The 71,861-nt window shown below is 59.0% G+C and overlaps 1 long non-coding RNA gene across 1 annotated transcript; it reads right to left on the bottom strand.

Annotated features, from left to right (window-relative positions):
- Nucleotides 1-21,143: 21,143 nt before the first annotated feature.
- LOC139825793 (uncharacterized) lies at nt 21,144-56,957 on the bottom strand. Its single transcript, XR_011735992.1, has 3 exons — nt 56,908-56,957; nt 56,038-56,097; nt 21,144-21,490 (listed from the first exon to the last, which is right to left on the bottom strand). It is a non-coding gene; the product is annotated as an uncharacterized lncRNA (long non-coding RNA).
- Between the last annotated feature and the right edge of the window lie 14,904 nt (nt 56,958-71,861).

The raw sequence follows: 71,861 nt of genomic DNA, 5'->3' as shown, positions 1-71,861 counted from the left end.
TGCACCCCTAAATCCTGCAACCCCAAATCCTGGCCCCCAAACCCGGCACCCCAAACTCCTGCACCCAAAGATCCTACTGCCCTAAACCCTGAACCCCCAAATCCTGCACCCCTGGAACCTGCAACCCCAGGCTCTGTAGCCACAAATCAGGCCCCGCAAAATCCTGCTCCCCTGGCCTTGCACCCCCAAATCCTGCACCACCTAATCCTGCAACCCCCTAACACAAACACCTAACCCCTTCTCCTCAGGGCCCATTGTGACACCCTGGGGATCCCCCTTGTCCCCAGGGCCCATTGTGACACCATGGGGACTCCCTTTTGTCCCCAGGGCCCATTGTGGCACCATGGGGACCCCCTTTGTCCCCAGGGCCAATTGTGACATCCCAGGACCCCCCTTTATCCCCAGGGCCCATTGTGACAGGGTGGAGATCCCCCTTGTCCCCAGGCCTGTTGTGATGTCCCAGGACCCCCCATTGTCCCCAGGGCCCTTTGTGACACCTTGGGGACCCCCCTTGTCACTGGGGACCCATTGTGACACCATGGGGACCACCCGTTGTCCTAAGGGCCCATTGTGACATCCTGGGGACCCCCTTGTCCCCAGGGCCCATTGTGACATCCTGGGGACCCCCTTGTCCCCAGGACCCATTGTGACATCTTGGGGACCCCCCCTTGTCCCCAGGGCCCATAGTGAAGTCCCAGGACCCCCTTTGTCCCCAGGGCCCATTGTGACATCCTGGGGACCCCCCTTGTCACTGGGGACCCATTGTAACACTATGGGGACCCCCCCTTTTCCCCAGAGCCCATTGTGACATCCTGGGGACCCCCTTTTTCCCCAGGACCCATTGTGGCACCATTGGGACCCCCTTTGACACTGGGGCCCATTGTGACGTCCTGGGGACCCCCTTTGTCCCCAGGGCCCATTGTGACGTCCCCGGATCCCCCATTGTCCCCAGAGCCCATTGTGACATCCTGGGGACCCCCATTGTCCACAGGGCCCATTGTGACATTCAGGGGACAGCCTTTGTCCCTAGGGCCCATTGTGACACCGTTGGGACCCCCGTTGTCCCCAGGGGGCCCATTGTGACATCCCAGGACCCTGCATTGTCCCCAGGGCCCATTGTGACATACTGGGGACTCCCCTTTGTCCCCAGACCCATTGTGACACCGTGGGGACCCCCTTTGTCCCCAGGGCCCATTGTGGCATCTAAGGACCCCCCAATTGTGCCCAGGGTTCATTGTAACATATCAGGACGCCCCATTGTCCCCAGGGCCCATTGTGACGTCCCAGGACCCCCTTTGTCCCCAGGGCCCATTGTGTCATCCTGGGGACCTCCTTTGTCCCCAGAGCCCATTGTGACATCCTGGGGAACCCTTTGTCCCCAGGGTCCATTGTGAAATCCTGGGGACCCTTCTTTGTCCCCACGGCCCACTGTGAGATCCTGGGGACCCCCTTGTCCCCAGGGCCCATTTTGAAACCGTGGGTATCCCCCTAGTCCCCAGGGCCCACTGTGACATCCTGAGGACTCCCTTTGTCCCCAGGGCCCATTGTGACAACCTGGGGACCCCCTTTGTCCCCAGGACCCATTGTGACATCCCAGGACCCCCTTTGTCCCCAGCCCCATTGTGACATCCAAGGGACCCCCCTTTGTCCCTAGGGCCCATTGTGACATTCCAGGACCCCCCATTGTCCCCAGAGCCCATTGTAACATCCAGGGCACCATCCTTGATCTGCAGGGCCCATTGTGACGTCCCAGGACCCCCCTTTGTCCCCAGGGCCCATTGTGACATCCTCGGGACGCCCCTGGTCCCCAGAGCCCGTTGTGACATCCTGGGGAGCCCCCTCTGTCCCCTGGGCCCATTGTGACACCGTGGGGACCCCATTTGTCCCCAGGGCCCATTGTGAGATTTAGGGACCTCCCAGTTGTCCCCAGGGCCCATTGTGACGTCCCAGGACCCCCTGTCATCCCCAGGGCCCATTGTGACATCATGGGGACCCCCTTGTCCCCAGTGCCTATTGTAAAATCCTGGGCACCCCCTTTGTCCCCAGGGGCCATTGTGACGTCCCAGGATCCTCCTTTTTCCCCAGGGCCCATTGTGACATTCAGGGAACATTGTTTTGTCCCCAGGGCACATTGCGACATCTCAGGACCCCCCAATTGTCCCCAGGGCCCATTGTGGCATCCTGGGTACCCCTTTTATCCCCGGGGCCCATTGTGACATCCTGGGGACTCCCCTTGTCACTGGTGACCCATTGTGACACCATGGGGACCACCCCTTTCTCCCCAGTGCCCATTGTGACATCCTGGGGACCCCTTTGTCCCCAGAGCCCATTGTGACATCCTGGTGAGCCCCCTTTGTCCCCAGGGCCCATTGTGACATCCCAGGACCCCCCTTTGTCACCAGGGCCCATTGTGACGTCCCAGGACCCCTCTTTGTCCCCAGGGCCCATTGTGACATCCCCGGACCCCCCATTGTCCCCAGAGCCCATTGTGACATTCAGGGGACAGCCTTTTTCCCAAGGGCCCATTGTGACACCATGGGGACCTGCCCTTGTCCTCAGGGCCCATTGTGACATCCTGGGGACCCTCTTGTCACCAGGACCCATAGTTGCACCCTGGGGACCCCCTCTTTATTCCCAGTGCCCATTGTGACATCCCAGGACCCCCCTATGTCCCCAGGGCCCATTGTGACACCATGGGGACACCCCTTTGACTCCAGGGCCCATTGTCACATCCCAGGACCCCCCAATTGTCCCCAGGGCCCATTGTGACATCCTGGGGACCCCCCCTTGTCCCCAGGGCCCATTGTGAAGTCCCAGGACCCCCTTTGTCCCCAGGGCCCATTGTGACATCCTGGGGACCCCCCTTGTCACTGGGGACTCATTGTATACACCATGGGGACCCCCATTGTCCCCAGGGCCCATTGTGACATCCTGGGGACCCCCCTTGTCACTGGTGAACCATTGTGACACCATGGGGACCCCCGTTTGTCCCCAGGGCTCATTGTGACATCCCAGGACCCCCCATTGTCCCAAGGACCCATTGTGACATCTCAGGACCCCACTTGTCACTGGGGACCCATTGTGACACCATAGGGACCCCCGTTTGTCCCCAGGGCTCATTGTGACATCCCAGGACCTCCCATTGTCCCCAGGGCCCATTGTGACACCATGGGGACCGCCTTGTCCCTCTGGCCCGTTGTGGCACCGTGGGGACCTCCTTTGTCCCCAGGGCCCGTTGTGACACCATGGGGACCCCCCTTGTCTCCAGGGCCCACCGTGGCACCGTGGGGACCACCCTTGTCACTGGGACCCATTGTAACACTATGGGGATCCCCCCTTGTCCCCAGAGCCCATTGTGACATCCTGGGGACCCCCTTGTTCCCCAGGGCCCACTGTGATGTCCCAGGACCCCCCCTTGTCCCCAGAGCCCATTGTGACATCCTGGGGACGCCCTTTTTCCCCAGGACCCATTGTGGCACCATTGGGACCCCCTTTGTCACTGGTGCCCATTGTGACATCCCAGGACCTCACTTTGTCCCCAGGGCCCATTGTGACTTCCGGGGGACCCCCTTTGTCACCAGGGCCCATTGTGACGTCCCCGGACCCCCCATTGTCCCCAGACCCATTGTGACATCCTGGGAACCCCCTTTGTACCCAGGGCCCATTGTGACATCTCAGGACCCCCCAATTGTTTCCAGGGCTTATTGTGACATCCTGGGGACCCCCCTTTGTCCCTAGGGCCCATTGTGACATTCAGGGGACCCCTCTTTGTCCCCAGGGCCTATTGTGACATCCTGGGGACCCCCCTTTGTCCCCAAGGCCCATTGTGATAGGGTGGGGAACCCCTTTGTCTCCAGGGCCCATTGTGCCATCCTGGGGACCCCACTTTGTTCCCAGGACCCATTGTGATGTCCACAATGACCCCGTTGTCCCAAGGGGTCATTGTGACATCCTGGGGACCTCCTTTGTCCCCAGGGCCCATTGTGACGTCCCAGGACCCTCCATTTTTCCAAGAGCCCATTGTGACATTCTGGCGACCCCGCTTTTTCCTCAGGGCCCATTGTGGCACCATGGGGAGCCCCTCTGTCTCCAGGGCCCATTGTGACATTTAGGGGACTCCTCTTTGTCCCCAGGGCCCATTGTGACATCCCAGGATCCCCCAATTGTCCCCAGGGCCCATTGTGACATCCTCGGGACCCCCCTTTGTCCCCAGGGCCCACTGTGACACCGTGGGTACCCTGCTTGTCCCCAGGGCTCATTGTGGCATCCTGGGGACCCCCCGTTGTCCCAGGTCCCATTGTGACATCCCAGGACCCCCCTTTGTTCCCAGGGCCCATTGTGACTTCCTGGGGACCCCCTTTGTCCCCAGGGCCCATTTTGGCACCATAGGGACGCCCTTTGTCACTGGGGCCCATTGTGACATCTCAGGACACCCCTTGTCTCCAGGGCCCATTGTGATATTCAGGGAACTGCTATTTGTCCCTAGGGTCCATTGTGACATCCCAGGACACCCCCTTGTCCCCAGGGCCCTTTGTGACATTCAGGGGACCCCTCTTTGTCCCCAGGGCCCGTTGTTGCATCCTGGGGTCCCCTCTTGTCCCCAGGGCCCATTTTGACATTCAGGAGAGCCCTCTTTGTCCCCAGGGCCTGTTGTGACATCCTGGGGACCCCCTTTGTCACTGGGGCCCATTGTTACATCCCAGGACCCCCCTTTGTCTGCAGGTCCCATTGTGACATTCAGGGGACCCCACTTTGTCCCCAGGGCCCACTGTGACGTCCTAGGACCTCCCTTTGTCCCCAGGGCCCATTGTGACACCGTGGGGACCCCCTGTTTTCCCCAGGGCCCATTGTGACATCCGGTGGACCCCCTTGTCCCCAGGGCCCATCGTGGAACCGTGGGGACCCTCCTTGTCACTAGGGCCCATTGTGACACCATGGGGACCACCCCTTTCTCCCCAGTGCCCATTGTGACATCCTGGGGACCCCACTTGTCCCCAGAGCCCATTATCACATCCTTGGGACCCCTGTGTCCCCAGGGCCCATTGTGACGTCCCAGGACCCCCCATTGTCCCCAGGGTGCATTGTGACACCGTGGGGACCCCCTCTGTCCCCAGAGCCCATTGTGACATCCTGGGGAGCCCCCTTTGTCCCCAGGGCCCATTGTGACATTTCTGGACCCCCCACTGTCTCCAGGGCCCATTGTGAACATCCTGGGGACCCCTCTTTGTCCCCAGGGCCCATTGTGACATCCTGGGCTGCCCCGTATGTCACCAGGGCCCATTCTGACACTGTGTGGACCCCCTGTTGTCCTCAGGGCCCATTGTGACATCCCAGGACCCCCAATTGTCCCCAGGGCCCATTGTGACACCATGGGGAACCCTCTTGTCACTGGGGACGCATTGTGACACAATGGGGACCTCACCTTTGTCTCAAGTGCCCACTGTGACATCCTGGGGACCCCCTTTATCCCCAGGACCCATTGTGACATCCCAGGGCCCCACTTTGTCCCCAGGGCCCATTGTTACAGGGTGGGACCCCCCTTGTCCCCAGGGCCCATTGTGACATCCTGGTGACTCCCTTTGTCCCCAGGGCCCATTGTGGCACCATGGGGACCCTCTTTGTCACTGGGGCCCATTGTGACATCCCAGGACCCCACTTTGCCTTAGAAGGTCACTAATCGGACTACTGGTACATCCTGACTCTGCTTTCTCAATAAACATTGAAGAACACCTGGGGTTTGTTTGCTCCAAGGGAAAACTTCCCTGCCACGGTTCCTGGTTCCCGGTCCTGTTTCCCGGTCCGGTTTGGCTTCGCTATCAGAACAGCTGCTGCCTCCACAGCCGCGCTCAAAGTCCCCGTTGTGACACCGGGATGGCGGGAGAAGGGGGGTGGCGGGGGCGGCAGCGGCGGCGATTGGGGGGGGGCAGTCGGGGCTGGGCGGACAAGCGGCGGCTGCTGCGGCTCCTCAGGCAGCGACAGCAGCAGCGATCGGGGGGACGTGGGGGGCGGACAAGCGGCGGCTGCTGCGGCTCCTCAGGCAGCGACAGCAGCAGCGATCGGGGGGACGTGGGGGGGCGGACAAGCGGCGGCTGCTGCGGCTCCTCAGGCAGCGACAGCAGCAGCGATCGGGGGGACGTGGGGGGCGGACAAGCGGCGGCTGCTGCGGCTCCTCAGGCAGCGACAGCAGCAGCGATCGGGGGGACGTGGGGGGCGGACAAGCGGCGGCTGCTGCGGCTCCTCAGGCAGCGACAGCAGCAGCGATCGGGGGGACGTGGGGGGCGGACAAGCGGCGGCTCCTCCGGCCGCGGCCAGGACGTGGCTTCGCCGGCACCGGGGCCCGAGACCGCGCGCTGTGGGGCTGCGGGGCGGCTGTGGGGCCGGGGGGCTCCGGGGATCCCGCAGCGGCCGCTGTGGGGCGGGATGGGGCGGCTGTGGAATTACCTGTGGGGCACTCATGGGGCTGCTGTAGGGGTCTTAAGAGGCATGTCTGGAGCACTTACGGGGCGACTATGGGGCAGGTGCTGGGCTGCTACAGCGGGACCTGTGGGGCACCCAGGTATGTGCACCCAGCACCGCGTGCACGCACACGCAGCTACACACTGATGTGTAAGCAAACACGTGGCCACACACACGCACACTTCCACAAGCGTGCCCAGTCCCATCTATTGACAGAATGACGTACGTGAAATGTACTGACATGCTTGAGGGTAAACACGTGCGTGGATGTTTGGCACACTGCACACACGCACACGTCTGAACGATGATGCTCCAGCTTTAGCATAAATGGAGCTGACATCAAGGCACTCACATGTGGACAGACCAACGTTTATAGGCACTAAGGCTTTCGCGCACAGGTTCGTCCAAGAACAGGCACATACCTGCAGGCACCTCCGAATGTGTGTTCTGTGCATTCTCTTAAGGGACGCTAGATGGCAGCAAAGACCATGAAATTATTAACCTCAGTCTAACCCTAGGTTTATGACATTTTTTCTTACTATAGATGCGTTTGGTGCTAAAAATTCCCCCAAATTGTAATGAATATGCGATAATTGTGTGAATACAAGCATCGCAAGAGCATCCAGTTTTTGGAGCACTTATGGAACATGATAAAGCCAGGCAGAGCCTGACAAAGCGCGACAGAGCCCAACAGGGCTTGACAGAGCCTGATAGAACTCAACAGGGGCCGACAAATCCCGACAGCGCCTGACAGCGAACAGTGGAGTCTGGCAGGGCCTGACAGAGGCTGTCACAGCACGACAGAGCCAGAGGAGCCTGACAGAGCCCAGCAAACCCGACAGGAATAGACAAGGCCTGGGTGCACAGACCTGGGTGCGTGTGGAAAGGTTTCTGCCTGTTTTCCAGTGAGGAATGGTGTGTGTGCACGTGGACAAACAGAAGGCGAAGCAACTCGGTTCCAACACTGAAGAAGGCTGTACAGTCACGTAGACACGGGGGCTGCTCCGCTCCTGCTCTCTTGCTCTCTTGCAGGACACAGAGGCCTCAGAGCCCTGTTCAGTTCAGTTCAGTTCCATACGATGTTCACTGACTGCAAGAAAATCCCTCAAATCCCCCACAATGTGGGGCTCAAAAGGGAGTCCCCCTGAAAAGAGGGGGTCACAGTCCAAAAATGCCTGAAAATTCCTGGGGGAGGATAAAACTTATTAAACCCTGTAAATATGAGCGTGAGAATTTCAAACAGAGAGAAGTCTGTCGTTTGTATTTATATATTGCAGAATGGTATTCATGTAGATATAAAATGATTTTAAAATAAAACCCCTTTTCTACTCTGTTATATAAAGGATTTTAGAATGTAAAAAATTTCTGTTGATGGTTTTAAGAATACAAACATCTTATCTATTTGTAGATTAAAAAGTGAAGGACTTGAAAAAGAAAAAAATATCTAGATAGGAACTTAAAATAGAAAAAAGTGTGAGTAGGCAGAGCTCTGTATAATTACTACGTGTTACATAGTCTAAATAGGTAATAAATATCATCTATATATATCCACTCACACCCGTATACATACCTCTAATTTATTAATAAATGTAAATCGATATCCCAGTCTAAATATATATAATTGTAAATATGTCAAAATCTGTAAATTTGAAAAGATACCTGAGTGTTAAAATGGAAGTTTAAATGTATTTAAGTGTAAATAGACACTGGATCAGAGCGCAGCGCGGGGCAAACGGGGACGGGTGATGATAGGCGGAGAGAATGGAAATTGACGTGCTTAGCTGGCCAATCAGATTGCGGAGAGGGAAGAGAAGGGGCGGGCCGCGGGGGAAGGGTTGTCTCGAGGGCTTCCCAATGCGCATGCGCAGAAATGGGCGCTGCGAGGTGCACGGGGCGCTCTCGGCGGCCACGTGCGCGCACCGTTGGAGCCCGGAGCGGACTCGCTGCGCCGCTGTTTCTGCGAGGCCCCGGGGAGTGCCCGGCCCGGCCCCGCCCGGCCCGCTCCGCTCCGTCTCAGAGCCGCCTGGAGAGCCGGGTCGGGCAGCCCCTTCTCGGCTCCACCTCTTCCCGAGCTAAGCCACGCCCCCTTGGGGCCGTGCCATGTTGACCGCACCCTCTCCCTACCCCAAGAGGCTCCTCCCATGGGGGCGTGCCCCAGAGAATGCCCACCCCCAGACCACCTCCCATGGGGCGTGACACAGAGGCTCCGCCCCCCCGAGGGGCTGCCCGTGGGCGTGCCCTCTCAGTACCCGCCCCTCGGCACTGACCCCACCCCATGTAGGCGGGGCCACACCCAGCTGCCCCCTCCCATCTGTGACCCATAACCAACCCCATGGCAGCCCTATGGCTGCCCCACAGGTCCCGCTGTAGCAGCCCAGCACCTGCCCCATAGTCGCCCCATAAGTGCTCCAGACATGCCTCTTAAGACCCCTACAGCAGCCCCATGAGTGCCCCACAGGTAATTCCACAACCGCCCCATCCCACCCCACAGCGGCCGCTGCGGGACCCCCGGAGCCCCCCGGCCCCACACCCGCCCCGCAGCCCCACAGCGCGCGGTCTCGGGCCCCGGTGCCGGCGAAGCCACGTCCTGGCCGCGGCCGGAGGAGCCGCCGCTTGTCCGCCCCCCACGTCCCCGCGATCGCTGCTGCTGTCGCTGCCTGAGGGGCCGCAGCAGCCGCCGCTTGTCCGCCCCCCCACGTCCCCCCGATCGCTGCTGCTGTCGCTGCCTGAGGGGCCGCAGCAGCCGCCGCTTGTCCGCCCCCCACGTCCCCCCGATCGCTGCTGCTGTCGCTGCCTGAGGAGCCGCAGCAGCCGCCGCTTGTCCGCCCCCCACGTCCCCCCGATCGCTGCTGCTGTCGCTGCCTGAGGAGCCGCAGCAGCCGCCGCTTGTCCGCCCAGCCCCGACTGCCCCCCCCCAATCGCCGCCGCTGCCGCCCCCGCCACCCCCCTTCTCCCGCCATCCCGGTGTCACAACGGGGACTTTGAGCGCGGCTGTGGAGGCAGCAGCTGTTCTGATAGCGAAGCCAAACCGGACCGGGAAACAGGACCGGGAACCAGGAACCGTGGCAGGGAAGTTTTCCCTTGGAGCAAACAAACCCCAGGTGTTCTTCAATGTTTATTGAGAAAGCAGAGTCAGGATGTACCAGTAGTCCGATCAGTGACCTTCTAAGACAAAGTGGGGTCCTGGGATGTCACAATGGGCCCCAGTGACAAAGAGGGTCCCCATGGTGCCACAATGGGCCCTGGGGACAAAGGGAGTCACCAGGATGTCACAATGGGCCCTGGGGACAAGGGGGGTCCCACCCTGTAACAATGGGCCCTGGGGACAATTGGGGGTCCTGGGATGTCACAATGGGCCCTGGGGACAAATGGGGTCCTGGGACGTCACAATGGGTCCTGAGGACAACAGGGGGTCCCCACGGTGTCAAAATGGGCCCTGGTGACATACGGGGCAGCCCAGGATGTCACAATGGGCCCTGGGGACAAAGAGGGGTCCCCAGGATTTTCACAATGGGCCCTGGAGACAGTGGGGGGTCCAGAAATGTCACAATGGGCCCTGGGGACAAAGGGGGCTCCCCAGGATGTCACAATGGGCTCTGGGGACACAGGGGGTCCCCACGGTGTCACAATGCACCCTGGGGACAATGGGGGGTCCTGGGACGTCACAATGGGCCCTGGGGACAAAGGGGGTCCCCCGGAAGTCACAATGGGCCCTGGGGACAAAGTGAGGTCCTGGGAAGTCACAATGGGCCCCAGTGACAAAGGGGGTCCCAACGGTGCCACAATGGGTCCTGGGGAAAAAGGGCGTCCCCAGGATGTCACAATGGGCTCTGGGGACAAGGGGGGGTCCTGGGACATCACAGTGGGCCCTGGGGAACAAGGGGGTCCCCAGGATGTCACAATGGGCTCTGGGGACAAGGGGGGATCCCCATAGTGTTACAATGGGTCCCAGTGACAAGGGTGGTCCCCACGGTGCCACGGTGGGCCCTGGGGACAAGGGGGGTCCCCAGGATGTCACAATGGGCCTTGGGTACAAAGTGGGGTCCTGGGATGTCACATTGGACCACAGTGACAAAAGGGGTCCCCATGGTGTCACAATGGGCCCTGGGGACAAAGGAGGTCCCCACGGTGCCACAACGGGCCAGAGGGACAAGGCGGTCCCCATGATGTCCCAATGGGCACTGGGGACAATGGGAGGTCCTGGGATGTCACAATGAGCCCTGGGGACAAACGGGGGTCCCTATGGTGTCACAATGGGTCCCCAGTGACAAGTGGGGTCCTGAGATGTCACAATGGGTCCTTGGGACAATGGGGGGTCCTGGGATGTCACAATGAGCCCTGGGGACAAACGGGGGTCCCCATGGTGTCACAATGGGTCACCAGTGACAAGGGGGGGTCCCCAGGATGTCACAATGGGCCCTGGGGACAATGGGGGTCCCCATGGTGTATACAATGGGTCCCCAGTGACAAGGGGGGTCCCCAGGATGTCACAATGGGCCCTGGGGACAAAGGGGGTCCTGGGACTTCACAATGGGCCCTGCGGACAAGGGCGTGTCCCCAGGATGTCACAATGGGCCCTGGGGACAATTGGGAGGTCCTGGGATGTGACAATGGGCCCTGGAGTCAAAGGGGTGTCCCCATGGTGTCACAATGGGCCCTGGGGACATAGGGGGGTCCTGGGATGTCACAATAAGCACTGGGAATAAAGAGGGGGTCCCCAGGGTGCAACTATGGGCCCTGGGGACAAGAGGGTCCCCAGGATGTCACAATGGGCCCTGGGGACAAGGGCGGGTCCCCATGGTGTCACAATGGGTCCGCAGTGACGAGCAGGGTCCCCATGGTGTCACAATTGGCCCTGGGGACAACGGGGGTCCCGATGGTGTCACAATGGGCCCTTGGGAAAAAGGCTGTCCCCTGAATGTCAGAATGGGCCCTGGGGACAATGGGGGTCCCAAGGATGTCACAATGGGCTCTGGGGACAATGGGGGGTCCGGGGATGTCACAATGGGCCCTGGGGACAAAGAGGGGTCCTGGGACGTCACAATGGGCCCTGGTGACAAAGGGGGGTCCTGGGATGTCACAATGGGCCCTGGGGACAAAGGGGGCTCACCAGGATGTCACAATGGGCTCTGGGGAGAAAGGGGTGGTCCCCATGGTGTCACAATGGGTCCCCAGTGACAAGGGGAGTCCCCAGGATGTCACAATGGGCCCCGGGGATAAAAGGGGTACCCAGGATGCCACAATGGGCCCTGGGGACAACTGGGCGGTCCCCAGGATGTCACAATGGGCCCTGGAAACAATTGGGGTGTCCTGAGATGTCACAATGGGCCCTGGGGACAAAGGGGGGTCCTGGGACGTCACAATGGGCCCTGGGGACAAAGGAGGTCCCCAGGATTTCACAATGGGCCATGGGGACAAGGGGGGTCCTGGAATGTCACAATGGGCCCTGGGGACAAAGGGGGTCCCCAGGATTTCACAATAGGCACTGGGGACAAGGGGGTCCCCAGGATGTCACAATGGGCCCTGGGGATGACGGGGGGTCCTGGGACGTCACAATGGGCCCTGGGGACAATGGGGGGTCTTGGGATGTCACAATGAGCCCTGGGCACAACTGGGAGGTCCCTAAATGTCACAATGGGCCCTGGGGACAAAGGGGGTCCCCACGGTGTCACAATGGGCCCAGGGGACAGAGGGGAGTCCCCAGGATGTCACAACGGGCTCTGGGGACCAGGGGCGTCCCGAGGATGTCACAATGGGCCCTGGGGACAAAGTGGGGTCCTGGGAGGTCACAATGTGCCCTGGGCACAAAGGGGGTTTCCAGGATGTCACAATGGGCTCTGGGGACAACAGGGGTCCCGACGGTGTCACAATGGGCCCTTGGGACAAAGGCTGTCCCCTGAATGTCACAATGGGCCCTGGGGACAATGGGGGTCCCCAGGATGTCACAATGGGCCTTCAGTATAAAGTGGGGTCCTGGGATGTCACAATGGGCCCTGGGGACAAAGGGGGGTCCTGGGACGTCACAATGGGCCCTGCGGATCAAGGATGGTGCCCTGGATATCACAATGGACTCTGGGGACAATGGGGGGTCCTGGAATGTCACAATGGTCCCTAGGGACAAAGGGGGGTCCCTTGGATGTCACAATGGGGCTGGGGACAAAGGGGGTCCTGGGATGTCACAATGGGCCCTGGGGACAAACGGGGTCCCCAGGTTGTCACAATGGGCCCTGGGGACAAAGGGGGTCCCCACGGTGTCACAATGGGCCCTGGGGACAAGGGGGTCCTCAGGATGTCACATTGGGCCGTGGGGACAAAGAGGGGTCCCCAGGATTTCACAATGGACCCTGGGGACAAAGGGGGGTCCTGGGATGTCACAATGGGCCCTGGGGACAAAGGGTTCCCCAGGATGACACAATGGGCTCTGGGGACAAAGGAGGTCCCCAGGATGACACAATGGGCCCTGGGGATGACGGGGGGTCCTGGGACGTCACAATGGGCCCTGGGGACAATGGGACGTCCTGATATGTTACAATGAACCCTGGGCACAATTGGGGGGTCCTTAGATACCACAATGGGCCCTGTGGACAAAGGGGGTCCCCACGGTGTCACAATGGGCTCTGGGGACAAAGGGGAGTCCCCAGTATGTCACAATGGGCCCTGGAGACAATGGGGGGTCCTGGGATGTCACAATGGGCCCTGGGGACAACGGGGGTCCCGACGGTGTCACAATGGGCCCTAGGGACAAAGGCTGTCCCCTGAATGTCACAATGGGCCCTGTGGACAATGGGGGTCCCCAGGATGTCACAATGGGCTCTGGGGACAATGGGGGATCCGGGGACGTCACAATGGGCCCTGGGGACAAAGGGGGTCCCAATGGTGCCACAATGGGTCCTGGGGAAAAAGGGGGTCCCCAGGATGTCACAATGGGCTCTGGGGACAAGGGGGGGTCCCCAGGATGTCACAATGGGCTCTGGGGACAAGGGGGGGTCCCCATAGTGTTACAATGGGTCCCCAGTGACAAGGGTGGTCCCCAGGATGTCACAATGGGCCCTGGGGACAAAGGGGGTCCTGGGACTTCACTATGGGCCCTGGGGACAAGGGGGTCCCCAGGATGTCACAATGGGCCCTTAGGACAAGGGGGGTCCCCAAGGTGTCACAATGGGCCCTGGGGACAATGGGGAGTCCTGGGACATCACAACAGGCCTGGGGACAAGGGGGATCTCCACCCTGTCACAATGGGCCCTGGGGACAAAGGGGGGTCCTGGGATGTCACAATTGGCCCTGGGGACAAAGGGGGTCCCCATGGTGCCACAATGGGCCCTGGGGACAAAGGGGAGTCCCCAGGATGTCACAATGGGCCCTGAGGACAAGGGGAGGTCCCCATGGTGTCACAATGGGTCCTCAGTGAGAAGGGGGTCCCCCATGGTGTCACAATGGGCCCTGGGGACAAGGGGGATCCCCAGGGTGTCACAATGGACCCTGGGGAGAAGGGGTTAGGGGGTTGTGTTAGGGGGTTGGAGGATTAGGTGGTGCAGGATTTGGGGGTGCAAGGATTTTGCGGGGCCTGATTTGTGGCTGCAGAGTCTGGGGTTGCAGGTTCCAGGGGTGCAGGATTTGGGGGTTCAGGGTTTAGGGCAGTAGGATATTTGGGTGCAGGAGTTTGGGGTGCCGGGTTTGGGGGCCAGGATTTGGGGTTGCAGGATTTAGGGGTGCAGTGGTTTGGAGTGCAGTGTTTTGGGGTGCAGGGTTTGGGGAAGGAGGATATGGGGGTGCAGGGTATAGGAGAGCAGGATCTTGGGGTGCAGGAGTTTGGGGTGGGGGGCTTGGTAGGGCAGGATTTGGGGGTGGAAAGTTTATTGGGTAGGGCTGGGGGTGCAGGATTTGGGGGTGAAGGGGTTGTGGGGTGCAGGTTTGTGGGGTTCAGGGTTTGGGAGATCGGTACGTGGGGCTGGAGGATTTGGGGGTGCAGGGTTTGGAGCAGCAGAATCTGGGGGTGCAGAGTTGGGGGGTGCAAGATTGGGGGTAGCAGGGTTTTGGGGAGCAGGGTTTAGGGGTCAGGCTTTACGGGGACAGGGTTTGGGGGGCAGGGTTGGGAGGGATGATTTTGGGGTGCAGGGTTTAGGGCAGCAGGATCTTGGGGTGAAGGGGTTTGGTGTGAAGGGTTGGGTAGGACAGGATTTGGGGTGCAGGTTTGTAGGGTGCAACTTGTGGGGGTCAGGATTTGGGGTACAGGGTTTGGGGGTGCAGGGTTTAGTGGTGCAGGGTTTGGGGGTGCAGGTCTTGGGGAGGCAGAATTAGGGTGCAAGACTTGAGGGTGCAGGGTTTGGGGGTTTGGGACATGGGGCTGGAGGATTTGGGGGTACGGCAGGATTTGGGGTGCAGTGTGTGGGGGTGTGTCCTGGTTTTGTTAAAAACAAGTTTCTCTTTTAGTGAATTTTGCCTGTCAGCCAAAGCCTTCATGTCAGCTGCATTTTCCTGGAGAACCAGACACATGTTTTGGTTAAACCCAGCAATGGAATGGAAACTTATTGATAAGCACGGATGGACATCTCGCGATGGGGGCAATGAGAAAACTGATGTCCGAGAGACTGACCAACGGTGAATAACATTCCGTTCACGTGAATACTTCATATAAAAGTGGGAGATCACGAGGACCTCGTCCCCTTTGCCTTTTCCCTTTTTTTCCTCATGGCCGACATCAGGAGAGGACCTTGCTGGTCGTCCCTGCGAACTGAGGCCAGTGAGAGACTGAATCCAGCTCCGGTTGGCTGCAGAGTCCAGTCCAGGACTTTGGGTGCTGGCTCCGCAGTTGCTCAGACTTACAAGATTGGTTTTGTATATTTGTATTATTTTCTCTGTTCTTATCAGTAGCATCAGTAAAACATCTTGAACTTTTCCAGCTCTCTCCCCTCTGTGCTTCTTCCCCTCCCGATCGCCTGTCCTGAGTGGGAAGGGGGAGAGGGAGGGGCAAAAGGGGGAAGTGGGGGGGAAGAGGAGGTTGACAACACATCTGCCAGGGTTTGATTGTCACCCCGCAATCCCAACCCTCGACAGATAATTGGCGCCCAACGTGGGGCCAGAGAACGGGGTAAATTTGGAGATTTTTGGCTTTTCTACTGCTCTGACGTACCTTCCAATTTTCTTGGCACGGTGCCAACTCATAGAGTTGTGATACTCGCGCGTCTGTTTGATTCGGATATTATTTAGTCGTGATGATGATCCTGTGTGGTTTGGCACTGGTTTATTTCATTATACTGCAGCCGCTAATGTATTTTTACTCGTTTTTGCTTTACCTTGAAAAACCTCCAGGAGAGATTAAAGAGCAGAATGGCTCTATATTTGCTAATTGGTCAAGCGAATCTTTAGAAAGGCTGACTAACAATACTTTTGTGATTTCGCTGGGACAGTTTGCAAATGTTTTAGAGAACTTTGAATATCCTTGGAGCTTTGATAGAACTGTGATGGTGTTATCTGGTTTGCTGAATGTGTGTCAGTTTGTGTTACTGCTAAGAGAAATGAGGTTCAATAGGAGGTTTGCGTCTCTTCTTAGTCCTGAGATTTGCGGTGCGTCTTCAGAAGCTTTAGCAAAAAGCACTCCTGGCCGCTCGAGAAAAGGCAAAACAGCCAAAGCTGCTGCTGCAGCCACTGCCCCCCCAACCGCGGCTTCGCAGGCTGAAGCTCCAGCTCCTCCGCATTGCTCCTCTGCCAAGGGCGCTGCAGATAACGTTACTTCTCCAGCCTCAAAGGCTGACAAGGCAGCCCCCCCGCCTTCACACACTGGGCACTGTTGCTGCTGTAACCACAGCAATCACTGTGACAGTCATTCAGACTCTGAAAATGAATCAAATGATGGTGAACCCATATCAGCATCAGTTGCTGGTCGTAAGAAAGTCACTAGAAAGACCACCCGTGCAGCAGGTGATGGCACAGGGCCAACATCAACCCAAGAGGCATCATCATCAGGGCAGGGAGGAGATGAAGTGACCACCACTCGGTCCTTTTCTCCAGGTGAGCTGAGAGACCTGCGAAAAGACTTCAGTCGTCGTGAAGGCGAGAATATTTTAACCTGGCTGCTGCGATGCTGGGACAATGGGGCAGAAACAATTGAATTGGAAGGTGGTGAAGCCAGGCAGCTGGGATCTCTGTCAAAAGATTCCACCATTGATAGGGCAATTTCAAGAGAGTCTAATGCCGCTACTCTCTGGACCCGACTCCTGGTAGCTATGAAAGTCAGATTTCCCTACAAGGAAGATTGTATATCCACGTTAGGGAAATGGAATACAATGGAGAGAGGTATCCAGTTCCTGAGAGAATGAGCTGTGCGAGAGATCATCTATCTAGGACCAAACAGCCAAGAGGGGACAGACCCAGACAGAATCAATTGTACAAAATCTATGTGGCGCAGATTTGTACAAAGTGCACCACCTGCATATGCTAAGTCATTGGCAGGAATGGTCTGGTCAGCTAGAGGTGCACAAGAAATTAATGAAGTGATTGAGCAGCTCCGGTACTTTGAGGACAGCCTTGCTGGTTCTCTACGGGCTTGTGTCTCCGCTGTGGAGAAACTGTGTGAAAAATCTGATGACCGGTTTGAAAAGCTGTTGCAAGAAATCCAAGAGCTCAGAGCAGACTCGTACCGTTCACGACCTGCACAAACCTATGTTTCAGCTGTTAGGAGAAGGCGTTTCCAATCTCGAGAGAGGGCAGAGGCAGCCCACAAAAAGAGGTTCACTGTGGTTCTTCCTACATGAGCAGGGAGAAAACATGAACAAGTGGCATGGAAGGCCGACCTCAGAACTTCAGGAACGAGTACGTGAGATAAAAGGAAAAACTCCTAGGAAGGTGGCTGCTCCAGTTTACAAAAGGAGCAGAAGAGATTCTGATCTGATGCTCTTGAAGGAACCTCTAATTCACACCCGGAGACTGTGCAAAACAGGAATTAGAGGTGCCCTGCCTCCAACCAGGTGGAGGAAAGGGATAACAGAGTTTATTGGACTGTACAAATACAATGGCCTGGTACAACACAACCCCAGGAGTACAAAGCTTTAGTGGACACTGGTGCTCAGTGCACAATAATTCCTTCTGATTATAAAGGAACACAATCCATCAATATTGTTGGAGTGACTGGGGGATCCCAGGAACTGACTGTTGTAGAGACTGAAATGAGCCTAACTGGAAAGAACTGGCAAAAGCATCCCATTGTGACTGGTCCAGATGCTCCGTGCATCCTTGGCATAGACCACCTCAGGAGAGGGTATTTTAAGGACCCAAAAGGGTATAGGTGGGCATTTGGTATAGCAGCTGTGGACACTGAGAAAATTGAACAACTGTCTCATTTGCCGGGTCTTTCAGATGACCCCTCTGTTGTAGGACTGCTGAGGGTTGACGATCAGCAGGTGCCAATTGCTACCACGAGGGTGCATCGCCGGCAATATCGCACCAATCGAGACTCTGTGATTCCTATCCAGAAGCCGATCCGTCAATTGGAAAGCCAGGGTGTGATCAGTAAGACCCGCTCACCTTTTAACAGCCCAGTCTGGCCAGTGCGTTAGTCTGGTGATGAGTGGAGACCAACTGTAGACTATCGTGGCCTGAATGAAGTTACAGCACACTGAATGCTGCTGTGCCTGACATGCTAGAACTGCAATTTGAACTGGAGTCAAAGGCAGTGAAGTGCGATGCTACAATTGACATTGCTCATGCATTTTTCTCTATTCCTGTAGCAGCAGAGTGCAGGCCGCAGTTTGCTTTCACCTGGAGGGGCATCCAGTACACATGGAATCGCTTGCCCCAGGGGTGGAAACACAGTCCTACCATCTGCCATGGGCTGATCCAGACCACGCTGGAGCAAGGTGAAGCTCCAGAACACTTGCAATATATTGATGACATCATCGTATGGGGCGACACAGCGAAAGAAGTCTTCAAAAAAGGTGAGAGAATAATTCCTATTCTTTTGGATGCTGGTTTTGCCATAAAACCAAGCAAGGTCAAGGGACCTGCACGAGAGATCCAGTTTTTAGGAATAAAATGGCAAGATGTCCGTTGTCAGATCCCAATGGAGGTGATCAACAAAATTGCAGCAATGTCTCCACCTACTAATAAAAAGGAGACACAGACTTTCTTGGGCGTTGTAGGTTTTTGGAGAATGCACATTCCTGACTACAGCCACGTTGTGAGCCTCTCTATCGAGTGACTCGTAAAAGGAACCAATTTGAGTGGGGCCCTGAACAACGCCAAGCCTTTGAACAAATGAAGCGTGAGATAACTCATGCGGTGGCCCTTGGACCAGTCCGAACTGGACTAGATGTTAAAAATGTGCTCTACACCGCAGCCGGAGATAATGGACTTACCTGGAGCCTCTGGCAGAAAGCACCAGGAGAAACCCGAGGTCGACCCTTAGGTTTTTGGAGTCGAGGATACAAAGGATCTGAGGCCAACTGTACTGCAACTGAAAAGGAGATACTGGCAGCATATGAAGGAGTTCGAGCTGCTTCAGAAGTGATGGGCACTGAAGCACAGCTCCTCCTGGTACCTTGACTGCCGGTGCTGAGCTGGGTGTTCAAAGGGACGGTTCCCTCTCCACATCATGGCACCGAAGTTACATGGAGTAAATGGATTGCACTGATCACGCAATGAGCTCGGATTGGAAGTCCCAACCGTCCAGGGATATTAGAAGTGATTACAGACTGGCCAGAAAGCAAAGACTTTGGGATGTCTCCAGATGAGGAGGAAGTAAAACGTGCTGAAGAAGCACCACCATATAATCCGCTTTCAGAGACTGATAAGCAGTGTGCACTGTTCACAGGTGGATCCTGTCGTCTGTAGGAAAACATCGACGGTGAAAGCTGCTGTGTGGAGTCCCACACGACAAGTTACAGAAGCCACTGAAGGACAAGGTGAATCCAGTCAGTTTGCAGCAGTGAAAGCCATCCAGCTGGCTTTGGACATTGCTGAACGAGAGAAGTGGCCAATGCTTTGTCTCTATACTGACTCATGGATGGGAGCAAATGCCTTGTGGGGGTGGCTACAGCAATGGAAGAAAAGTAACTGGCAGCGCAGAGGTGAAACCATTGGGAACCACGCTGTGGCAAGACATTGCTGCTCGGCTGGAGAGCCTGCCTGGGGAAGTTGGTCATGTAGATGCTCATGTGCCTAAAAGTCAAGCCACCGAGGAACATCGAAACAACCAACAAGCGGATCAAGCTGCTAAGATTAAAGTAGCTGAGGTGGACTTGGGCTGGCAACATAAAGGTGAACTTTTCCTAGCTCGGTGGGCCCATGGTGCTTCAGGGCATCAAGGTAGAGATGCAACATGAAAATGGGCTCGTGATCGAGGGGTGGATTTAACTATGGACACTGTTTCACAGGTTATTCATGAATGTGAAACTTGCGCCGAAATCAAACAAGCAAAACGGTTAAAGCCTGTATGGTATGGGGGGCGATGGTTAAAGTGTAAGTATGGAGAAGCTTGGCAGATTGATTATATTACACTTCCACAAACACGTCAAGGTAAGCGTTATGTACTTACAATGGTGGAAGCAACCACTGGATGGTTGGAAACATCTGCCGTACCTCCTGCTACAGCCCGAAATACCATCTTGGGCCTTGAGAAGCAAGTCCTTTGGAGGCACGGTACACCAGAAAAATTGAATCAGACTATGGTACTCATTTCAAAAACAGTATTATAGACAATTGGGCCAAAGAACATGGTATTGAGTGGGTGTATCATATTCCATATCATGCACCAGCCTCTGGGAAAATTGAAAGGTGCAATGGTTTGTTAAAAACTACACTAAAGGCACTTGGTGGTGGAGCCTTTAAAAACTGGGATTCACATTTAGCAAAAGCCACTTGGTTGGTCAACACCAGGGGATCAACCAATCGAGCCGGGCCTGCCCAATCAGAAATTCTATGGACTGTGGAAGGAGATAAAGTCCCTGTAGTACACATGGAAAATATGTTAGGAAAGGCAGTCTGGGTTCCTCCTGCCTCAGGCACAGGCAAACCTATTCGTGGGATTGTTTTTGCCCAGGGACCTGGCAGCACCTGGTGGGTGATGCTTAAGGATGGAGAAGTTCGGTGTGCACCTCAAGGGGATTGGATTTTAGGTGAAAATGTGCAATGCTGAACTGTACGATGTGAATTGCCGCACTAACAATGTTTAATAAGTGTCTTTCAGATCAAGACAATGGTGATGAAACCAGCGCTGGCTTCTTCGAGTGGCGCCCGACACCTTCTTGGAAGTTGGTGTCCTTAACCCACCAACAGGGGTCATGAGATGCACTTGGACCATTTTCCCTGCCCTGGGAGACTGTGGTGACAAAATGAACTTAATGAACTTTTCAAAGGATGGTCCACTGATTAATTACTCCTGTGTATATATGTACATATGTATATATATATAGTAGTAGTGATTAATTAGATTGTATTGATAGATTGTATTGATAAGGTTTAAGTATTCAGTGAATGTCATATGATAAGGGGTGGAATGTCCTGGTTTTGTTAAAAACAAGTTTCTCTTTTAGTGAATTTGCCTGTCAGCCAAAGCCTTCATGTCAGCTGCATTTTCCTGGAGAACCCGACACATGTTTTGGTTAAACCCAGCAAGGGAATGCAAACTTATTGACAAGCACAGATGGACATCTCGCGAGAGGGGCAACGAGAAACTGGTGATCGAGAGACTGACCAACAGTGAATAACATTCTGTTCACGTGAATACTTCATATAAAAGTGGGAGATCACGAGGATCTCGCCCCTTTTCCCTTTCTCCCTTTTTTCCTCATGGCCGACATTAGGAGAGGACCTTGCTGGTCGTCCCTGCGAACGGAGGCCAGTGAGAGACTGAATCCAGCTCCGGTTGGCTGCAGAGTCTGATCCAGGACTTTGGGTGCTGGCTCTGCAGTTGCTCAGACTTACAAGATGGGTTTTGTATATTTGTATTATTTTCTCTGTTCTTATCAGTAGCATCAGTAAAACATCTTGAACTTTTCCAGCTCTCTCCCCTCTGTGCTTCTTCCCCTCCCGATCGCCTGTGCTGAGTGGGAAGGGGGGAGAGGGAGGGGCAAAAGGGGGAATTGGGGGGGGGAGAGGAGGTTGACAACACATCTGCCAGGGTTTGATTGTCACCCCGCAATCTTAACCCTCGACAGGGACAAAGGGGGTCCTGGGATGTCACAATGGGCCCTGGGGACAAAGGGCGGTCGCCAGGATATCACAATGGGCTCTGGTGACAATGGGGTCCCCAGGATGTCACAATGGGCCCTGGGGACAAGTTGGGGTCCCCTGAATTTCACAATGGGCCCTGGGGACAAAGAGGGCTCCCCAGCATATCACAATGGGCCCTGGGGACAATGGGGGGTCCTGGGACGTCACAATAGGCCCTGGGGACAAGGGGGGGTCCCCAGGATGTCACAATGGGCCCTGGGGACAAAGAGCGTCCCCAGCATGTCACAATGGGCCCTGGGGACAAAGGGGGTCCCCACGGTATCAGAATGGGCCCTGGGGACAAAGGGGGGTCCCCTGAATGTCACAATGGGCCCTGGGGACAAAGGGGGTCCCCACGGTATCAGAATGGGCCCTGGGGACAAAGGGGGGTCCCCTGAATGTCACAATGGGCCCTGGGGACAAAGGGGGGTCCTGGGATGTCACAATGAGCCCTGCGGACAAGGGCAGTACCCACGGTGTCACAATGGGCCCTGGGCACAACGGGGGGTCCCCATAGTGTCACAATGGGTCCTGGGGACAATGGGGGGTCCTGGGACGTCACAATGGGCCCTGGGGACAAGGGGGGGTCCCCAGGATGTCACAATGGGCCCTGGGGAAAAAGAGGGGTCCCCTGAATGTCACAATGGGCCCTGGGGACAAGGGGGTGCAGAGGATGTCACAATGGGCCCTGGGGACAATGGGGGGTCCTGGGATGTCACAATGGGCCCTGGGGACAATGGGAGTCCCCAGGGTGTCACAATGGGCCTTGGGAACAAGGGGGTCCCCCAGATATCACAATGGGCCCTGGGGACAATGTAAGGTCCTGGGCTGTCACAATGGACCCTGAGGACAAGGGGGGTCCCCAGGATGTCACAATGAAGTCTTGGGACAAAGGGGGTCCCCAGGATGTCACAATGGGCCCTGGGGACAAAGCGGGGGTCCTGGAATCTCACAATGGGCCCCAGTGACAAAGGGGGTCCCTATGGTGCCACAATGGGCCCTGGGGACAAAGGGGGTCCCCTGGATGTCACAATGGGCTCTGGGGACAAGGAGGGTCCCCAGGATGTCACAATGGGCCCTGGGGACAAAGGGGGTCCCCACGGTATCAGAATGGCCTCTGGGGACAAGGGGGTCCCCTGAATGTCACAATGGGCCCTGTGGACAATGGGGAGTCCTGGGATGTCACAATGAGCCCTGCAGACAAGGATGGTACCCACAGTGTCACAATGGGCCCTGGGCACAAGGGGGGGTCCCCATAGTGTCACAATGGGCCCTGGGGACAAGGGCGTGCCGAGGATGTCACAATGGGCCCTGGGGACAATGGGGGGTCCTGGGATGTCACAATGGGCCCTGGAGACAAGGTGGGGTCCCCAGGATGTCACAATGGGCCTTGGGAACAAGGGGGTCCCCCAGATATCACAATGGGCCCTGGGGACAATGTAAGGTCCTGGGCTGTCACAATGGACCCTGAGGACAAGGGGGGTCCCTAGGATGTCACAATGAAGTCTTGGGACAAAGGGGGTCCCCAGGATGTCACAATGGGCCCTGGGGACAAAGGGGGTCCCCACGGTGTCAGAATGGGCCCTGGGGACAAGGGGGGTCCCCTGAATGTCACAATGGGCCCTGGGGACAATGGGGGTCCTGGGATGTCACAATGAGCCCTGGGGACAAGGGTGGTACCCACGGTGTCACAATGGGCCCTGGGCACAAGGGGGGGTCCCCATAGTGTCACAATGGACCCTGGGGACAAGGGGGTGCCGAGGATGTCACAATGGGCCCTGGGGACAATGGGGGGTCCTGGGACCTCACAATGGGCCCTGGGGACAAAGGGGGTCCCCTGAATGTCAAAATGGGCCCTGGGGACAAAGGGGGGTCCGCAGGATGTCACAATGGGCACTGGGGATAAAGGGGGAGTCCCCATGGTGTCACAATGGGCCCAAGTGACAAGGAGGGTCCCCACGGTGCCACGATGGGTCCTGGGGACAAGGGCGTCCTCCAGATGTCACAATGTGCCCTGGGGACAATGGGAGGCCCCAAGGTGTTCAGAACGAGCCCTGGGGACAAAGTGGAATCCTGGAATGTCACAATGGCCCCCAGTGACAAAGGGGTTCCCCATGGTGCCACAATGGGCCCTGGGGACAAAAGGGTTCCCCAGGATTTCACAATAGCACTGGGGACAAAGGGGGGTCGTGGGATGTCACAATGGGCCCTGGGGACAAGGGAGATCCCCATGGTGTCACAATAAGCCCTGGGGACAAAGGGTGGTCCTGGGACATTTCAATGGGCCCTGGGGACAAAGGGGGGACCCCAGGATGTCACAATGGGCCCTGGGGACAAAGGGGGGTCCCCATGGTGTCACAATGGGCCCTGGGGACAAGGGGGTCCCCCAGATATCGCAATGGGCCCTGGGGACAAAGTAAGGTCCTGGGCTGTCACAATGGACCCTGAGGACAAGGGGGGTCCCCCAGATGTCACAATGGGCCCTGGGGACCAGGGGGGGTCCTGGGATGTCACAATGGGCCCCAGTGACAAAGAGGGTACTCATGGTGCCACAATGGGCCCCAGTGACAAAGGGGGTCCCCTGGATGTCAAAATGGGCTCTGGGGACAATGGGGGGTCCTGGGACGTCACAATGGGCCCTGGGGACAAGGAGGGCACCCCAGGATGTCACACAGGGCCCTGGGGACAATGGCGGGTCCTGGGACGTCACAGTGGGCCCTGGGAACAAGGGGGGGTCCCCAGGATGTCACAATGGGCCCTGAGGACAAAGAGGGGTCCCCTGAATGTCACAATGGGCCCTGGGGACAAGGGGGTGCCGAGGATGTCACAATGGGCCCTGGGGAAAATGGGGGTCCTGGCACGTCACGATGGGCCCTGGGGACAAGGGGGGATTCCCAGGATGTCACAATGGGCCCTGGGGACAAGGGGGTGTCCCCAGGATGTCACAATGGGCCCTGCGGACAAGGGTGGTACCCACGGTGTCACAATGGTCACTGGGACAAGGGGGGGTCCCTATAGTGTCACAATGGGTCCTGGGGACAAGTGGGGTCCCCTGAAAGTCACAATGGGCCCTGGGGACAATGTGGGGTCCTGGGATGTCACAATGGGCCCCAGTGACAAACGGGGGCCCCTGAATGTCACAATGGGCCCTGGGGACAATGGGGGGTCCTGGGACGTCACAATGGGCCCTGGGGACAAGGAGGGATCCCCAGGATGTCACAATGGGCCCTGGGGACAATGGCGGGTCCTGGGACGTCACAATGGGCCCTGGGGACAAGGGGGGGTCCCCAGGACGTCACAATGGGCCCTGGGGACAAAGAGGGGTCCCCTGAATGTCACAATGGGCCCTGGGCACAAGGGGGTGCCGAGGATGTCACAATGGGCCCTGGGGACAATGGGGGGTCCTGGGACCGCACAATGGGCCCTGAGGACAATGGTGGGTCCCCTGAATGTCACAATGGGCCCTGGGGACAAAGGGGGGTCCGCAGGATGTCACAATGGGCACTGGGGACAAAGGGGGGTGTCCCCATGGTGTCACAATGGGCCCAAGTGACAAGGAGGGTCCCCACGGTGCCACGATGGGTCCTGGGGACAAGGGCATCCCCCAGATGTCACAATGGGCCCTGGGGACAATGGGGTTGCCCAGGATGTCACAATGGGCCCTGGGGACAATGGGAGTCCCCAAGGTGTCAGAACGAGCCCTGGGGACAAAGTGGAATCCTGGAATGTCACAATGGCCCCCAGTGACAAAGGGGTTCCCCATGGTGCCACAATGGGCCCTGGGGACAAAAGGGGTCCCCAGGATTTCACAATAGCACTGGGGACAAAGGGGGGTCATGGGATGTCACAATGGGCTCCAGTGACAAAGAGGGTCCTCATGGTGCCACAATGGGCCCTGGGGACAAAGGGGGTCCCCTGGATGTCACAATGGGCCCTGGGGACAAGGAGGGTCCCCAGCATGTCACAATGGGCCCTGGGGACAAACGGGGGTCCTGGGACGTCACAATGGGCCCTGGGGACAAGGGGGGGTCCTGGGACGTCACAATGGGCCCTGGGGACAAGGGGGTGCAGAGGATGTCACAATGGGCCCTGGGGACAATGTCGGGTCCTGGGACGTCACAATGGGCCCTGGGGACAAGGGGGGGTCCCCAGGATGTCACAATGGGCCCTGGGGACAAAGAGGGGTCCCCTGAATGTCACAATGGGCCCTGGGGACAAGGTAGTGCAGTGGATGTCACAATGGGCCCTTGGGACAATGGGGGGTGTCCAGGATGTGAGAATGAGTCCTGAGGACAAGGGGGGGTCCCCATGGTGTCACAATGGGTCCCCAGTGACAAGGAGGGGTCCCCATGGTGTCACAATAGGCCCTGGGGACAAAGTGGGGTCCAAGAATGTCACAATGGGCCCTGGGGACAAAAGGGGTTGCCATAGTACCACAATGGGCCCTGGGGTCAAAGGGGGTCCCCATGGTGCTACAATGGCCCTGGGGACAAAGGGGGGTCCTGGGATGTCACAATGGGCCCTGGGGACAAAGGGGGTGTCCCCATGGTGCCACAACGGGCCCTGGAAGCAAGGGGGTGGCCAGGATGTCACAATGGGTCCTAGGGAAAATGGGGGGTGCCCAGGATGTCACAATGGAGCCTGAGGACAAGCGGGGGTCTCCATGGTGTCACAATGGGCCCCAGTGACAAAGGGGGTCCCCTGAATGTGACAATAGGTCCTGGGGACAATGGGGGGTCCTGGGATGTCACAATGGGCCCTGGGGACAAGGAGGGATCCCCAGGATGTCACAATGGGCCCTGGGGACAATGGGGGGACCTGGGACGTCACAATGGGCCCTGGGGACAAGGGGGGGTCCCCAGGATGTCACAATGGGCCCTGGGGACAAGGGGGGGTCCCCAGGATGTCACAATGGGCCCTGGGGACAAAGAGGGGTCCCCTGAATGTCACAATGGGCCCTGGGGACAAGGGTGTGCAGAGGATGTCACAATGGGCCCTGGGGACAATGGGGGGTCCTGGGACGTCACAATGGGCCCTGGGGACAAGGGGGGGTCCCCAGGATGTCACAATGGGCCCTGGGGACAAGGGCGTGCCGAGGATGTCACAATGGGCCCTGGGGACAATGGGGGGTCCTGGGATGTCACAATGGGCCCTGGGGACAAGGGGGGGTCCCCAGGATGTCACAATGGGCCTTGGGAACAAGGGGGTCCCCAAGATATCACAATGGGCCCTGGGGACAATGTAAGGTCCTGGGCTGTCACAATGGACCCTGAGGACAAGGGGGGACCCCAGGATGTCACAATGAAGTCTTGGGAGAAAGGGGGTCCCCACGATGTCACAATGGGCCCTGGGGACAAAGGGGGTCCCCTGAATGTCAAAATGGGCCCTGGGGACAAAGGGGGGTCCGCAGGATGTCACAATGGGCACTGGGGATAAAGGGGGGGTCCCCATGGTGTCACAATGGGCCTAAGTGACAAGGAGGCTCCCCACGGTGCCACAATGGGTCCTGGGGACAAGGGCGTCCCCCAGATGTCACAATGGGCCCTGGGGACAATGGGAGGCCCCAAGGTGTTCAGAACGAGCCCTGGGGACAAAGTGGAATCCTGGAATGTCACAATGGCCCCCAGTGACAAAGGGGTTCCCCATGGTGCCACAATGGGCCGTGGGGACAAAAGGGGTCCCAAGGATTTCACAATAGCACTGGGGACAAAGGGGGGTCATGGGATGTCACAATGGGCTCCAGTGACAAAGAGGGTCCTCATGGTGCCACAATGGGCCCTGGCGACAAAGGGGGTCCCCAGGATGTCACAATGGGCCCTGGGGACAAAGTGGGGTCCCCTGAATGTCACAATGGGCCGTGGGGACAATGGGGGGTCCTGGGACGTCACAATGTGCCCTGGGGACAAGGGGGTGCACAGGATGTCACAATGGGCCCTGGGGACAATGGGGGGTCCTGGGACCTCACAATGGGCCCTGAGGACAAGGGGGTGCCGAGGATGTCACAATGGGCCCTGGGGACAATGGGGGGTCCTGGGACCTCACAATGGGCCCTGAGGACAATGGTGGATCCCCTGAATGTCAAAATGGGCCCTGGGGACAAAGGGGGGTCCCCTGAATGTCACAATGGGCCCTGGGGACAATGGGGGGTCCTGGGATGTCACAATGAGCCCTGCAGACAAGGGTGGTACCCACGGTTTTACAATGGGCCCTGGGCATAAGGGGGGGTCCCCATAGTGTCACAATGGGTCCTGGGGACAAGGAGGGATCCCCAGGATGTCACAATGGGCCCTGGGGACAATGGGGGGTCCTGGGATGTCACAATGGGCCCTGGGGACAAGGGGGTGCCGAGGATGTCACAATGGGCCCTGGGGACAATGGGGGGTCCTGGGACCTCACAATGGGCCCTGAGGACAATGGTGGGTCCCCTGAATGTCAAAATGGGCCCTGGGGACAAAGGGGGGTCCGCAGGATGTCACAATGGGCACTGGGGACAAAGGGGGGGTCCCCAGGATGTCACAATGGGCCCTGGGGACAATGTGGGGTCCTGGGATTTCACAATGGGCCCCAGTGACAAAGGGGGTCCCCAGGATGTCACAATGGGCCCTGGCGACAAGGGAGTGTCCCCAGGATGTCACAATGGGCCCTGCGGACAAGGGTGGTACCCACGGTGTCACAATGGGCACTGGGCACAAGGGGGGGTCCCTATAGTGTCACAATGGGTCCTGGGGACAAGTGGGGTCCCCTGAAAGTCACAATGGGCCCTGGGGATAATGTGGGGTCCTGGGATGTCACAATGGGCCCCAGTGACAAACGGGGGCCCCTGAATGTCACAATGGGCCCTGGGGACAAGGGAGATTCCCATGGTGTCACAATAAGCCCTGGAGACAAAGTGGGGTCCTGGGATGTCACAATGGGCCCTGGGGACAATGGCGGGTCCTGGGACGTCACAATGGGCCCTGGGGACAATGGGGGTCCCCACGGTGCCACGATGGGTCCTGGGGACAAGGGCGTCCCCCTAGATGTCACAATGGGCCCTGGGGACAATGGGGTTGCCCAGGATGTCACAATGGACCCTGGGGACAAAGGGGGGTGCGCAGGATGTCACAATGGGCACTGGGGATAAAGGGGCGGTCCCCATGGTGTCACAATGGGTTCCCAGTGACAAGGAGGGTTCCCCATGGTGTCACAATAGGCCCTGGGGACAAAGTGGGGTCCTAGAATGTCACAATGAGCCCTGGGGACAAAGGGGGGTCCTGGGATGTCACAATGAGCCCTGCGGACAAGGGTGGTACCCACAGTGTCACAATGGGCTCTGGGCACAAAGGGGGGTTCCCATAGTGTCACAATGGGTCCTGGGGACAAGTGGGGTCCCCAGGATGTCACAATGGGCCCTGGGGACAATGTGGGGTCCTGGGATGTCACAATGGGCCCAGTGACAAAGGGGGTCCCCTGAATGTCACAATGGGTCCTGGGGACAATGGGGGGTACTGGGACGTCACAATGGGCCCTGGGGACAAGGAGGGATCCCAGGATGTCACAATGGGTACTGGAGACAAAGGGGGGGTCCCCATGGTGTCACAATGGGCCCAAGTGACAAGGAGGGTCCCCACAGTGCCACGATGGCTCCTGGGGACAAGGGCGTTCCCCAGATGTCACAATGGGCCCTGGGGACAATGGGGTTGCCCAGGATGTCACAATGGGCCCTGGGGACAATGGGAGTCCCCAAGGTGTCAGAACGAGCCCTGGGGACAAAGTGGAATCCTGGGATGTCACAATGGCCCCCAGTGACAAAGGGGTTCCCCATGGTGCCACAATGGGCCCTGGGGACAAAAGGGGTCCCCAGGATTTCACAATAGCACTGGGGATAAAGGGGGGTCATGGGATGTCACAATGGGCCCTGGGGACAAGGGAGATCCCCATGGTGTCACAATAAGCCCTGGGGACAAAGTGGGGTCCTGGGATGTCACAATGGGCCCCAGTGACAAAGGGGTTCCCCATGGTGCCACAATGGGACGTGGGGACAAATGGGGTTCCCAGGATGTCACAATGAACCCTGGGGACAAACGGTGATCCTGGGACATTTCAATGGGCCCTGGGGACAAAGGGGGGACCCCAGGATGTCACAATGGGCCCTGGGGACAAAGGGGGTCTCCAGGAACTCACAATGGGCTCTGGGGACAATGGAGGTTCCCCAGGATGTTCACAATAGGCCCTGAGGACAAGGGGTGGTCCCCATGCTGTCACAATGGGTCTCCAGTGACAAGGGGGTCCCCAAGGTGTCACAATGGGCCCTGGGGACAAAGGGGGTCCGCACGGTGTTACAATGGTCCCGGGGGACAGGGGGGATGCCCAGGATGTCACAATGGGCCCTGAGGACAAGGGGGGGTCCCCATGGTGTCACAATGTGTCCCCAGTGACAAGTAGGGTCCCCATGGTGTCATGATGGGTCCCAGTGACAAGGGGGTCTCCAGGATGTCACAATGGGCTCTGGGGACAATGCGGGGTCCTGGGACGTCACAATGGCCCCAGTGACATGGGGATCCCCAGGATGTCACAATGGGCCCTGGGGACAAAGGGGGGTCCTGGGATGTCACAATGGGCCCCAGTGACAAAGGGGGTCCCCTGAATGTCACAATGGGCCCTGGGGACAATGGGGGGTCCTGGGACGTCACAATGGGCCCTGGGGACAAGGAGGGATCCCCAGGATATCACAATGGGCCCCGGGGACAAAGGGGGGACCCCAGGATGTCACTATGGGCCCTGGGGACAAAGGGGGTCCCCTGGATGTCACAATGGCCTCTGGGGACAAGGAGGGTCCCCAGGATGTCACAATGGGCCCTGGAGACAAAGGGGGGTGTCGACGGTGTCAAAATGGGCCCTGGGGACAAAGGGCGTCCCCAGGATGTCACAATGGGCCCTGGGGACAATGGGGGGTCCTGGGACGTCACAATGGGCCCTGGGGACAAGAGGGGATCCCTAGGATGTCACAATGGGCCCTGGGGACTAATGTGGTCCCCACGGTGTCACAATATGTCCTGGAGACAAAGGGGGGTCCCCAGGATGTCACAATGGGCCCTTGGGACAATGGGGTTCCTGGGATGCCACAATGGGTCTCCAGTGACAAAGGGGGTCCCCAGGATGTCTCAATGGGCCCTGAGGACAATGGGAGGTCCCCATGGTGTCACAATGGGTCCCCAGTGACAAGGGAGGTCTCCACGGTGCCAGGATGGGTCCTGGGGACAAGGAGGTCCCCAGGATGTCACAATGGGCCCTGGGGACAAAGAGGCTCCCCAGGATGTCACAATGGGACCTGGGGACAAGGGGGTCTCCAGGAACTCACAGTGGGCTCTGGGGACAATGGAGGTTCCCCAGGATGTTCACAATAGGCCCTGAGGACAAGGGGTGGTCCCCATGCTGTCACAATGGGTCTCCAGTGACAAGGGGGTCCCCAAGGTGTCACAATGGGCCCTGGGGACAAAGGGGGTCCGCACGGTGTTACAATGGTCCCGGGGGACAGGGGGGATGCCCAGGATGTCACAATGGGCCCTGAGGACAAGGGGGGGTCCCCATGGTGTCACAATGGGTCCCCAGTGACAAGGAGGGTCCCCATGGTGTCATGATGGGTCCCAGTGACAAGGGGGTCCCCAGGATGTAACAATGGACCCTGGGGACACTGGGGGGTCCTGGGACGTCACAATGGGCCCTGGAGACAAAGGGGGTCTCCAGGATGTCACAATGGGCTCTGGGGACAATGCGGGGTCCTGGGACGTCACAATGGGCCCCAGTGACATGGGGATCCCCAGGATGTCACAATGGGCCCTGGGGACAAAGGGGGGTCCTGGGATGTCACAATGGGCCCCAGTGACAAAGGGGGTCCCCTGAATGTCACAATGGGCCCTTGGGACAATGGGGGGTCCTGGGACGTCACAATGGGCCCTGGGGACAAGGAGGGATCCCCAGGATGTCACAATGGGCCCTGGGGACAAGAGGGGGTCCCCAGGATGTCACAATGGGCCCTGGGGACAAAGAGGGGTCCCCTGAATGTCACAATGGGCCCTGGGGACAAGGGGGTGCCGAGGATGTCACAATGGGCCCTGGGGACAATGGGGGTCCTGGGACGTCACAATGGGCCCTGGGGACACAGAGGGGCCCTAGGACGTCACAATCAGTCCTGGGGACAAGGTGGGGTCCCCTGAGAGTCACAATGAGCCCTGGGAAGAGAGGGGGCTCCCAAGGACATCACAATGGGCCCTGGGAACAATGGGGGGTCCTGGGACGTCACAATTGGCCCTGGAGACAAGGGGGGGTACCCATAGTGTCACAATGGGTCCTGGGGAAAATGGGGTCCCCAGGATGTCACAATGGGCCCTGGGGACAATGTAGGGTCCTGGGATGTCACAATGGGCCCCAGTGACAAAGGGGGTCCCCTGAATGTTACAATAGGTCCTGAGGACAGTGGGGAGTCCTGGGACGTCACAATGGGCCCTGGGGACAAGGAGGGATCCCCAGGACGTCACAATGGGCCCTGGGGACAACGGGGGGTCCTAAGACGTCACAATGGGCCCTGGGGACAAGGTGGGGTCCCCATAGTGTCACAATGGGTCCTGGGGACAAGTGGGGTCCCCAGGATGTCACAATGGGTCCTGGGGACAATGTGGGGTCCTGGGATGTCACAATGGGCCCCAGTGACAAAGGGGTTCCCCATGGTGCCACAATGGGCCGTGGGGACCAGGGGGGGTACTGCAATGTCACAATGGGCCCCGTTGACAAGGGGGCATCCCCAGGATGTCAAAATGCGCCCTGGGGCCCAGGGGGGTCCTGCGATGTCACAATGGGCCCTGGGGACAAAGGGAGTCCCCTGGATGTCACAATGGACTCTGGGGACAAAGGGGATCCCCACGGTATCAGAATGGGCCCTGGGGACAAAGGGGGGTCCTGGGATGTCACAATGAGCCCTGCGGACAAGGGTGGTACCCACGGTGTCACAATGGGCCCTGGGCACAAGTGGGGGACCCCATAGTGTCACAATGGGTCCTGGGGACAAGTGGGGTCCCCAGGATGTGACAATGTGTCCTGGGGACAATGTGGGGTCCTGGGATGTCACAATGGGCCCCAGTGACAAAGGGGCCCCCTGAATGTCACAATGGGTCCTAGGGACAATGGGGGGTCCTGGGACGTCACAACGGGCCCTGGGGACAAGGAGGGATCCCCAGGATGTCACAATGGGCCCTGGGGACAATGGGGGGTCCTGGGACGTCACAATGGGCCCCAGTGACAAGGGGGGGTCCCCTGAATGTCACAATGGGCCCTGGGGACAAAGAGGGGTCCCCTGAATGTCACAATGGGCCCTGGGGACAAGGGGGTGCAGTGGATGTCACAATGGGCCCTGGGGACAATGGGGGGTCCTGGAATGTCACAATGGGCCCTGGGGACAATGGGGGTCCCCAGGATGTCACAATGGGCCCTGGGGACAATGGGGTTGCCCAGGATGTCACAATGGGCCCTGGGGACAATGGGAGTCCCCAAGGTGTCAGAACGAGCCCTGGGGACAAAGTGGAATCCTGGAATGTCACAATGGCCCCCAGTGACAAAGGGGTTCCCCATGGTGCCACAATGGGCCCTGGGGACAAAAGGGGTCCCCAGGATTTCACAATAGCACTGGGGATAAAGGGGGGTCATGGGATGTCACAATGGGCCCTGGGGACAAGGGAGATCCCCATGGTGTCACAATAAGCCCTGGGGACAAAGTGTGGTCCTGGGATGTCAAAATGGGCTCTGGGGACAAGGAGGATCCCCAGGATGTCACAATGGCCCCCAGTGACAAAGAGGGTCCTCATGGTGCCACAATGGGCCCTGGGGACAAAGGGCGTCCCCAGGATGTCACAATGGGCTCTGGGGACAAGGAGGGTCCCCAGGATGTCACAATGGGCCCTGGGGACAGTGGGGGGTCCTGGGACGTCACAATGGGCCCTGGGGACAAGGGGGGGTCCCCAGGATGTCACAATGGGCCCTGGGGACAAAGAGGGGTCCCCTGAATGTCACAATGGGCCCTGGGGACAAGGGGGTGCAGTGGATGTCACAATGGGCCCTGGGGACAATGGGGGGTGTCCAGGATGTGAGAATGAGTCCTGAGGACAAGGGGGGGTCCCCATGGTGTCACAATGGGTCCCCAGTGACAAGGAGGGGTCCCCATGGTGTCACAATAGGCCCTGGGGACAAAGTGGGGTCCAAGAATGTCACAATGGGCCCTGGGGACAAAAGGGGTTGCCATGGTGCCACAATGGGCCATGGGGTCAAAGGGGACCCCATGGTGCTACAATGGCCCTGGGTACAAAGGGGGGTCCTGGGATGTCACAATGGGCCCTGGGGAAAAACGGGGTGTCCCCACGGTGCCACAACGGGCCCTGGGAGCAAGGGGGTGGCCCCAGGATGTCACAATGGGTCCTGGGGACAATGTAAGGTCCTGGGCTGTCACAATGGACCCTGAGGACAAGGGGGGTCCCCAGGATGTCACAATGAAGTCTTGGGACAAAGGGGTCCCTAGGATGTCACAATGAGGCCTGGGGACCAGGGGGGGTCCTGGGATTTCACAATGGGCCCCAGTGACAAAGGGGGTCCCTATGGTGCCACAATGGGCCCTGGGGACAAAGGGGGTCCCCTGGATGTCACAATGGGCTCTGGGGACAAGGAGGGTCCCCAGGATGTCACAATGGGCCCTGGGGACAAAGAGCGTCCCCAGCATGTCACAATGGGCCCTGGGGACAAAGGGGGTCCCCACGGTATCAGAATGGGCCCTGGGGACAAAGGGGGGTCCCCTGAATGTCACAATGGGCCCTGGGGACAATGGGGGGTCCTGGGATGAAACAATGGACCCTGCAGAATAGGGTGGTACCCACGGTGTCACAATGGGCACTGGGCACAAGGGGGGGTCCCCATAGTGTCACAATGGGTCCTGGGGACAAGTGGGGTCCCCAGGATGTCACAATGGGCCCTGGGGACTAAGAGGGGTCCCCTGAATGTCACAATGGGCCCTGGGGACAAGGGGGTGCAGAGGATGTCACAATGGGCCCTGGGGACAATGGGGGGTCCCCTGAATGTCAAAATGGGCCCCAGTGACAAGGAGGGATTCCCAGGATGTCACAATGGGCCCTGGAGATAAGGGGGTGTCCCCAGGATGTCACAAGGGCCCTGGAGACAATGTGGGGTCCTGGGATGTCACAATGGGCCCCAGTGACAAACGGGGGCCCCTGAATGTCACAATGGGCCCTGGGGACAATGAGGGTCCTGGGACGTCCCAATTGGCCCTGGGGACAAGGAGGGATCCCCAGAATGTCACAATGGGCCCTGGGGACAATGGCGGGTCCTGGGACGTCCCAATGGGCCCTGGGGACAAGCAGGGATCCCCAGGATGTCACAATGGGCCCTGGGGACAATGGCGGGTCCTGGGACGTCACAATGGGCCCTGGGGACAAGGGGGGGTCCCTAGGATGTCACAATGGGCCCTGGGGAAAAAGAGGGGTCCCCTGAATGTCACAATGGGCCCTGGGGACAAGGGGGTGCTGAGGATGTCACAATGGGCCCTGGGGACAATGGGGGGTCCTGGGACGTCACAATGGGCCCTGGGGACAATGGGGGGTCCTGGGATGTCACAATGGGCCCTGGGGACAAAGGGGCCCCCTGAATGTCACAATGGGTCCTGGGGACAATGGTGGGTCCTGGGACGTCACAATGGGCCCTGGGGACAAGGAGGGATCCCCAGGATGTCACAATGGGCCCTGGGGACAATGGGGGGTCCTGGGACGTCACAATGGGCCCCAGTGACAAGGGGGGGTCCCCAGGATGTCACAGTGTGCCCTGGGTACAAAGAGGCGTCCCCGAAATGTCACAATGGGCCCTGGGGACAAGGGGGTGCCCTGAATGTCACAATGGGGCCTGGGGAAAATGGGAGTCCCCAAGGTGTCAGAACGAGCCCTGGGGACAAAGTGGAATCCTGGAATGTCACAATGGCCCCCAGTGACAAAGGGGTTCCCCATGGTGTCACAATGGGCCCTGGGGACAAAAGGGGTCCCCAGGATTTCGCAATAGCACTGGGGACAAAGGGGGGTCATGGGATGTCACAATGGGCCTTGGGGACACAGAGGGGCCCTAGGACGTCACAATCAGCCCTGGGGACAAGGGGGGGTCCCCTGAAAGTCACAATGAGCCCTGGGAACAGAGGGGGCTCCCCTGACATCACAATGGGCCCTGGGAACAATGGGGGGTCCTGGGACGTCACAATGGGCCCTGGGGACAAGGGGGGGTCTCCAGGATGTCACAATGGGCCCTGGGGACAAAGAGGGGTCCCTAAAGTGTCACAATGGGCCCTGGGGACACAGAGTGGCCCTGGGACGTCACAATCAGCCCTGGGGACAAAGTGGGGTCCTGGGATGTCACAATGGGCCCCAGTGACAAAGGGGGTCTCCATAGTGCCACAATGGGCCGTGGGGACAAAAGGGGTGCCCAGGATGTCACAATGGGCCCTGTGGACCAGGGTGGTCCTGCGATGTCACAATGGGCCCTGGGGACAAAGGGTGTCCCCTGGTTTTCACAATGGGCTCTGGGGACAAAGGGGGGTCCTGCGATGTCACAATGAGCCCTGCGGTCAAGGGTGGTACCCACGGTGTCACAATGGGCCCTGGGAACAAGGGGGGTTCCCCATAGTCTCACAATGGGTCCTGGGGACAATGTGGGGTCCTGGGATGTCACAATGGGCCCCAGTGACAAAGGGGTTCCCTGAATGTTACAATGAATCCTAAGGACAATGGGGGTCCTGGGACGTCACAATGGGCCCTGGGGACAAGGAGGGATCCCCAGGATGTCACAATGGGCCCTGGTTACAAAGAGGCGTCCCCTGAATGTCGCAATGGGCCCTGGGGACAAGGGGGGGTCATAAGACGTCACAATGGGCTCTGGGGCCAAGCAGGGATCCCCAGGATGTCACAATGGGCCCTGGAGACAATGGGGGGTCCTGGGACGTCACAATGGGTCCCGGTGACAAGGGGGCATCCCCAGGATGTCAAAATGCGCCCTGGGGCCCAGGGGGGTCCTGCGATGTCACAATGGGCCCTGGGGACAAAGGGGGTCCCCTGGATGTCACAATGGGCTCTGGGGACAAAGGGGATACCCACGGTATCAGAATGGGCCCTGGGGACAAAGGTGGGTCCTGGGATGTCACAATGAGCCCTGCGAACAAGGGGGGGTCCCCATAGTGTCACAATGGGTCCTGAGGACAAGTGGGGTCCCCAGGATGTCACAATGTGTCCTGGGGACAATGTGGGGTCCTGGGATGTCACAATGGGTCCCAGTGACAAAGGGGCCCCCTGAATGTCACAATGGGTCCTGGGGACAATGGGGGGTCCTGGGACGTCACAATGGGCCCCAGTGACAACGGGGGTCCCAGGATGTGACAATGGGCCCTGGGGACAAAGAGGGGTCCACTGAATGTCACAGTGGGCCCTGGGGACAAGGGGGTGCAGTGGATGTCACAATGGGCCCTGGGGACAATGGTGGGTCCTGGAATGTCACAATGGGCCTTGGGGACAATGGGGGTCCCCAGGATGTCACAATGGGCCCTGGGGACAATGGGGTTGCCCAGGATGTCACAATGGGCCCTGGGGACAATGGGAGTCCCCAAGGTGTCAGAACGAGCCCTGGGGACAAAGTGGAATCCTGGAATGTCACAATGGCCCCCAGTGACAAAGGGGTTCCCCATGGTGCCACAATGGGCCCTGGGGACAAAAGGGGTCCCCAGGATTTCACAATAGCACTGGGGACAAAGGGGGGTCATGGGATGTCACAATGGGCCCTGGGGACAAGGGAGATTCCCATGGTGTCACAATAAGCCCTGGGGACAAAGTGGGGTCCTAGGATGTCACAATGGGCTCTGGGGACAAGGAGGGTCCCCCAGGATGTCACAATGGGCCCTGGGGACAAAGGGGGTCCCGGGATGTCACAATGGGCCCCAGTGATAAAGAGGGTCCTCACGGTGCCACAATGGGCCCTGGGGACAAAGGGGGTCCCCTGGATGTCACAATGGGCTCTGGGGACAAGGAGGGTCCCCAGCATGTCACAATGGGCCCTGGGGACAAAGGGGGTCCCGACGGTATCAGAATGGGCCCTGGGGACAAAGGGGGGTCCCCTGAATGTCACAATGGGCCCTGGGGACAGTGGGGGGTCCTGGGACGTCACAATGGGCCCTGGGGACAAGGGGGGGTCCCTTGGATGTCACAATGGGCCCTGGGGACAAAGGGGGGTCCCCAGGATGTCACAATGGGCCCTGGGGACAATGTGGGGTCCCCTGAATGTCAAAATGGGCCCTGGGGACAAGGAGGGATTCCCAGGATGTCACAATGGGCCCTGGAGACAAGGGGGTGTCCCTAGGATGTCACAATGGGCCGTGCGGACAAGGGTGGTACCCACGGTGTCACAATGGTCACTGGGCACAAGGGGGGGTCCCTATAGTGTCACAATGGGTCCTGGGGACAAGTGGGGTCCCCAGGATGTCACAAGGGCCCTGGGGACAATGTGGGGTCCTGGGATGTCACAATGGGCCCCAGTGACAAACGGGGTCCCCATGCTGCCACAATGGGCTGTGGGGACAAAAGGGGTGCCCAGGATGTCACAATGGGCCCAAGTGACAAGGAGGGTCCCCACGGTGCCACGATGGGTCCTGGGGACAAGGGCGTCCCCCAGATGTCACAATGGGCCCTGGGGACAATGGGGTTGCCCAGGATGTCACAATGGGCCCTGGGGACAATGGGAGTCCCCAAGGTGTCAGAACGAGCCCTGGGGACAAAGTGGAATCCTGGGATGTCACAATGGCCCCCAGTGACAAAGGGGTTCCCCATGGTGCCACAATGGGCCCTGGGGACAAAAGGGGTCCCCAGGATTTCACAATAGCACTGGGGATAAAGGGGGGTCATGGGATGTCACAATGGGCCCTGGGGACAAGGGAGATCCCCATGGTGTCACAATAAGCCCTGGGGACAAAGTGGGGTCCTGGGATGTCACAATGGGCCCCAGTGACAAAGGGGTTCCCCATGGTGCCACAATGGGCCGTGGGGACAAATGGGGTCCCCAGGATGTCATAATGAACCCTGGGGACAAACGGTGGTCCTGGGACATTTCAATGGGCCCTGGGGACAAAGGGGGGACCCCAGGATGTCACAATGGGCCCTGGGGACAAAGGGGGTCCCCTGGATGTCACAATGGGTCCTGGGGACAAAGGGGGGTCCCGTGAATGTCACAATGGGCCCTAGGGACAAGGGGGTGCCGAGGAGGTCACAATGGGCCCTGGGGACAATGGGGGGTCCTGGGACGTCACAATGGGCCCTGGGGACAAGAGGGGATCCCTAGGATGTCACAATGGGCCCTGGGGACTAATGTGGTCCCCACGGTGTCACAATATGTCCTGGAGACAAAGCGGGGTCCCCAGGATGTCACAATGGGCCCTTGGGACAATGGGGTTCCTGGGATGTCACATTGGGTCCCCAGTGACAAAGGGGGTCCCCAGGATGTCTCAATGGGCCCTGAGGACAATGGGAGGTCCCCATGGTGTCACAATGGGTCCCCAGTAACAAGGGAGGTCTCCACGGTGCCAGGATGGGTCCTGGGGACAAGGAGGTCCCCAGGATGTCACAATGGGCCCTGGGGACAAAGAGGCTGCCCAGGATGTCACAATGGGACCTGGGGACAAGGGGGTCTCCAGGAACTCACAATGGGCTCTGGGGACAATGGAGGTTCCCCAGGATGTTCACAATAGGCCCTGAGGACAAGGGGTGGTCCCCATGCTGTCACAACCGGTCTCCAGTGACAAGGGGGTCCCCAAGGTGTCACAATGGGCCCTGGGGACAATGGGGGGTCCTGGGACGTAACAATAGGCCCTGAGGACAAGGGGTGGTCCCCATGATGTCACAACGGGTCTCCAGTGACAAGGGGGTCCCCAAGGTGTCACAATGGGCCCTGGGGACAATGCGGGGTCCTGGGACGTCACAATGGGCCCCAGTGACATGGGGGTCCCCAGGATGTCACAATGGGCCCTGGGGACAATGTGGGGTCCTGGGATGTCACAATGGGCCCCAGTGACAAAGGGGGTCCCCTGAATGTCACAATGGGTCCTGGGGACAATGGGGGTTCCTGGGACATCACAATGGGCCCTGGGGACAAGGAGGGATCCCCAGGATGTCACAATGGGCCCTGGGAACAATGGGGGGTCCTGGGACGTCACAATGGGCCCTGGGGACAAGAGGGGGTCCCCAGGATGTCACAATGGGCCCTGGGGACAAAGAGGGGTCCCCTGAATGTCACAACGGGCCCTGGGGACAAGGGGGTGCCGAGGATGTCACAATGGGCCCTGGGGACAATGGGGGTCCTGGGACGTCACAATGGGCCCTGGGGACACAGAGGGGCCCTAGGACGTCACAATCAGTCCTGGGGACAAGGTGGGGTCCCCTGAGAGTCACAATGAGCCCTGGGAAGAGAGGGGGCTCCCAAGGACATCACAATGGGCCCTGGGAACAATGAGGGGTCCTGGGACGTCACAATTGGCCCTGGGGACAAGGGGGGGTACCCATAGTGTCACAATGGGTCCTGGGGAAAATGGGGTCCCCAGGATGTCACAATGGGCCCTGGGGACAATGTGGGGTCCTGGGATGTCACAATGGGCCCCAGTGACAAAGGGGGTCCCCTGAATGTTACAATAGGTCCTGAGGACAGTGGGGAGTCCTGGGACGTCACAATGGGCCCTGGGGACAAGGAGGGATCCCCAGGACGTCACAATGGGCCCTGGGGACAACGGGGGGTCCTAAGACGTCACAATGGGCCCTGGGGACAAGGTGGGGTCCCCATAGTGTCACAATGGGTCCTGGGGACAAGTGGGGTCCCCAGGATGTCACAATGGGTCCTGGGGACAATGTGGGGTCCTGGGATGTCACAATGGGCCCCAGTGACAAAGGGGTTCCCCATGGTGCCACAATGGTCCCTGGGGACAAAGGGGGTCCCCAGGATTTGACAATAGCACTGGGGACAAATGGGGGTCATGGGATGTCACAGTGGGCCCTGGGGACAAGGGAGGTCCCCATGGTGTCACAATAAGCCCTGGGGACAAAGTGGGGTGTTGGGATGTCACAATGGGCCCCAGTGACAAAAGGGGGTCCCCATGGTGCCACAATGGGCCGTGGGGACCAGGGGGGGTACTGCAATGTCACAATGGGCCCTGGGGAGAAAGGGGGTCCCCTGGATGTCACAATGGGCTCTGGGGACAAGGAGTGTCCCCAGGATGTCACAATGGGCCCTGGACACAATGGGGGGTCCTGGGACGTCACAATGGGCCCCGTTGACAAGGGGGCATCCCCAGGATGTCAAAATGCGCCCTGGGGCCCAGGGGGGTCCTGCGATGTCACAATGGGCCCTGGGGACAAAGGGGGTCCCCTGGATGTCACAATGGACTCTGGGGACAAAGGGGATCCCCACGGTATCAGAATGGGCCCTGGGGACAAAGGGGGGTCCTGCGATGTCACAATGAGCCCTGCGGACAAGGGTGGTACCCACGGTGTCACAATGGGCCGTGGGAACAAGGGGGGGTCCCCATAGTGTCACAATGGGTCCTGGGGACAAGTGGGGTCCCCAGGATGTGACAATGTGTCCTGGGGACAATGTGGGGTCCTGGGATGTCACAATGGGCCCCAGTGACAAAGGGGCCACCTGAATGTCACAATGGGTCCTGGGGACGATGGGGGGTCCTGGGACGTCACAATGGGCCCTGGGGACAAGAAGGGATCCCCAGGATGTCACAATGGGCCCTGGCGACAATGGGGGGTCCTGGGACGTCACAATGGGCCCCAGTGACAAGGGGGGGTCCCCAGGATGTCACAGTGTGCCCTCGGTACAAAGAGGCGTCCCCGGAATGTCACAATGGGCCCTGGGGACAAGGGGGTGCCCTGAATGTCACAATGGGCCCTGGGGACAATGGGGGGTCCTGGGATGTCACAATGGGCCCCAGTGACAAGTGGGGGTCCCCAGGATGTCACAATGGGCCCTGGGGACAAAGAGGGGTGCCCTGAATGTCACAATGGGCCCTGGGGACAAGGGGGTGCAGTGGATGTCACAATGGGCCCTGGGGACAATGGGGGTCCCCAGGATGTCACAATGGGCCCTGGGGACAATGGGAGTCCCCAAGGTGTCAGAACGAGCCCTGGGGACAAAGTGGAATCCTGGAATGTCACAATGGCCCCCAGTGACAAAGGGGTTCCCCATGGTGTCATAATGGGCCCTGGGGACATAAGGGGTCCCCAGGATTTCACAATAGCACTGGGCACAAAGGGGGGTCATGGGATGTCACAATGGGCCCTGGGGACAAGGGAGATCCCCATGGTGTCACAATAAGCCCTGGGGACAAAGTGGGGTCCTGGGATGTCACAATGGGCCCTGGGGACAAAGGGGTGTCATGGGATGTCACAATGGGCCCTGGGGACAAGGGAGATCCCCATGGTGTCACAATAAGCCCTGGGGACAAAGTGGGGTCCTGGGATGTCACAATGGGCCCTGGGGACAAAGGGGGGTCCTGGGATGTCACAATGGGCCCTGGGGACAAAGAGCGTCCCCAGGATGTCACAATGGGCCCTGGGGACAAAGAGGGGTCCCCTGAATGTCACAATGGGCCCTGGGGACAATGGGGTGCAGTGGATGTCACAATGAGCCCTGGGGACAATGGGGGGTGTCCAGGATGTGAGAATGAGTCCTGAGGACAAGGGGGGGTCCCCATGGTGTCACAATAGGTCCTGGGGACAAAGTGGGGTCCAAGAATGTCACAATGGGCCCTGGGGACAAAAGGGGTTGCCATGGCGCCACAATGGGCCCTGGGGTCAAAGGGGGTCCCCATGGTGCTACAATGGGCCCTGGGGACAAAGGGGGGTCCTGGGATGTCACAATGGGCCCTGGGGACAAGCGGGGGTCTCCATGGTGTCACAATGGGCCCCAGTGACAAAGGGGGGTCCCCTGAATGTCACAATAGGTCCTGGGGACAATGGGGATCCTGGGACGTCACAATGGGTCCTGGGGACAAGGAGGGATCCCCAGGATGTCACAATGGGCCCTAGGGACAAAGAGGGGTCCCCTGAATGTCACAATGGGCCCTGGGGACAAGGAGGGATCCCTAGGATGTCACAATGGCCCCTGGGGACAATGGGGGGTCCTGGGACGTCACAATGGGCCCTGGGGACAAGGGGGGGTCCCCAGGATGTCACAATGGGCCCGGGGGACAAAGGGGTGCCGAGGATGTCACAATGGGCCCTGGGGACAATGGGGGGTCCTGGGATGTCACAATGGGCCCTGGGGACAATGGGGGGTCCTGGGATGTCACAATGGGCCCTGGGGACAAGGGGGTCCCCCAGATATCACAATGGGCCCTGGGGACAATGTAAGGTCCTGGGCTGTCACAATGGACCCTGAGGACAAGGGGGGTCCCCAGGATGTCACAATGGGGCCTGGGGACCAGGGGGTGTCCTGGGATGTCACAATGGGCCCCAGTGACAAAGGGGCCCCCTGAATGTCACAATGGGCCCTGGGGACAATGGGGGGTCCTGGGACGTCACAATGGGCCCCAGTGAGAAGGGGGGTCCCCAGGATGTCACAATGGGCTCTGGGGACAAAGAGGGGTCCCCTGAATGTCACAATGGGCCCTGGGGACAAGGGGGTGCAGTGGATGTCACAATGGGCCCTGGGGACAATGGGGGGTCCTGGAATGTCACAATGGGCCTTGGGGACAATGGGGGTCCCCAGGATGTCACAATGGGCCCTGGGGACAATGGGGTTGCCCAGGATGTCACAATGGGCCCTGGGGACAATGGGAGTCCCCAAGGTGTCAGAACGAGCCCTGGGGACAAAGTGAAATCCTGGAATGTCACAATGGCCCCAGTGACAAAGGGGTTCCCCACGGTGTCACAATGGGCCCTGGGGACAAAAGGGGTCCCCAGGATTTCACAATAAGCCCTGGGGACAAAGTGGGGTCCTGGGATGTCACAATGGGCTCTGGGGACAAGGAGGGTCCCCAGGATGTCACAATGGGCCCTGGGGACAAAGGGGGGTCCTGGGATGTCACAATGGGCCCCAGTGACAAAGAGGGTCCTCATGGTGCCACAATGGGCCCTGGGGACAAAGGGGGTCCCCTGGATGTCACAATGGGCTCTGGGGACAAGGAGGGTCCCCAGGATGTCACAATGGGCCCTGTGGACAAAGAGCGTCCCCAGCATGTCACAATGGGCCCTGGGGACAAAGGGGGTCCCCTGAATGTCACAATGGGCCCTGGGGACAGTGGGGGGTCCTGGGACGTCTCAATGAGCCCTGGGGACAAGGGGGGGTCCCCAGGATGTCACAATGGGCCCTGGGGACAAAGAGGGGTCCCCTGAATGTCACAATGGGCCCTGGGGACAAGGAGGTGCAGTGGATGTCACAATGGGCCCTGGGGACAATGGGGGGTGTCCAGGATGTGAGAATGAGTCCTGAGGACAAGGGGGGGTCCCCATGGTGTCACAATGGGTCCCCAGTGACAAGGAGGGGTCCCCATGGTGTCACAATAGGCCCTGGGGACAAAGTGGGGTCCAAGAATGTCACAATGGGCCCTGGGGACAAAAGGGGTTGCCATGGTGCCACAATGGGCCCTGGGGTCAAAGGGGGTCCCCATGGTGCTACAATGGCCCTGGGAACAAAGGGGGGTCCTGGGATGTCACAATGGGTCCTGGGGACAAAGGGGGTGTCCCCATGGTGCCACAACGGGCCCTGGGATCAAGGGGGTGGCCAGGATGTCACAATGGGTCCTGGGGAAAATGGGGGGTGCCCAGGATGTCAAAATGGACCCTGAGGACAAGCGGGGGTCTCCATGGTGTCACAATGGGCCCCAGTGACAAAGGCGATCCCCTGAATGTCACAATCGGTCCTGGGGACAATGGGAGGTCCTGGGACGTCACAATGGGCCCTGGGGACAACGAGGGATCCCCAGGATGTCACAATGGGCCCTGGGGACAAAGAGGGGTCCCCTGAATGTCACAATGGGCCCTGGGGACAAGGGGGTGCAGAGGATGTCACAATGGGCCCTGGGGACAATGGGGGGTCCCCTGAATGTCAAAATGGGCCCTGGGGACAAGGAGGGATTCCCAGGATGTCACAATGGGCCCTGGAGACAAGGGGGTGTCCCTAGGATGTCACAATGGGCCGTGCGGACAAGGGTGGTACCCACGGTGTGACAATGGTCACTGGGCACAAGGGGGGGTCCCTATAGTGTCACAATGGGTCCTGGGGACAAGTGGGCTCCCCAGGATGTCACAAGGGCCCTGGGGACAATGTGGGGTCCTGGGATGTCACAATGGGCCCCAGTGACAAACGGGGGCCCCTGAATGTCACAATGGGCCCTGGGGACAATGGGGGTCCTGGGACGTCCCAATGGGCCCTGGGGACAAGGAGGGATCCCCAGGATGTCAAAATGGGCCCTGGGGACAATAGCGGGTCCTGGGACGTCCCAATGGGCCCTGGGGACAAGCAGGGATCCCCAGGATGTCACAATGGGCCCTGGGGACAATGGCGGGTTCTGGGACGTCACAATGGGCCCTGGGGACAAGGGGGGGTCCCCAGGATGTCACAATGGGCCCTGGGGAAAAAGAGGGGTCCCCTGAATGTCACAATGGGCCCTGGGAACAAGGGGGTGCTGAGGATGTCACAATGGGCCCTGGGGACAATGGGGGGTCCTGGGACATCACAATGGGCCCTGAGGACAATGGTGGGTCCCCTGAATGTCACAATGGGCCCTGGGGACAACGGGGGGTCCGCAGGATGTCACAATGGGCACTGGGGACAAAGGGTGGGTCCCCATGGTGTCACAATGGGCCCAAGTGACAAGGAGGGTCCCCACGGTGCCACGATGGGTCCTGGGGACAAGGGCGTCCCCCAGATGTCACAATAAGCCCTGGGGACAAAGTGGGGTCCTGGGATGTCACAATGGGCCCTGGGGACAATGGGAGTCCCCAAGGTGTCAGAACGAGCCCTGGGGACAAAGTGGAATCCTGGAATGTCACAATGGTCCCCAGTGACAAAGGGGTTCCCCATGGTGCCACAATGGGCCCTGGGGACAAAAGGGGTCCCCAGGATGTCACAATGGCCCTGGGGACAAAGGGGGGTCCTGGGATGTCACAATGGGCCCTGGGGACAAAGGGGGTATCCCCATGGTGCCACAACGGGCCCTGGGAGCAAGGGGGTGGCCAGGATGTCACAATGGGTCCTGGGGAAAATGGGGGGTGCCCAGGATGTCACAATGGACCCTGAGGACAAGCGGGGGTCTCCATGGTGTCACAATGGGCCCCAGTGACAAAGGGGCTCCCCTGAATGTCACAGTAGGTCCTGGGGACAATGGGGGGTGCTGGGACGTCACAATGGGCCCTGCGGACAACGAGGGATCCCCAGGATGTCACAATGGGCCCTGGGGACAAAGACGGGTCCCCTGAATGTCACAATGGGCCCTGGGAACAAGGGGGTGCAGAGGATGTCACAATGGGCCCTGGGGACAATGTGGGGTCCTGGGACGTCACAATGGGCCCCAGTGACAAGAGGGGGTCCCCAGGATGTCACAATGGGCCCTGGGAACAAACAGGGGTCCCCGGAATATCACAATGGGCCCTGGGGACAAGGGGGTGCAGAGGATGTCACAATGGGCCCTGGGGACAATGGGGGGTCCTGGGACGTCACAATGAGCCCTGCGGACAAGGGTGGTACCCAGGATGTCACAATGGGCCCTGGGAACAAGGGGGGGTCCCCATAGTGTCACAATGGTCCCTGGGGACAAGGAGGGATCCCCAGGATGTCACAATGGGCCCTGGGAACAATGGGGGGGTCCTGGGACGTCACAATGGGCTGTGGGGACAAGGGGGGGTCCCCAGGATGTCACAATGTGCCCTGGGTTTCAAAGAGGCGTCCCCTGAATGTCACAATGGGCCCTGGGGACAATGGGGGGTCCTAAGACGTCACAATGGGCCCTGAGGACAAGGAGGGATCCCCAGGATGTCACAATGGGCCCTGGGGACAATGGGGGGTCCTGGGACGTCACAATGGGCCCTGGGGATAAAGAGGGGTCCCCTGAATGTCACAATGGGCCCTGGGGACAAGGGGGTGCAGTGGATGTCACAATGGGCCCTGGGGACAATGGGGGGTCCTGGAATGTCACAATGGGCCCTGGGGACAAAGGGGATGTCCACATGGTGCCACAATGGGCCCTGGGAGCAAGGGGGTCCCCAGGATGTCACAATGGGTCCTGGGGACAATGGGAGGTGCCCAAGATGTCACAATGGACCCTGAGGACAAGCAGGGGTCTCCATGGTGTCACAATGGGTCCCCAGTGACAAGGGGGGGTCCCCATGGTGTCACAATGGGCCCTGGGGACAAACGTGGTTCCCCTCAATATCAAAATGGGTCCTGGGGACAAAGTGGGCTCCTCGGATATCACAATGGACACTGGGGACAACGGGAGGTCCTGGGACGTCACAATGGGCCCTGGGGACAAGAGGGGGTCCCCAGGATGTCACAATGGGCCCTGGAGACAAAGAGGGCTCCCCTGAATGTCACAATGGGCCCTGGGGACAAGGGGGTGCCGAGGATGTCACAATGGGCCCTGGAGACAAGGGGGGGTCCCCATAGTGTCACAATGGGTCCTGGGGACAAGTGGGGTCCCCAGGATGCCACAATGGGCCCTGGGGACAATGTGGGGTCCTGGGATGTCACAATGGGCCCCAGTGACAAAGGGGGTCCCCTGAATGTCACAATGGGTCCTGGGGACAATGGGGGGTCCTGGGACGTCACAATGGGCCCTGGGGACAAGGAGGGATCCCCAGGATGTCACAATGGGCCCTGGGGACAATGGGCGGTCCTGGGACGTCACAATGGGCCCTGAGGACAAGGAGGAATCCCCAGGATGTCACAATGGGCCCTGGGGACAATGGAGGGTCCTGGGACGTCACAATGGGCCCTGGTGACAAGAGGGGGTCCCCTGGATGTCACAATGGGCTCTGGGGACAAGGGGGGTCCCCAGGACGTCACAATGGGCCCTGGGGACAAAGGGGGGTGTCGACGGTGTCACAATGGGCCCCAGTGTCAAAGGGGGTCCCCATGGTGCCACAATGGGCCCTGGAGACAAAGGGGGTCCCTTGGATGTCACAATGGGCTCTGGGGACAAGGAGGGTCCCCAGGATGTCACAATGGGTCGTGGGGACAAGGAGGGATCCCCAGGATGTCACAATGGGCCCTGGGGACAATGGGGGGTCCTTAGACTTCACAATGGGCCCTGGGGACAAAGAGGGGTCCCCTGAATGTCACAATGGGCCCTGGGGACAATGTGGGGTCCTGGGACATCACAATGGGCCCCAGTGACAAGAGGGGGTCCCCAGGATGTCACAATGGGCCCTGGGAACAAACAGGGGTCCCCGGAATGTCACAATGGGCCCTGGGGACAAGGGGGTGCAGAGGATGTCACAATGGGCCCTGGGGACAAGGGTGGTACCCAGGATGTCACAATGGGCCCTGGGAACAAGGGGGGGTCCCCATAGTGTCACAATGGGCCCTGGGGACAAGGAGGGGTCTCCATGGTGTCACAATGGGTCCCCAGTGACAAGGGGGTTCCCCATGGTGTCACAATGGGCCCTGGGGACAAACGTGGTTCCCCTCAATATCAAAATGGGTCCTGGGGACAAAGTGGGCTCCTCGGACGTCACAATGGACACTGGGGACAACGGGAGGTCCTGGGACGTCACAATGGGCCCTGGGGACAAAGTTGGTCCCCACGATGTCTCAATGAGCCCCAGTGACAAAGGGGGGTCCCCAGGATGTCACAATGGGCCGTGGGGACAATGAGGCTCCTGGGACATCACAATGGGTCCTGGGGACAAGGGGGGGACCCCTGAATGTCACAATGGGCCCTGGGGACAATGTGGGGTCCTGGGATGTCACAATGGGCCCCAGTGCCAAAGGGGGTCCCCTGAATGTCACAATGGGCCCTGGGGACAATGGGGGATCCTGGGACGTCACAATGGGCCCTGGGGACAAGGGGGGTGTCCCCTGAATGTCACAATGGGCCCTGGGGACAATGTGGGGTCCTGGGATGTCACAATGGGCCCCAGTGACAAAGGGGGTCCCCTGAATGTCACAATGGGCTCTAGGGACAATGGGGGGTCCTGGGAAGTCACAATGGGCCCTGGGGACAAGGGGGGTGTCCCCTGAATGTCACAATGGGCCCTGGGGAGAAAAGGGGTCCCCAGGATGTCAAAATGGGCCTTGGGGACAAAGTGGGGTTCTTGGATATCACAATGTGACACAGTGCAAAGGGGGTCCCCATGGTGCCACAATGAACCCTGGGGACAAAGGGAGGTCCCTAGGATGTCACAATGGGCCCTTGGGACAATGGGGTTCCTGGGATGTCACAACGGGTCCCCAGTGACAAAGGGGGTCCCCAGGATGTCTCAATGGGCCCTGAGGACAATGGGAGGTCCCCATGGTGTCACAAAGGGTCCCCAGTGACAAGGGAGGTCCCCACGGTGCCAGGATGGGTCCTGCGGACAAGGAGGTCCCCAGGATGTCACCAGGGGCCCTGGGGACAAAGGGGGTCCCCAGGATGTCACAATGGGCCCTGGGGACAAAGAGACTCCCCAGGATGTCACAATGGGACCTGGGGACAAGGGGGTCCCCAGGAACTCACAATGGGCTCTGGGGACAATGGAGGTTCCCCAGGATGTTCACAATAGGCCCTGAGGACAAGGGGTGGTCCCCATGGTGTCACAATGGGTCCCCAGTGACAAGGGGGTCCCCAAGGTGTCACAATGGGCCCTGGGAACAACGGGGGGTCCTGGGACGTAACAATAGGCCCTAGGGACAAAGGGGGTCCCCACGGTGTTACAATGGTCCCGGGTGACAAAGGGGGATGCCCAGGATGTCACAATGGGCCCTGAGGCAAGGAGGGGTCTCCATGGTGTCACGATGGGTCCTGGGGACAAGGGGGTCCCCAGGATGTAAGAATGAACCCTGGGGACAATGGGGGGTCCTGGGACGTCACAATGGGTCCTGGGGACAAAGGGTGTCTCCAGGATGTCACAACGGGCTCTGGGGACAATGCAGGGTCCTGGGACGTCACAATGGGTCCTTAGGACAAAGAGGGGTCCCCAGGATGTCACAATGGGCCCTGGAGACAATGTGGGGTCCTGGGATGTCACAATGGGCCCCAGTGACAAAGGGGGTGCCCTGAATGTCACAATGGGCCCTGGGGACAATGGGGGGGTCTTGGGACGTCACAATGGGCCCTGGGGACAAGACGGGGTCCCCAGGATGTCACAATGGGCCCTGGGGACAAAGAGGTGTCCCCTGAATGTCACAATGGGCCCTGGGGACAAGGGGGTGCAGAGGATGTCACAATAGGCCCTGGGGACAATGGGGGGTCCTGGGACGTCACAATGGGCCCTGGGGACAAGGAGGGATCCCCAGGATGTCACAATGGGCCATGGGGACAATGGGGGGTCCCGGGACATCACAATGGGCCCGGGGAACAAGGGGGTTCCCCAGGATGTCACAATGGGCCCTGGGGACAAAGAGGGGCCCTACAACGTCACAAACAGCCCTGGGTACATGGGGGGATCCCCTGAAAGTCACAATGAGCCTTGGGAGCAGAGGGGGCTCCCCAGGACGTCACAATGGGCCCTGGGAACAATGGGGGTCCCTTGAAGGTCACAATGGGCCCTGGGGACAATGGTGGGTCCCCTGAATGTCAAAATGGGCCCTGAGGACAAAGGGGGGTCCGCAGGATGTCACAATGGGCACTGGGGACAAAGGGGAGGTCCCCATGGTGTCACAATGGGCCCAAGTGACAAGGAGGGTCCCCACGGTGCCACGATGGGTCCTGGGGACAAGGGGGTCCCCCAGATGTCACAATGGGCCCTGGGGACAATGGGGTTGCCCAGGATGTCACAATGGACCCTGGGGACAAAGGGGGATCCCCAGGATGTCACAATGGGCCCTGGGGACCAGGGGTGTTCTGCGATGTCACAATGGGCCCTGGGGAGAAAGGGGGTCCCCTGGATGTCACAATGGGCTCTGGGGACAAGGAGGGTCCCCAGGATTTCACAATGACCCCTGCGGACAAGGGGGGTGTCGATGGTTTCACAATGGGCCCTGGGAACAAGGTGGGGTCCCCATAGTGTCACAATGGGTCCTGGGGACAAGTGGGGTCCCCAGGATGTCACAATGGGTCCTGGGGACAATGTGGGGTCCTGGGATGTCACAATGGGCCCCAGTGACAAAGGGGTTCCCCATGGTGCCACAATGGTCCCTGGGGACAAAGGGGGTCCCCAGGATTTGACAATAGCACTGGGGACAAATGGGGGTCATGGGATGTCACAGTGGGCCCTGGGGACAAGGGAGGTCCCCATGGTGTCACAATAAGCCCTGGGGACAAAGTGGGGTGTTGGGATGTCACAATGGGCCCCAGTGACAAAAGGGGGTCCCCATGGTGCCACAATGGGCCGTGGGGACCAGGGGGGGTACTGCAATGTCACAATGGGCCCTGGGGAGAAAGGGGGTCCCCTGGATGTCACAATGGGCTCTGGGGACAAGGAGTGTCCCCAGGATGTCACAATGGGCCCTGGGGACAAACGGGGGTGTCGACGGTGTGAAAATGGGTCCTGGGGACAAAGGGCGTCCCCAGGATGTCACAATATGCCCTGGGGACAAAGGGGGTCCCCACGGTATCAGAATGGGCCCTGGGGACAAAGGGGGGTCCCCTGAATGTCACAATGGGCCCTGGAGACAATGGGGGTCCCCACGGTGCCACGATGGGTCCTGGGGACAAGGGCGTCCCCCTAGATGTCACAATGGGCCCTGGGGACAATGGGGTTGCCCAGGATGTCACAATGGACCCTGGGGACAAAGGGGGGTGGGCAGGATGTCACAATGGGCACTGGGGACAAAGGGGGGGTCCCCATGGTGTCACAATGGGTCCCCAGTGACAAGGAGGGTTCCCCATGGTGTCACAATAGGCCCTGGGGACAAAGTGGGGTCCTAGAATGTCACAATGAGCCCTGGGGACAAAGGGGGGTCCTGGGATGTCACAATGGGCCCTGGGGACAAGAGGGGATTCCTAGGATGTCACAATGGGCCCTGGGGACTAATGTGGTCCCCACGGTGTCACAATATGTCCTGGAGACAAAGAGGGGTCCCCAGGATGTCACAATGGGCCCTTGGGACAATGGGGTTCCTGGGATGTCACAATGGGTCCCCAGTGACAAAGGGGGTCCCCAGGATGTCTCAATGGGCCCTGAGAACAATGGGAGGTCCCCATGGTGTCACAAAGGGTCCCCAGTGACAAGGGAGGTCCCCACGGTGCCACGATGGGTCCTGGGGACAAGGAGGTCCCCAGGATGCCACAATGGGCCCTGGGGACAATGGGGGGTCCTGGGACGTCACAATGGGCCCTGGGGACAAAGAGGCTCCCCAGGATGTCACAATGGGCCCTGGGGACAAGGGGGTCTCCAGGAACTCACAATGGGCTCTGGGGACAATGGAGGTTCCCCAGGATGTTCACAATAGGCCCTGAGGACAAGGGGTGGTCCCCATGGTGTCACAATGGGTCCCCAGTGACAAGGGGGGTCCCCAAGTGTCACAATGGGCCCTGGGGACAATGGGGGTCCCGGGACGGAATAATAGGCCCTGGGGACAAAGGGGGGGTCCCACAGTGTCACAATGGGCCCTGGGGACAAAGGGGGTCCCCACGGTGTTACAATGGTCCAGGGGGAAAAAGGGGGATGCCCAGGATATCACAATGGGCCCTGAGGACAAGGGGGTTCCCCAGGGTGTCGGAATGGGTCCCCAGTGACAAGGAGGGTCCCCATGGTGTCACGATGGGGACAAGGGGGTCCCCAGGATGTAACAATGGACCCTGGGGACAATGGGGGGTCCTGGGACGTCACAATGGGCCCTGGAGACAAAGGGGGTCCCCAGGATGTCACAATGGGCCCTGGGGACAATGTGGGGTCCTGGGACGTCAGAATGGGCCCCAGTGACAAAGGGGGTCCCCAGGATGTCACAATGGGCCCTGGGGACAATCTGGGGTCCTGGGACATCACAATGGGCCCTGGGGACAAGGAGGGATCCCCAGGATGTCACAATGGGCCCTGGGGACAATGGGGGGTCCTGGGACGTCACAATGGGCCCTGGGGACAAGAGGGGGTCCCCAGGATGTCACAATGGGCCCTGGGGACAAAGAGGGGTCCCCTGAATGTCACAATGGGCCCTGGGGACAAGGGGGTGCCGAGGATGTCACAATGGGCCCTGGGGACAAGAGGGGGTCCCCAGGATGTCACAATGGGCCCTGGGGACAAAGTGGGGTCCTGGGATGTCACAATGGGCCCTGGGGACAAAGGGGGTCCCCTGGATGTCACAATGGGCCCTGGGAACAAGGCGGGGTGCCCATAGTGTCACAATGGGTCCTGGGGACAAGTGGGGTCCCCAGGATGTCACAATGGGCCCTGAGGACAATGTGGGGTCCTGGGATGTCACAATGGGCCCCAGTGACAAAGGGGGTGCCCTGAATGTCACAATGGGTCCTGAAGACAATGGGGGGTCCTGGGACGTCACAATGGGCCCTGGGGACAAGAGGGATCCCCAGGATGTCAAAATGGGCCCTGAGGACAACGGGGGGTCCCCAGGATGTCACAATGTGCCCTGGGTACAAAGAGGCGTCCCCTGAATGTCACAATGGGCCCTGGGGACAAGGGGGGGTCCTGGGATGTCACAATGGGCCCTGGGGCCAAACAGGGATCCCCAGGATGTCACAATGGGCCCTGGGGACAATGGGGGGTCCTGGGACGTCACAATGGGCCCCAGTAATAAGGGGGTATCCCCAGGATGTCATAATGGGCCCTGGGGACCAGGGGGGTCCTTCGATGTCACAATGGGCCCTGGGGACAAAGGGGGTCCCCTGGATGTCACAATGGGCCCTGGGGACAAAGGGGGGTCCTGGGATGTCTCAATGAGCCCTGCGGACAAGGGTGGTACTCACGGTGTCACAATGGGCCCTGGGAACAAGGCGGGGACCCCTTAGTGTCACAATGGGTCCTGGGGACAATGTGGGGTCCTGGGATGTCACAATGGGCCCCAGTGACAAAGGGGCCCCCTGAATGTCACAATGGGTCCTGGGGAAAATGGGGGGTCCTGGGACGTCACAATGGGCCCTGGGGACAAGGAGGGATCCCCAGGATGTCACAATGGGCCCTGGGGACAAAGAGGCGTCCCCGGAATGTCACAATGGGCCCTGGGGACAATGAGGAGTCCCCTGAATGTCACAATGGACCCTGGGGACAATGGGGGATCCTGGGACGTCACAATGGGCCCCAGTGACAAGGGGGGGTCCCCAGGATGTCACAATGTGCCCTGGGGACAAAGAGGCGTCCCCGGAATGTCACAATGGGCCCTGGGGACAAGGGGGTGCCCTGAATGTCGCAATGGGCCCTGGGGACAATGGGGGGTCCTAAGACGTCACAATGGGCCCTGGGGACAAGGAGGGATCCTGGGACGTCACAATGGGCCCCAGTGACAAGGGGGGGTCCCCAGGATGTCACAATGGGCCCTGGGGACAAAGAGGGGTCCCCTGAATGTCACAATGGGCCCTGGGGACAAGGGGGTGCAGTGGATGTTACAATGGGCCCTGGGGACAATGGGGGGTCCTGGGACCTCACAGTGGGCCCTGAGGACAATGGTGGGTCCCCTGAATGTCAAAATGGGCCCTGGGGACAAAGGGGGGTCCGCAGGATGTCACAATGGGCACTGGGGACAAAGGGGGGGTCCCCAGGATGTCACAATGGGCCCTGGGGACAATGTGGGGTCCTGGGATTTCACAATGGGCCCCAGTGACAAAGGGGTCCCCTGAATGTCACAATGGGTCCTGGGGACAATGGGGGGTCCTGGGACGTCACAATGGGCCCTGGGGACAAGGGGGGGTCCCCAGGATGTCACAATGGGCCCTGGGGACAACGGGGGGTCCTGGGACGTCACAATGGGCCCCAGTGACAAGGGGCGGTCCCCAGGATGTCACAATGGGCCCTGGGGACAAAGAGGAGTCCCCTGAATGTCACAATGGGCCCTGGGGACAATGGGGGTCCCCAGGATGTCACAATGGGCCCTGGGGACAATAGGAGGTTCTGGGATGTCACAATGGGCCCTTGGGGTTTAGAAGTCAGGTCTAAGAGTGCAGCGTTTGGGGTGCAGGGGCTTGGGGGGAAATTTAAGGTTGCAGAGTGTGGGGTGCACAGGACTGGGGCACAGGATTTGGGGGTGCGGGGTTTCAGGGTTCAGGATTTGGAAGTGTGGAGTTTTGGGGTGCAGGGGTTGGGAGTGCAGGGTGGTGGGGGTGAGAGATTTGGGTGCAGGATTTGGGGGTGCAGAGTCTTGGGAGGCAAGGATCCGGGTCTTCAGGATTTGGGGGTTCAGTGTTTAGGGCAGCACAATCTTGGGGTGCAGGGGTTTGCAGTGAAAGGTTTGGTAGGCAGGATTTGGGGTGCAGGATTCTGGGGTGCTGGGTTTGGGGTACAGGATTTGGTGTTGCAGGGATGGGGTTGAAGGGCTTGGGTTGCCAGGCCTTTGAGGTGCAGGATTTGGAGGTGCAGGGTTTGGGAGGGAATTCTTTGGGGTGCAGGGTTTGGGGGCAGGGTTTAGGGGTGGAGGGTATAGGACGGAAAGATTTGGGAATGCAGGGTTTGGGGTGCAGGTTTCGGGGTTCAGGAAGGTAGGGAGGGCAGGATTAGGGGGTGCAAGGTTTCAGTTGTAGGGTTTAGGGGTGCAGACTTTGGTAGGGCCGAATTTGGGGGTGCAGGATCTGGGGTGCAGGGTTTGGGAAGACAGGATCGGGGGTGGAGGATTTGGGGGTGCAGGATTGAGGGGCAGGGTTTTGGTGCAGGGCTTGGGGTCAGGATCTGGGGTGCAGGTTTGGGAAGAGTATTTTGGGGTGCAGGATTTTGGGTGCCGTGTCTGCGGGGCAGGTTTGGGGTGATCACTGCTGATCCGCACACACTCTCTCTCTCTGTCCCCATTGTCCCCAATGCCCCCTTACCTGTCTCACCTCCCTCTCCAGCTCCGCTCCCACCCCCCCAATCCCCCTCAGCGGGGCCAGCCCGGGGTGCAGCTCCTGCAACGGCTCCTCCTCTGCATTCATTAACAATTAACACCCTCAGCAGCGCTAATTAACACCCCCCCCACCCCCCCGTATCCCCGCTGCCCCCTAATTACCCCCTAATTCGCGCTAATCACCCCTAATTCCCCCTCATTACTCACCCAGCAGCCCCTCGATGTCCGCAGCCGCCATCTTGCCCCGCCGGGAGGGCCACAAACCACCTCAAAATTGACCCAAAATAGCGCTTTTTCAACCCAAAACCCTCCCGCTGAGGCTCCCCGAGCTGTGTCCCCAAAGCCCCCGCTGTTGTCACCTCGGGAAAAGCGCGAAAAAAGCGGCCCCGGGGGTCCCCGCGCTTCGCTTCGCGCTCTGAGGGAAAGCGCGGGAAAACGAGCGGAGACGGAAAGAACCGAGCTGAGCCGAATGGGCCCGAGCGGAGCCGAACGGCGCCCGAGCGGAGCCGAACGGCGCCCGAGCGGCGCCCGAGTCCCGGCCGGGGCCGAACGCACCCGAAGGGACCCGAAGTCTTCCCGAAGGGGTCCGAGTGGAGCCGAACGCACCCGAACGCACCCGAAGGGGCCGAACGCACCCGAAGGGACCCGAAGTCTTCCCGAAGGGGTCCGAGTGGAGCCGAACGCACCCGAAGGGACCCGAACCCACCCGAAGGGGCCCGAGTGGAGCCGAACAAACCCGAAGGGACCCGAACCCACCCGAAGGGACCCGAACCCACCCGAAGGGACCCGAACCCACCCGAAGGGACCCGAACGCACCCGAAGGGGTCCGAGTGGAGCCGAACGCACCCGAAGGGACCCGAACGCACCCGAAGGGACCCGAAGTCTCCCCGAAGGGGCCCGAACCCACCCGAAGGGGCCCGAAGTCTCCCCGAAGGGACCCGAACCCACCCGAAAGTGCCCCAAAAGGCGCCAAACTCCCAAATCCCCCCCTTTTTACCCCAAAACCCGTGTTCCGCTCCCCCCCCGGCCCCTCCTCTTCCTCCCCCCGCCCCCTTTCTTCCCCTTTTCCCGCCTCACGATCGTTTCCCGCCGCGGCGGCGGCTGCGAGCGAGGCCACGCCCCCTTCCTCAGGCGGCGGCCAATGGGAAGCGGGGGGGGTGCGTGGCCACGCCCACTGTGCGTGGCGTGCGCGGAGGCGGCTCCGAGAGGAGCCGAAGATACACGAAGGGAGCCGAAGGGACCCGAGGGGACCCGAAGGGACCCGAATGCACCCGAAGGGACCCGAACGCACCCGAAGGGACCCGAGTGGGGCCCGAACGCACCCGAGGGGACCCGAAGGCACCCGAAGGCACCCGAAGGGTCCCGAACGCACCCGAAGGGACCCGAACGCACCCGAAGGGACCCGAGTGGGACCCGAACACACCCGAAGGGACCCGAAGGGACCCGAGTGGGGCCCGCACTCACCCGAAGGGACCCGAAGGGACCCGAACACACTTAGGGGGCTCCATGAGTCACTTATGGGTCACTATGGGGCACTCCTGGGTCCCTAAGGGGGAAATTATGGGGGTCTATGGGGAGTTCAGGAGGGACCCAGGAGTACCCCAAGGGACCCAGGAGTGCCCCAAAGGACCCAGGAGTTCAGGAGGGACCCAGGAGTGCCCCAAAGGACCCAGGAGTTCAGGAGGGACCCAGGAGTGCCCCAAAGGACCCAGGAGTACCCAAATGTGTTGTGTTTTGTTTTTTCTCTCTTGTTTATGTCCTCTTTTACCTGAAATGGGACAATGGGGGCAATGGGGGACAATGGGGTCAATGGGGGGCAATGGGGTCAGTGGGGGGCAATGGGGGACAATGGGGGACAATGGGGGACAATGGGGGCAGTGGGTACAATGGGGGCAATGGGGGGCAATGGGGGGCAATGGGGGCAGTGGGGGGCAATGGGGGGCAATGGGACAATGGGGGGCAATGGGGGGCAATGGGGTCAATGGGGGCAATGGGAGTCAATGCGGTCAATGGGTCAATGGGTCAATGGGGTCAATGGGGGCAATGGGAGTCAATGGGGGGCAATGGGGATCAATGGGTCAACGGGGTCAATGGGGGTCAATGGGTCAATGGGGGCAATGGGGATCAATGGGGGGCAATGGGGATCAATGGTGATCAATGGGGGGCAATGGGGGTCAATGGGGGGTCAATGAAGTCAATGACTCAATGACTCAATGGGGGTCAATGGGGATCAATGGGTCAATGGGGTCAGTGGGGTCAATGGGTCAATGGGAGTCAATGGGGTCAATGGGGGTCAATGGGTCAATGGGGTCAATGGGTCAATGGGGATCAATGGGGGGCAATGGAGATCAATGGGTCAATGGGGTCAATGGGGTCAATGGGTCAATGGGGGTCAATCGGTCAATGGGGGTCAATGGGGGTCAATGGGGTCAGTCAATGGGGTCAATGGGGTCAATGGGAGTCAATGGGGTCAATGGGTCCCAGGGTCGCATTCCCGCTGTCCCTGTCCCCGCTGTCCCAGGGCTCAGTGCTCACTCCTCATTGGTTCCTGGCCTTTTGCATTCATTAATATTCGGTTAATTATTCGTTAAGGTTTTCTTGCCATAGTTGAGCCCAGCAGGAACCCCCGGGGTCCTAAAACCCTCCCTCTCTATGGGTCCCTATGGGGCTCTATGGGTCCCTATGGAGCTCTATGGGTCCCTATGGGTCCCTATGGAGCTCTCTAGGTCCCTATGGGGTTCCATGGGGCTCTGTGGTTTCCTATGGGCCTCTATGGGGCTCTATGGGTCCCTATGGGTCCTTATGGGTCTTAATGGGTCTCTATGGGGCTCCTTGGGTCTCTATGGGTCTCTACGGGTCCCTATGGGTCTCTATGGGTCTCTACAGGCTCTATGGGTCCCTATGGGGCTCCTTGATGCTCTATGGGTCTCTATGGAACCCCCAGGGTCCTAAAACCCTCCCTCTCTATGGGTCCCTTTGGGTCTCTATGGGTCCCTATGGGTCTCTATGGGGTTCCATGGGGCTCTGTGGCTCCCTATGGGCCTCTATGGTCTCTATGGGTCCCTATGGGGTCCTACGGAGCTCTATGGGTCCCTATGGGTCTCTACAGGCTCTACGGTCCCTATGGGTCTCTATGGGGTTCCATGGGGCTCTGTGGCTCCCTATGGGCCTCTATGGTCTCTATGGGTCCCTATGGGGTCCTACGGAGCTCTATGGGTCCCTATGGGTCTCTACAGGCTCTACGGTCCCTATGGGTCTCTATGGGGTTCCATGGGGCTCTGTGGCTCCCTATGGGCCTCTATGGTCTCTATGGGTCCCTCTGGGGTCCTATGGAGCTCTATGGGTCCCTATGGGTCTCTACAGGCTCTACGGTCCCTATGGGTCCCTATGGGTCTCTATGGTCTCTATGGGTCCCTATGGGTCCCTTTGGGTCTCTATGGGTCCCTATGGGGTTCCATGGGGCTCTGTGGCTCCCTATGGGCCTCTATGGTCTCTATGGGTCCCTATGGGGTCCTATGGAGCTCTATGGGTCCCTATGGGTCTCTACAGGCTCTACGGTCCCTATGGGTCCCTATGGGTCTCTATGGTCTCTATGGGTCCCTATGGGTCCCTTTGGGTCTCTATGGGTCCCTATGGGGTTCCATGGGGCTCTGCGGCTCCCTATGGGCCTCTATGGTCTCTATGGGTCCCTATGGGGTCCTATGGAGCTCTATGGGTCTCTATGGGTCCCTATGGGTCTCTACAGGCTTTACGGTCCCTATGGGTCTCTATGGGGTTCCATGGGGCTCTGTGGCTCCCTATGGGCCTCTATGGTCTCTATGGGTCCCTATGGGGTCCTATGGAGGTGGGTGCTTTTTTCCAACCAAAGTGATTAATGAGTTTTTAGGGTTTATCCCAAATGATGGGAACCCCCGGTTCCTTCCTTCCTTCCTTCCTTCCCTCCTTCCTTCCCTCCTTGCCCTCTCATAACCGCACGCGAGCCCCGATGCTGAGGGCCCTTGAGCTCCTCCTCGCCTTTGAAAACAACATGGACGACCTCACCTTGTTGATGATGGGGATCTTCTGGAGCAGGCCAGGGATCCTCTGGAGATCCTCGCAATGTGGTGCTTTCCTTTGAGCCCACGACTTCTCTGCCTGGGGCCTCTTCCCATTGGACGCTCTTGGAGGAGCCACTGAGTTTTTGGAGCTCGCCACCTCTTTTGGATGAAGCTGGAGCAGCTGGGGATGGGCCTGGGATGCTGGGCAGGAAGAGCCAGGGCCGGTGCTGGACCCTCCCCAGCCCATTTCTCGCTGTTCGCTCCTCCAGAATCCTCGGAATCTGATGGCGAAGATGACGAAGATGACGAAGATGACGAAGATGATGAAGATGATGAAGATGACGAAGATGATGAAGATGACGAGCGTGTCCCCACGCGGGAAGACATCAAGAAGCTGATGGAAAGCAAGAAGAAGCAGCAGTCGCTCCAGGAGAGCTTTGGATACCCCAGACCACCCCTTGTGCTTCGGATGCCCACACCACCCCTTGTGTTTTGGATACCCCAGACCACCCCTTGTGCTTCGGATGCCCACACCACCCCTTGTGTTTTGGATACCCCAGACCACCCCTTTGGGGAAGACCCTCCGTATGCTGAGGTGTTGCGTCTCCTTCCTCTTCATCCTCTAAAAGGTGTTTGGTGAAGAGCAGAGCTGGAAGCGGGGGTTCCCATCATTTGGGATAAACCCTAAAAACTCATTTTGGTTGGAAAAGACCCTCGAGGTCATGGAGGCCAAGCATAACCCACCCCTGGCACTGACCCGTATCCCTGAGGACGGTGTTTTGTGACACCATGGGGACCCCGCCTTGTCCCCAGAGCCCATTGTGACATCCTAGGGACCCCCTTTGTCCCCAGGGCCCATTTTCACACCATGGGGACCCCCTTTGTTACTGGGTCCCAATGTGACATTCCAGGACCTTACTTTGTCCCCAGGGCCCATTGTGACACCATCGGGACCCCCATTTGTCCCCAGGGCCCATTGTGACATTCAGAGGACCCCTCTTTGTCCCCAGGGCCCATTGTGAATTCCCAGGGCCCCATGTTGTCCCCAGGGCCCATTGTGACATCCTGGGGACCCCCTTTGTCCCTGTCGAGGGTTAAGATTCCTAACCCCAACTCCTAACCCCAACTCCTAACCCAGACCATAACGCTAATCCTAATCCTAAACCTAAGCCTAATTCCTAACCCTAAACCCAATCCTAACCCAATCCCTTAACCCTAACCCAATCTCTTAACCCTTATCCCAATCCCTTAACCCTAACCCAAACTCCTAACTCTAAGCCTAAGCCCAACCCAGACGCCTAAGCCCAACCCAGACGCCTAAGCCAAACTCCTAACACTAAGCCTAACCCTAACGGAAACTCCTAACCCTAACCCAAACTCCTAGCCTTAAGACTAACCCTAAATCCTAACTCAAACTCCTAACCCTAAGTCTAAGCCTAAACCAAACTCCTAAGCTTAAGACTAAGCCTAACCCAAACTCCTAAGCCTAACCCTAACCCAAACTCCAAAACCTAAGCCTGACCCTAACCCAAACCCAAACTCAGTGGCCACTAAGCAGGCCTGGAGCTGTCAGGAGAAAGGACTCCCTGGAGCTCACCCAGCTCTAAACTCAGCCCCAACCTGCTGCTGCCTCGGCAGCCGGCACTGCGAGCGGCGCAGAGACGGAGCAGTTGGCAAAGAGCTTTGCAAGGCAGAGCCCTCTGGGGCACAGCACTGAGCTGGACCCACTTCCCCTCTGCGTGACCGAGCGTCAGCAAAGAAAGCAGCAAGCTAAATTTCACAGGAACGGAAAATTAACATGGAAACGCTCATTTGTTCCCAGGTCGTACCTGTGGGATCGCCCCGAGGCTCACGGACACACTCAGGTGAAGCAGTCAAGGAGCCGCTGCCTACAGGGACGGCTGGAATCGAGCAGAAAGGAAAAGCGTTTCCATTTCACGTTGTGAAATGACCTGCAGCGCCTGGACGGGGGTCAGGCAACAACACGGGACCCAGACGCATGCTGAAATTGCCAAAGCTGCAGAGGGGCTGCAGACCCCTTGTCTGGGACCTGGCAGCTTCCAAACTACTGTGTCCAGGCCACATGCAACACCCCTCAAGGACCAGATGGACCAACACGGGGCCTCTCAGGGCCTTCTGACCAGGAGACCTCTCACACACACAAAAGGAAACCCACACTAACGTGGGAGCATGGAGCACCAGGGCAAAAAATGATCATCCATGTTTCTCCTAAATCAGAGCCTGCTGGCTACTGCAAGGCTCAACTATTGCAAGAAAACGTTCACAAATAATAAACCAAATACTAACAAACGCAAAAGGCCAGTAACCAATGAACACTGAACACTTACCCCTGCGATTCCCCTCAGGCTCAGGAACAGGATTACACCAAGAGGCTTGATCAGCATGGACTGCAGGAACCAAACAGGGAGTCAAACACGGGTGGGAGCTTCCATGGCACGTTGTGATCTCCTGCTTCCTCAGTCACCTGCTGTGATGGGAGAGGGTGAGATAATGACACGAGACACATACAGAGGTGTGTGTTCCCACAGCTAGAAACAGAGCACGGGTGACCTTTTTGCTGAGACCTAGCAGGTTTTCAGGCAAATTGAACATTCATGACTTGTCTGTGTAATACCACCAAGGCACAAAACGCTTTTGGAAAGCCTCTGAGAGGATCTTGGGTACAATCACACACGAATAACCTATTAAAACACGAGTGTTTATTCGCTCAAGCAGACAGACAGTGACAACTCACCTCTGGGACAGCCCAAGGCTCCTAACCAGGGCCCAGCTGAGAAGCTCGATCAACTCTGCCAAGGCCATGTCCTGGAGTCAAGCACAGATCAGAGAGGTTTCCAGGCTCACCGAGCAACACTCCTGCATTCCAGGTAAAAGAGGACATAGACAAGAGAGAAAAAACAAAACACAACACAACATATTTAGGACAACAGTGCCCATATCTTGCAGAAAAATAGCCGTATTTGGGGAAAAAACTGGCAAAATGGCAAAATATTCCAAATATTTGGGGGCTAAATTGGTCAACACAGGCAAAACAATCTGAGTATTTGGGCAAAAAGTGGCCCAAAGAGGCAAAAACATCCACACTTGGGTGCAAAGCTGTCGGCAAACATGAAAACATCCCATATTTGGGATCACAGTGCCCATATCAGGGGAAAAAATGGGCAAAAGCACCTGAGTATATCGGGTCAAGAGAGGCAGAAAAAACCAAAGCACCACTAGATTTGAGCAAAACTGGCCAAAAAGGGGTATAACATCCCCAGATTCAGGGTGAAACTGGACCAAAGAGTCGAAGTATGCCCAGATTTGGGTAAAAAAATGGCCAAAAATGGCCCAAACACCCCCAGATTTGGGTATAAACAAAACTGGAAAACCAAAGAACTCCCAGATATAGGCAGAAACGATCCCAAAGGGCACAAATGTGCCCAGGTTTAGCTCTAAAGTGGCCCAAAGTGCCAAAGCAATCCCAGCTTTGATTTGAAACGGGCCCAAAGGCTCAAAGCGCGCCCTGGGATGGGGCCGTGTGGCACGAGGCTGGGGGGCAGGGAGGGCCCCACAGGGACTCAGTGCTGGTTTCTGCCCTGTGCCAGCACTCCCAGCCCCTGCTTGCCCAGAACCTGCCCCTGAAGCAGCCGCAGCCCCTCTCCCCTCCCTGCGGGTGTCTGCCCCCTGCCCACACCCTGGTGCTGCCTGGCTCGCCCTGCCCGGCCCAGCCCGGCTGCTCTCCCGGCCCCAGCCCCAGCCCTGGCCCCACTGCTGCCCTGCTGAGCTGCTCGGGGCTGGGTGCTGCCCCTGCTCGCCCACCTGCTCCCTGCGCTCGGCTGGAGCAGCCTGGGCGTCCCGGGCTGGCAGGGACACCAGGAGGAGGAACAGGGTGAGGACCATGGCCCCCACGCTCGCCCCATGATGCTGCTGCTGCCAAGACACAGCACAGCACGTCACCGAGGGGCTCTGACCTCACAGTCACATTGGAATCACCACATCTGCACACTGCTGCATGGCCTTGTGCTACACCAGCATGGAAGGAACACAAGTGGAGAAGGGGGCACCTATTTTGGGAGGCAGCACTGTCTGTGGGAGTGCACAGGCTCTCACTTCTTGCTTCCCAGAAATCAATCAATCAATCAATCCCAAAAGCTACATATTAATAGTAAATTTAAATAAAAAAAGCCAACTTCAAGGGTCTTTACTTGTAGCTGTTTTTGTCAGGCAGCTCTCTGGGAAGAAACCAGCTTTTCCTGCTAGTTTGACCACAGCTTCAATGCCTTTAAAGCCACCACTTCTGAGCTCTGCTGCTCCAACACAGCCTCACAGCCCAGCAAAATCATAGTGCAGGCAGAAAGCTTCACCATACAGAGACGGAGACAGTCAGGAATACGTTCCTCTCAAAAGCAGACACTGCAAGCCACTCTTCCTCTTGCTTACCAAATTCAGACAGCGTTAGAAAACAACAACAACAAGGAAGCGAGATTCTTCTTTTATGCACCCCATTGTATGGACCATTCAACATCAAGTCCAACCGAAGTCTGAACCTCCGAATGAGAAATGCCATCTTCAAATTTCTAGGAAAATGAAGGGCTTTGAAGTGGCAAGACCATAAAATGTTCATTAAAGCAGTGCCATGCAAGTCCGCACCCCTGATCACAGACCACCTGCCCTGGTACCAAAGGCAGTGATGTTCTCAGCTGACATCTGGAAAGCAGCACAAAGTCTCATGTTCTCCAGTGCCAAGCATGTAGTTTGGAACTGAAACAGGGCAGTAAACCATCTCCAGTCAGTCTGTTTTCATTCGAGTACATCAGGACAAGTTCAGTTCACGTTCACCAGGAATCACAGCAGGTCCCACCCGTCCCTGCAGACCCCAACACCGCTCCTGTGCAGGGTCCCCAGGAGCAGTAAGCACAGAACAAGAAACCTCCCTTCCAAAGAAGGCCCACAGCTGCTCTTCCAACGAGCTGCATAAGCAGCAGCTGAGAACAACCTCTGCTGTAGCTGCACCAGGCTCTGCTGTCTGCAGAAGGAGAGCAGCTCCTAAATGATCCCCAGCCCTACAGACACAGCCCAGGGCAGTGATGAGGAACCACCAGAGTGCAGGGACACCTGGCCATTCAGTTGAAGCTGCTGGGGAGAAGGACAGAGGACTAGCAAGAGACAAATCAGACAAGAGAGAAGACAGAGGAGCTGAGAGAGAAACAAACACACAGGGAAAAGGACGGAGAGATGAAGGCAAAAAGGCACAATGAGCTGGGATGAGACAGGGAGGAAGAACCAGCAGGGCTGATGAGCAGGACAGAGGGATGGGGAGGGGGGAGGAGGAGAAGCAGGAAGGGGCTGGAGAAAGACAGGGAGGGGGATGCACAGATGGAGAGACAAAAAGAAAGACAGGGAACAGAACAAAGGGAGTGAGAAATAAAGCAAAGTTGGGATCCAAATGAAGAGACTGGAAAGGGGAAACATGCAGCAAGGAGCTGGAGAAAGAGGAAAAGAGGGCTGAGCAGCAGGAAAGAGGAAGAGAAGACAACGAAAAGGCAGAGCCAGCTGGACAGGGGTGATATAGTGAGAAGGGATGGCACTGGGAACAGGGATGGGAGACAGAAAGAAAACCAGGACAGAAAGACATCAAAAGGAAGAGGGGCAGTAATCTGGACAGAGCTGGAGAAAGAAGCAGCCGGGAAAGGGAAGACAGGCAGAAGACAGAAGGGGAGCAGGAGAGAGAAAGAACAACAAGGGTTGGGGGCAGGACAGAGATTGGGGAAAAAATCCTGGGGCGGGCAGCAAGATGGAGAGGGAGTAAAAAAGAAGAGGGGCAGGAATAGGTGCAGGGAGCAGGACAGAGGGATACAGTGAGAAATGATGGGGCAGGGAGCAGGACACAGCAACAGAGCAGAATGGTGACAAAGAGAAACCAGGGATGATGAGAAGCACAGAGCAGCGGAGACAGAGAGGGAGATACGAGAAACCCTGCACAGAGGTGGAGACGGGTGGAGGAAACGGTGAGGAAGAAGCAGAGAGGGGCAGAGAGAGAAGAGATGAAGAGGGAGAAGGACACGGTAGGAAAGAGGAGGGAGCAGGGAGGGAGGGAGGGAGGGGAGCACAAAACAGGACGAAATGAGCCCAAGGGCCCAGGACTCACCACAGTTCCTGCTCTCTGCACTGCCAGGCAAGCTGTGCAGTTCAGGCACTTCTGTCTGCCTGTCTTTCCCTCCCCTCCTATTCTGTAGCTCCAGCCGTTTGTCCATCCCGCACCTAAGAGAACACATGGGTGTCTGACAGCTCTCACAGCACGAGGCTCCCCAGACGCACCCCACACACACACACACTATACGGCCGGACAGTGATTTTCCCCACTTACACAGACCCTGCGGTGCACGTTTGTGATCTGCTCTGCTGAGGCTGCTCACAGGGACTCTTCCTCACCCAGAGGGGCAGCTGTCTCTGGTGCAGCTGCAGCAGCAGCTGTGGGGATCCCCTGCACTTCACCCTCCAGCTGCTTCCCCTTCTCCTGCTCTCTCCAGCTCCAGCCCCAGCCCCAGCTGCTCCTCTCCAGCAAGTGCCCCCTGCCCCCTCCCCCGCCCAGGAGAACAAGGCCAGAGCAGCCCACACACACCTGGGCCAGAGGCAGCAAGACATCTCCAGGGCCCCAGAGGGAGGAAAAAGGGCGCCAGGGCTGGGCCGGGCGCTGCTCGGCCTCGGGCAGCTCCACGGGCGCCATGGCAAAGCTCACGCTGGCCGCCTGCAGAGCAACCGCCTGCTCAGCCTGGGCTGCGCCACCATTGGTCGGGAGGGCTGTCAGTCTCCTCCCCTGAGCTGATCCTGCAGCTGATTGGCTGCCTGGGCAGTGATTCTGTCCTGGTTTGGGGCTCACCATGCCCTGAGGTGATACTCTCTCTGATTGGCGGCCTGAGGGGTTACTCCCCCCACAGTGTCCGCCTTCCCTGAGCCGCTCTTTTCTCTGATTGGCTGTCTGGGATTTCCCACTGGCTCCCCCCACCAAATAATTGGTCAGGTTATTTGTCAATCATCCCTCTGCTGCACTCCCACCAGGTGTGATTGGTGCAGCCAGCACAGCCCGCCCCTGAGCGCTGCCCAGTTTGTCCAACTGTCGCCAACTGTCCTGCAGGTCTCAAAGCTCGATTGGCTGCTTACATTTCAATCACATGACTTGCCCCGCCTCCTCAAATGTGATTGGCTGCATTTCATCCCCTGGCTGTCCACAGACTTCCGGGCGGTTGTTGCCAGGCAGCGGCTCCACCTGAAAATGAAGCTGCGGGCCCTGACCAAAGGCCGTGGGTGATGAAAGACGCGTTGGGACCCTAAACATGGGGATTAGGCCCCAAGAGGGAGGCTCTGGGCGCTCAGAAGGACGGGCAGATGCCACAGATGGCGCTTTGGGCCCTGCACACGAGGGGACCCTCTTGGCTCCCACCCGAGCTGGGTTTGGTGCCCGTGACCCCACGTTCCAGCTCTGCTGTGCTTTCTGACCTCATGGGCCCTCTTGTCCTGCCAAACTTCTGCTGCCAAACCCTGCTGTGGGAAACAATCCCCTTGCCAAGAGAACAGCCCCGGGCAGGATCTCTCAGCAAAGCGTATTTTATAAACGATTTGGCAAGACCAGGTGTTCTACCCAAAGACAGCACAGGGAATGGGACAAAAAGCCCCTGCTTACACATCCACCAACCCCAGCTGCACATTCCCTGCCCTGCTCCCCAGCGCTTGGCACTGCAGGGGTTACAGACTCCCCAGGGCTGGCCTCAGTTCACCTGTCTCATTCATCTAATTAACAACCCTCTCACCTTATTGATTTATTTGAAATATGGATTCCTGGCTCTTTGGTTGCCCTTCCCCCTCGATTATCTTTTTAAACACAGTGATCAGTTTGGACTGTGAGCACCTTGGTGCCACCCTCGCCACCCTTGGCCACCTCCACCGCCACCCCAGTGACCCTCACGGCTCCACCAGTGAACTGGAATGATGGCACGGGGCGTGCGTGTGTCTCTGGGGTCCCTGTGGCCAGCTGTGTGTCCCACGGGTGTGTGTCTGTGCTGGGGCACGTATCCCATGGCTGGCATGGCCAGGACAAGCACGTCTGCAGGATGGAGCTGCCCCAGCCTCCCTGCTCCTGTGCTGGCTCTGACTCGTGCCCATGACCCAGCCCGTCTGCACATCCCAGCAGTCTCTGTGACCCAGGCCATCCATGTCCCAGCCTATCTCTATGTCCCAGCCCACCCCCGTGTCCCAGTCCATCTCCATGTCTCAGCAGCCTCTGCGCCCCCAGCTGTCCTGGTTTTGGTAAAAACAAGTTTCTCTTTTAGTGAATTTTGCCTGTCAGCCAAAGCCTTCATGTCAGCTGCATTTTCCTGGAGAACCAGACACATGTTTTGGCAAACCCAGCAATGGAATGGAAACTTATTGACAAGCACAGATGGACATCTCGCGAGAGGGGCAACGAGAAACCGGTGAGCAACTGTGTATAACATTCCGTTCACGTGAATACTTCATATAAAAGTGGGAGATCACGAGGATCTCGTCCCTTTTTCCCTTCCCTTTTGCCTTTTTCCTTCCCTTCTGCTCATGGCCGACATCAGGAGAGGACCTTGCTGGTCGTCACTGCGAACGGAGGCCAGTGAGAGACTGAATCCAGCTCCGGTTGGCTGCAGAGTCTGATCCAGGACTTTGGGTGCTGGCTCTGCAGTTGCTCAGACTTACAAGATGGGTTTTGTATATTTGTATTATTTTCTCTGTTCTCATCAGTAGCATCAGTAAAACATCTTGAACTTTTCCAGCTCTCTCCCCTCTGTGCTTCTTCCCCTCCCGATCGCCTGTGCTGAGTGGGAAGGGGGGAGAGGGAGGGGCAAAAGGGGGAGTGGGGGGCAGAGGAGGTTGACAACACATCTGCCAGGGTTTGATTGTCACCCCGCAATCTTAACCCTCGACAGGGACAAAGGGGGACCCAGGATGTCACAATGGGCCCTGGGGACACCGGGGGGTCCTGGGATGTCACAATGGCCCCTGGGGACAACGGGGGGTCCTGGGATGTCACAATGAGCCCCAGTGACAAAGGGGTTCACCATGGTGCCACAATGGGCCCTGGGGACAAAGGGGGTCCCCATGGTACAACAATGGGCCCTGGGGACAAACGAGGTCCCAAGGATGTCACAATCGGCCCTGGAGACAAAGAGAGGGTCCCCTGAATGTCACAATGGGCTCTGGGGACAAGGGGGGTCCCCAGGATGTCACAATGGCCCCTGGGGACAAAGGGGGTCCCCAGGATGTAACAATGGGCCCTGGGGACAAACGGGATCCCCAGGATGTCACAATGGGCCCTGGGGATAAAGGGGGGTCCCCATGATGTCACAATGGGCCTTGGAGACAAGGGGTGTCCCACCCTGTCACAATGGTCCCTGGGGACAAAGGGGTCCCCAGGATGTCACAATGGGCCCTGGGGACAAGGGGGGGTCATGGGATGTCACAATGGGTCCTGGGGACAAAGGGGTCCCCACGGTGTCACAATGGGCCCTGGGGACAAAGTGGAGTCCTGGTATGCCACAATGGGCCCCAGTGACAAAGGGGGTCCCCACGGTGTCACAATGGGCCCTTGAGACAACAGGGTCCCCAGGATGTCACAATGGGGTCTGGAGACAAGGGGGGTCCTGGGATGTCACAATGGGCCCTGGGGACAAAGGGGGCTGCCCAGGATGTCACAATGGACTCTGGGGACAATGGGGGTCCCCAGGATGTCACAATGGCCCCTGGGGACAAAGGGGGTCCCCAGGATGTCACAATGCGCCCTGGGGAAAATGGGGGGTCCTGGGACGTCACAATGGGCCCTGGGGACAAAGGGGGTCCCCATGGTGCCACAATGGGCCCTAGGGACAAACGGGGTCTCCAGGATGTCACAATCGGCCCTGGGGACAAAGGGGGCTCCCCAGGATGTCACAATGGGCTCTGAGGACAAGAGGGGTCCCAAGGATGTCACAATTGGCACTGGAGAAAAAGGGGAGGGTCCCCACGGTGCCACGACGGGCCCTGGGGACAAGGGGGTTCCCAGGATGTCACAATGGGCCCTGGGGACAGTGGGGGGTCCTGGGATGTCACAATGGGCCCTGGGGACAAAGGGAGTCCCCAGGATGTCACAATGGGCCCTGGGGACAAAGGGGGTTCCCCACGGTGTCACAATGAGCCCTGGGGACAATGGGGGATTCTGGGATGTCACAATAGGCCCTGGGGACAAAGGGGGTCCCCAGGATGTCACAATGGGTCCTGGGGACAACGGGGGTCCCCACAGTGTCAGAATGGGGCCGGGGGATAAAGGGGGACCGCAGGATGTGCATAATGGGGCCTGGGGACAATGGGGGGTCGTGGGATGTCACAATGGGCCTTGGGGAAAAAGAGGGGGTCTCCAGGATTTCACAATGGGCTGGGGGAACAACAGGGGGTCCTGGGACGTCACAATGGGCCCTGGAGAAAAGGGGGGTCCCCAGGATGTCACAATAGGCCCTGGGGACAAAGAGGAGTCCCCTGAATGTCATAATGGGCCCTGAGGACAAGGAGGGTCTCCACGGTGTCACAATGGGCCCTGGGGACAAAGGGAGTCCCCAGGATATCACAATGGGCCCTGGGGACAAAGGGGGTCCCCATGGTGTCAGAATGGGCCCTGGGGACAATGGGGGGTCCTGGGATGTCACAATGGGCCCTAGGAAAAATGGGGGGTCCTGGGATGTCACAACAGGCCCTGGGGATAAAGGGGGTCCCCATGATTTGACAATGGGCCCAGGGGACAATGGGGCATCCTGGGACGTCACAATGGGCCCTGGGGACAAAGTGGGTCCCCATGGTGTCACAATGGCCCTGGGGATAAAGGGGGACCCCAGGATGTGTATAATGGGGCCTGGGGACAAAGGGGGGTCCTGGGATGTCACAATGGGCTCTGGGGACAATAGGGGGTCCTGGGACATCACAATGGGCCCTGGAGAAAAGGGGGGGTCCTGGGATGTCACAATAGGCCCTGGGGACAAAGGGGAACTTCAGGATGTCACAATGAGCCCGGGGGACAAAGGGGGTCCCCAGGATGTCACAATAGGCCCTGGGGAAAAAGAGGGGTCCACAGGATGTGCACAATGGGCGCTGGGGACAAAGGGGGCTCCCCAGGATATCACAATGGGCTCTGGTGACATAGGGGTCCCCAAGATGTCACAACGGGTCCTGGGGACAAGGGGGTCCCCAGGATGTAACAATGGGCACTGGAGACAAAGGGGGGGTCCCCACGGTGCCACGATGGGCCCTGGGGACAAGGGGGTCCCCAGGATGTAACAATGTGCCCTTGGGACAATGGGGGCTCCTGCGATGTCACAATGGGCCCTGGGGACAAAGGGAGGCCCCAGGAAGTCACAATGGACCCTGGGGACAAAAGGGGTCCCCGGGATGTCACAATGGGCCCAGGGGACAACGAAGCATCCTGGGACGCCACAATGGGCCCAGGGAAAAAGGGGGGTCCCCAGGTTGTTCACAATGGGCCCTGGGGACAATGGGGGTCCTGGGATGTCACAATGAACCCTAGGGACAAAGGGGGTCCCCAGGATGTAACAATGGGCCCTGGGGATAAAGGGGACTCCCCAGGATGTCACAATAGGCCCTGGGGACAAAGGGGGTCCCCAGGATGTCACAATGGGCCCTGGGTACAAGTGGGGTCCCACCCTGTCACAATGAGCACTGGGGACAAAGGGGGTCCCCAGGATGTCACAATGGGCACTGGAGACAAAGGGGGGGTCTCCACGGTGCCACGATGGGCCCTGGGGACAAGAGGGTCCCCACGGTTTCACAATGGGCCCTGGGGACAACGGGGATCCCCAGGATGTCACAATGGACCCTGGGGACTGCGGGGGGTACTAGGATGTCACAATGGGTCTTGGGGACAAAGGGGGTACCCAGGATGTCACAATGGGCCCTGGGGACAATGGGGGGTCCCTTGAAGGTCAC

Source organism: Patagioenas fasciata, chromosome 28 (assembly GCF_037038585.1).
Source record: "Patagioenas fasciata isolate bPatFas1 chromosome 28, bPatFas1.hap1, whole genome shotgun sequence".
Lineage (NCBI taxonomy): Eukaryota > Metazoa > Chordata > Aves > Columbiformes > Columbidae > Patagioenas > Patagioenas fasciata.
The sequence above is the reverse complement of the archived record's forward strand: the minus strand, read 5'-3'. Positions and strand labels throughout refer to the sequence as shown.